The sequence below is a fragment of the Elephas maximus genome, chromosome 22, assembly GCF_024166365.1.
Source record: "Elephas maximus indicus isolate mEleMax1 chromosome 22, mEleMax1 primary haplotype, whole genome shotgun sequence".
Taxonomy (NCBI): domain Eukaryota; kingdom Metazoa; phylum Chordata; class Mammalia; order Proboscidea; family Elephantidae; genus Elephas; species Elephas maximus.
Window position 1 is genome coordinate 17981929 of NC_064840.1, and position 69920 is coordinate 18051848.

General features: G+C 48.8%; 2 protein-coding genes and 1 long non-coding RNA gene across 6 annotated transcripts in view; 2 read left to right on the forward strand and 1 right to left on the reverse strand.

Moving 5' to 3' along the window:
- Positions 1-3196: 3196 nt before the first annotated feature.
- On the reverse strand, positions 3197-11066 carry LOC126065338 (uncharacterized). The gene is made up of 3 exons (XR_007514837.1): positions 10996-11066; positions 8563-8683; positions 3197-3227 (listed from the first exon to the last, which is right to left on the reverse strand). It is a non-coding gene; the product is annotated as an uncharacterized LOC126065338 (long non-coding RNA).
- A 390-nt stretch (positions 11067-11456) lies between these two features.
- On the forward strand, positions 11457-35105 carry CABP1 (calcium binding protein 1). Of its 4 annotated transcripts, XM_049866005.1 has the most exons (7): positions 20353-21113; positions 26977-27156; positions 30151-30181; positions 30488-30631; positions 31792-31901; positions 32135-32282; positions 34662-35105. In XM_049866005.1, the coding sequence occupies exons 1-7, from the start codon at positions 21069-21071 to the stop codon at positions 34685-34687; spliced, it is 684 nt and encodes a 227-aa protein (XP_049721962.1). In that variant the 5' UTR covers positions 20353-21068; the 3' UTR covers positions 34688-35105. The 4 variants fall into 4 exon arrangements, with proteins under 4 accessions (XP_049721958.1, XP_049721959.1, XP_049721962.1 ...); XM_049866001.1 differs by lacking the exons at positions 20353-21113; positions 26977-27156 and adding an exon at positions 11457-12297; XM_049866003.1 differs by lacking the exon at positions 26977-27156 and having other exon boundaries at positions 20365-21113.
- A 20493-nt stretch (positions 35106-55598) lies between these two features.
- The window catches only part of MLEC (malectin), a 15313-nt gene continuing 991 nt past the window's right edge, over positions 55599-69920 (forward strand). The window contains exons 1-5 of the mRNA XM_049866006.1: positions 55599-55993; positions 62984-63162; positions 63736-63912; positions 64025-64082; positions 65491-69920. The exon at positions 65491-69920 is cut by the window's right edge and continues 991 nt beyond it. Of these exons, the coding sequence (XP_049721963.1) occupies positions 55771-55993; positions 62984-63162; positions 63736-63912; positions 64025-64082; positions 65491-65720 (867 nt within the window). The 5' untranslated portion in view covers positions 55599-55770 and the 3' untranslated portion in view covers positions 65721-69920. The remainder of the gene's footprint in view (positions 55994-62983; positions 63163-63735; positions 63913-64024; positions 64083-65490) is intronic.

Consider the following 69920-nt stretch of genomic DNA (forward strand, 5'->3'; position numbering starts at 1 on the left):
GTAATGGAAAGCAGACAATATTGTCTTCATTTTATAGATGCTGAAACTGGCTCAGCAGTGGCATGATTTGCCCAAGGTCCTAAAGCCAGGACAGGAACCCAAGAGGCATCTGGTTCGGGGTTACTAGGGTAGGAGAAGTGAGAGAACTCCCTCCCAATGGGGAACACACTTTAGGAAACTCATGCTCTACTTTATTAGTATTATCATGGTGAAAATATACATAGCAGAACATACACCAGCTCAAGAATTTCTACAAGTGCAATTTAGTGACATTGTTTATATTCTTCAAGTTGTGTACCCATTCTCCCTGTCCTTTTCCAAATGATTCCACCACCAATTAACATAAACGTAATACCCCCTAAGCATAAATTCTCCCTTTCTCTTCCTTCCCACGTCTGGTAACCACTAATAATCTTTGGTTTCTATATAATTGTTTACTTCACGTAAGTGAGAACATACAGTATTTGTCCTTTTGGGACTGACTGACTTCGCTCAGCATGATGTTTTCCAGGTTCATCCGTGTTGTGGCATGCATCAGGACTTCATTTCTCTTTATAGCAGAGTAGTATTCCATTGTGTGTATATACCACGTTCCGTTTATACATTCATTTGTTAATGTCTCTTTCAGTTGTTTCCACTTTGGGGCTCTTATGAAAAGTGCCACAATCAACACTGGTGGGCATGTTCCTGTTTGCATTTCTGCCTTCACTTCTTCTGGGTATATACCTGGGATTGGGATTGCTGGGTCATGTGGTAGTTCTACGTTCAGTTTTCTGAGAAACCACCGAACTGTTTTCCACAGTGGTTGTACCATTTAAAAAGCTTTACTTCTGAAGAATGAGCTCAGGCCTAAGGGAGCTTTGGTGTCTGGGAGCCAGAGAAACAGATGTTCAAGTCCCAGCACTGCCATTACCTGTGCCCTCAGGCAAGTTCCAAAAACCGCAGGTGGCCTGTTTCCTCATTTCTAAAATGGAGATATTAATCTCTACTACACAAAGTCCTTGGGAGTTTTTGGTGAAATAATGCGCTTCAATGCCAGCCAGTAAGCAGTGCTCAGTGCACGCCTGTCAAAACCATCCTGACACACCTCTCGCCTTCAAGCGAAATGCGCAGGCGCAACATCCGGGCGGGGTCTGAGACGCCTGTGAATAATCGTTCTGCGCAAGCGCAGCCTGTGCGAGTCACGTGGCCCACTCACACTACGTGAGACTGCTGGCACGAGGCTCAAGGAATGTTCTAGCGTTGGGACCCTTAGGACCTGTATCTTCTCACTGGGCTGGAACACTGGGTCGTGGACCGCCTGTGTATGCGCTTGAGGAGGGGAGAAAGCAGAAGACTTTCTAGAACTTCCCGACATTCTTTGGACCTGGAACTCCAGGGCCAGGGGGAGAGAGAAGGGGAAGACCTAGAAAGTCAAACGTGGTTCTTTTGACCTTCCTATTAAAAAAAAAAAAATTGTGGTAAATGTATATAGCAAAATTTTACAGTTCAGTGGCCTGACTTCCATTTTTCAGGGTCCCCAGGAAGTGACATATCCGAGCAGGAACCCAAGGTCAAGTGTGAGTCTGGAATGGACGAGTTTGCAGACAGACCAAGGAACAACCAGCACAAAGGCCTTCAAGTGCGAAGCAGCCTGGATGATGGAGAAAACTGAGCCGGTGAGCCGGAAACGTTGGCCGTGTACAGAGTTTTGGACTTGATCCTAAGAGCAGTGGGAAGCCATTGAAGCTGGGAGTAACGTGGTCTTTATAGTCCTGCACTGAATAATATTTTGCCTGGCTTTTTCATTCAGAAAAAAAAAAAAGGATTTTGAATTCCACACCTGCCCTACTAATTTTCGTTGTTTGTTTTTTAATTTTGAGAAGTAGAAAATAAGGGCATGATGGAATATGTGTTTATTTCCAGGATTAAATGTGCTAACAGATGTAAATTGCCTAGCATTCTGTGTTTTATAAATGGTAGTTTCCTTATCTCTCCTTGAAGTTTCATTCCACAATTTCTGCTATTCCAGGAACACCACAGAAGACCAATCCTCCCTACAGGCTAAAGATAAATTGCACTTGAAGCTGGCTGGATGGATGAATGTCTGGATTGTTTCCAAAGATCAAAAGGTGGTTAGTTCACAAAATTATGATTCAAATACTAGGAACCGTCCCATGATGATGCAACATCTTAGTTGATTTATAAAAATACATTTTGCATTTGAGTTTTTAGGAGCACATTTATTGCATGGGGCCTTGGTGGTACAGCGGTTAAGAGCTTGGCAGCTAACCAAAAGGTCGGCAGTTCAAATCCACCAGCCACTTTTTGGAAACCCTGTGGGGCAGTTCTGTTCTGTCCTAAAGGTTCGCTATGAGTCGAAATCGACTCCACGGCAGTGGGTTTTGGTTTTATTGCATAATACAAGAATAAGTTTGACAATGCCAGGGGTTATGTCTATGTTGTTCTTCACTGAGAGGTTACTGCCTTGTTGGCCACATACATTATATATTAATTGGGCTTTTAAATGTTTATCGAATTGGTTTAAGATAATGGTGTATGTTTTTTGTTCAATCTCAAGTCAGGGGCATCAGTTCTGTAGTTCTCTTTATAGTTGTTAACATGAATTTTGATGGCATGAAAAGCTTGTTCTTTGAATTATATTTAGCTCTTACAAACTCTACTGCACAATTATGTTGTAAAGCAGAATTAGGTTGTATCTTTAAGTTGTTATTATAGTCTTGGGAAAAGGTGAACATTGAGAATAACTAAAGTAGTAGCATATCATATTATTTTGTTACTTTTTTTTTTGTTAATGTGATACAGGGCTTAGAACAGACAGCTACATGTGGTAGGTGTATCACTCAGGGTCCCAATAAGAAACAGATGGTACTTTCAAATTAGATAATTAGAAGAGGGCTTAATAAAGGGACTATTTACAAAGGTTTGGGCAGAGTGTAGAGAAACCATAAGGGATCGTGAACTACCCAGGGGGCACGTAAAGCTAGAGCTTTTACCAACCTCAGCTCTGAAGGTTGAGGGAGGAAGAAATTACAGAAACTCTCTCGAGAAAGAGAGAATTGTGTGGCGAGGGCTTCTTTGAGAAGAGCGGTGACCTTTTTTTCGAAAGACGCAACCTACCTGGTGTGGTCCAGCAGGGATGGAACTGGGGGAATAAATCCTTCACCCTCACTGTCCCCCTGCCCTCCAGTCTCCTGCCGCTGCCGCCTCTTGTTCGTAGAACTCCCCTAGAAGATAGAGGGCAAGGGAGTTGATGTAGCCCATACAGGTCAGCACTCCAAGGCAGAGAGCAGGATGGAGAAGCATGGAAAACGGGGTTTGGAGGGACAAATGGAAAATATCTGGTACAGTAGGCTTCACTGAATACTTGTTAAAGACAATATCTAAATCTTGGTATCTTACAGAGATGCTGGAACCTGTAGGAATGGACCCATGGCAGTAGGTTCTGGTTATTATAACCAGCATACTCTAAAAACTACTGTGCCGGACATTTTGAGAAAAGCCTGGCAATGGCAAAGGAATACCAGAAATGCAATGACTTCTCCTTCCTGGTGCGTGCATTTTAGAGAACACATTTCTGCCCCTTGAAAGCCCTTGTTTGGAGCTCTGAATAGTAAATATGACCCCACTGGTCACAAAAATTGGAAACCCTGGTGGCATAGTGGTTAAGTGCCACGGCTGCTAACCAAAGGGTCGGCAGTTCGAATCCGCCAGGCGCTCCTTGGAAAGTCTATGGGAGAGTTCTACCCTATCCTATAGGGTCACTATGAGTCAGAATCGATTCAACGGCACTGGGTTTGGTTTTTTTGGTTTGGTCACAGAATTAGCTGCTGCTTCCCCAGAAGCAAGAGAGTTCAGGCAGAGCACACGGGTCCTGAGCCTCAAGGATGCCAACTGGCAATTCTGTTCGTTGCCATGATGGTGCCTTTCAGGTGGTAGCTGAATGAATAGTCCCTTTTCAGGCAGGAGAACATGAATAGGATTTGTCAGGGTAACTCCGGAAGTTGGACTTGCAGTTATGAATGGTGTGGATTGTGGTTTCACATTTCCTGAATCTGTGAGATCATGTCTCTTTAATGAGGACCTTTTGGAAGAGAAGGGAATGGGTCTCCTTTAGTGACATGTCTCTGACAAGCAAATCAATCTGTTCCATTTGTTTCCTCTTAAAAAACAGCAATCCTCGAGTGTTACATAATCTACTCTTCATGCCTCACTGGTTTGTTCTGTCCTCCTGAGGAATTGGCAGATGGTGCCAATGCGGAGACCTGCGCACACGCCTCGCAAGCCTCGTGGTAACAGGAGAGTTGCTCGCAGTGTCTGTCTCTTTGTTGTGGGGTCCCTTGCTGGCATTTGTTTCCCTGGGTGGGTTTGCTCTTTAGCATTCCTCAGGCACTACTGGCGTCTTGCCTTCGGCTCTCATTCCAAGATTAATTGGAAATGCTGAAGGCAGATAAAAAGAGAACAGAAAGTGAAGTGGAAAGGGCAGAGAATTTGCCAGGTCTTTTCTAAAAGCCTTTTGCCATTAAAGGCGGAGTGTCTTTGGATAGTATAGTTCCAGAACTTCGACTTCCTCACTCGGCCTGGTCCCCGTGCACGTCCTTGTTGCTGGGTTACACACGGCACAGGGACAGGGCTGGCTGTGTCAGAGCTGTGAGAGTAGAGATTTGCCTGATAAGGTCTCTGGATTTCTCTCTGTAAAAGTAAGTCATGTGCCTACGGAAATGATTGTTCCCCAGATAGGGCAGTCACCTGGAATCTACCTGGAGGTCAGTGATGTCATTCTCGTTAAAGGAAAATTATCTGAGAACTCTGTAAGATGAGCAGGGCCCTTTAGAATTACAATGTTGGGATGTCCTTGCAAAGGTATTCCCTACATATCCCAGCCAACATCCTGGGAATGACAGCTTCCCAGAAGCTGAGGTGTCTCAGACATCCTGTGGTGGGGACAGCTCTACTAATACTTAAACTCAAACTCAGTGCTTAGGGCTGGAAGTAAGCTGTCATGTTCTGGTATTGCCTTTCAGTTGTTAAAATATTGAAATACTCTCACACTGGTTGGTAAATAGTTCTATCTCTGAGCTCCCCCGTGCCTCCCGTTCCTCAGCTAATACTTAGGTCTGTTGAAAGGATCTTATTTTAGGTTATTTCCTGAGTAGCTCTGTATTTCCCTGCAGCAACATGAGCTTCCTTTGCCAAACCCAGTCTGTTTCCAACCACTCAGTTCCAGGAGGTCTGCTTGGTGGAGGGCCAGGCACCACTCCAAGTGCCATGGCAGATGTAACTGCCCTGTGCACAGACTGCACTGTTGGCTGACTCTGATTTTGGATGGAACCTCCAGGCAATTAAAACACAGAACCCTCCTGCCTGTGGCAAAAACACGCCCTGCCTTTAAAGGTCACATGTACCTTTCCGCTTGTTAGTCACTCAGGATCCAGGTTGTGTATCTGTATACAACTGAAATGATCTGTCCAAAGGAGAAGAGCAAAACAAACCACGTAGCATCTTCTTTTAATGTCCTTTCCTCCCACTAAGTCCAAACACAGGGGACTAATTTTTACAAAAACAGGAACTATCTTGCTTCTTTGAATGTGTTATTCATTCACTAAAGATTAGTTGAGCACCTACTATGAGCATAGTCTCATACGTCAGCCACGGCATAGGCACTGGGTATCTAGTAGTGAATAAAACAAACCCTGTCTCTGCTTTCATGGAACGCACAGTCTGGCGGGGGGAGACAGCTAATAAAGGAGGCCGCTGTGGTTGCAGTGTCGTTAGGTCACCTGAACATGGGTTGCACTTCAGCTAATGGAAACCACAGGGATGTAATGAGTGACTTCTGGTGTGCTGGCTACTTATCGTATGTTTCTACGCTGCCAGAGTACAGGGATGTGTGGCCTCAGTACTAAAGGAGTAATGCATTGGGGCGATCACTTCCTGCATTCAGTCAGGATCTCAAAGAGGCTGAGAACTGCTCTGGATTAGGGAAAGAAAGGAACGGATATTATGAACGAGAATGATGGCGATGCAAACATGTTCTCATACGTGGGGAGATCAGACGTCCTCTTCTTAAAAGAAAATGGTAACTTCTAGGCAATCAGTTAACAGTAAATGAAAAAAACCAAGCCTGTTGCTGTCGAGTTGATTCCAACTCTTAGCGACCCTACAGGACAGGGCAGAAGTGCCCCACAGTGTTTCCAAGGAGCACCTGGTGGATTCAAACTGCTGACTTTTTTGGTTAGTAGCTGTAGCTCTTAACCACTCACTGTCATGGTCGGGGATAGAATCTCCCCCATCTATGCTTTTTCTCTCCTTTGTCCTTGTAACCAGGAAACAAAGAACTTGCTAGCTAGGATTGGGATACAGACTGTACTCACAAAACCACAGAAGGCCAGCGGCCTACATAGGATACATGTGATAACCGTGGCCTCACTGGCAGAGCCTCTTATTATCTGAGATCAGTTGCTACTTTTTTGAAAATCATAATTCATGTCCCTAAGATGTTCCAGGAGTTGGTTCTCCTTGTCCGTATGGTTATTTCTATGTTCTGTCCTGCTTGCTTGAGTTTTCTTTTTATTGAGTTATAATTTGCACACAGTGAATTGTACAGTTTTAAGTGTACAGTTTAGTTTTGACAAATACACATGCCCTTGTAACGCAGACCCCTTTTCTTTTTATTTTAAAAATCTTGGAATCCTCTTAAGTGATAAATATTCAGCTCTGTTTTGGAAAAGAATCCCCTATTTAATAATCCACTGACTGGTACACCCCCTGCCCCCCCCCCCCCCCCGTAAAAAAAATCCTCATCCAATCCCTTCCTGAATTCCCCAATCACCACAGAGGACTTAAAGCCATAAGAACATTTTGTAATCCCAGCTTTCTGAAACCTAACAGAGAGATTTTGTCGTCTGCAGACAAGGGGGAGATTAAGTGCAAAATTTGATTCTGGCAACAACAGAAAGGAACGAGCTAGACGAGAAACGTCACAGAGAATTAATTCAAGCACCGCCGTGCAAATGCTCTACAACCTTTTTCAAGACTCTAAACATGACATATAATCTTGGCCAGGAGAGGAGAACAGTTTTGAAAGGAGTCGGCTACAAGGACATGACATTATCAAGCTGAGATACGTTAAATGAGAGATCGGTGTACCTTTTGGGAATTTTGACCTTAACCCTGGTTTACTTCTTATGAATGGATTCCCTTAGAAATGGGACTTAAGACAGCTAAGCACCATAGTTCTCTCTAGGTGGACGTCGTGGTCCCAGACCTGTCTTCTCTATTTAAGTGCTCTTGTGTGCTGGGGGTGTCTTTCCCGCGCTCCAAAAGAGGTCGTCTTTTGCATATTTTTCACCAAGTGTCATATAGTCAATTATATGACTACATGTGATTACTTGATAGTTAGCATTGGTGTAACATTCAAAAGGCAAATAGAGAGACTTCATGTGAAAATATTTTTAAAGCTATAAAGGTATATATGATTCCAAAGGACTGTTTTTAAGTGATTTCTACATGGCAGGATACTTTGTAGTTACCGTTTTCCATTAAGTCTCACAATCAGTGACGCAAGTTCCCATTTTCCACATCCAAGATTTTCCATGTCATGATGATGATATTTCTGAAATATTTCCTGCCTTTGACTCAGCCTCTACATTTAGTCCTTATTACCGCCCCACCAGGCTTAATCTCCATGAAGGAAGGCACAGTGCTTGGCTTATGTACTGTATTCCCAATGCCTAGTACATGGTGGGCACTCTGTCATTTTTGTGAATGAATGAACCTGAATTCCTAACAGATCTTGCCTTCAGTTTTTACTAGTTCACTCTCCCAATGCATCAGTGTTATGTTCAAAAATACAGTTCCACTTATGGCCTATTCACACTCATAAAACCTTCAAAGACTCTCCATTGCCTATGGAATGAAGTACAAACTCCAGAAAATCGCATTCAAACTCCTTCACAGTCCAGTTCCAAACCACCTTTCCAGGCCTGTCATCCACCCCTCCCCCAGGACTTACCTTTCTGAGCACACGCTGCAGATCCACCTTCCCCAGCCTTCACTTAAGCTGTTTCCTCCACCTGCAATAACCTTCCTTTTACTCTCCTTCATCTGGTGGAATTTCACTTCTCCTTCAAAACAGAGCTCAGATGTCACCTTCTCTAACACCTTCTCCAGCTGCACCACGTAAAAGTTCTTCTGGGGTGCTCCCATTTAACCTAGCTTGCAATTCCTTTCTTCCATGTTTCTCATTATATTATAGTTGGTTTTCTCCTTTCTCTGTCTCTTTTTTGGTGAGTTCCTTGAGAGCAGGGACTGAATCTTACCATTTTTTTTTAACATCTCCCAAACCTGACCACCTCTTACCACCCCCACCATTATCACTCTAGTCCAGCCACTCCCATCTCTCATCTGTACCATGGAATAGCGCCGAACTGGCTCCATATTTCCACACTTGCCACCCAACAGTTGACTTGCTACAAAGCAGCCAGTCATTCTTCAACAATGTGAACAATCATACGCCATTCCTCTACTACAAACCTGCTAATGGCTTCTCTTCACACTTACGAGAAACTCCAAGGCCCTTGATGACACGGCCCCTGCTTTCCTCTCCATCTTCATCTCCACCTCTCTCCTCCTTGCTCACTCAGGCCCACTCGTCTCCTTGTGTCTTAGTTATCTAGTGCTGCTGTAACAGAAATACAAGTGGGTGGCTTTAACAAGCAGAAGTTTATTTTCTCTTAGTTTAGGAGGCTAGAAGTCTGAATTCAGGGTGCCAAGTCTAGGGGCAGGCTTTCTCTGTCTGCTCTGTAAGAAGGTCCTTGTCTCTTCTGAGCTTCTGCTCCTGGGCGATCTCCATGTGGCTTGGCATCTCTCTTCTTCCATCCCTGCTTTTCTTCCTTGCTTAGTCTGCTCCTTTTATATCTCAGAAGAGATGGACTCAAGACACATTCTACACTGTTACATTAGCATAACAAAGAAAATCCTATTCCCAAATGAGACTGTAACCACAAGTATAGGATTTACAACACATTTTTGGGGGACACAATTCAATCCACAGCACCTTGCCTCTCCTTGAACACGCCAAGCTGTTCCCTCCTCAGGACTTTTGAACTGTCCCCAACTGCCAGGAAAGCCCTTCCTCCAGATCCATGCGTGGCTTGCTCCCTTCCTTCATTTCAGTCTCTGCTCACATGTCGCTCCCTTAGAGAGGCCTTCCCTAAAATAGCACCCTCCATTTCAAATCCACCAACTGCTCCTTGGAAACCCTATGGGGCAGTTCTCCTCTGTCCTATTGGGTTGTTATGAGTGGGAATTGACAGCAACGGGTTTGGTTTTTTTTTTTTTTTTATTATTATTATGTCCTACTCTCTTACCCTGCTTTATGTCTCTTCATCGCACTAAACACCAGCGATGCTAACTGGTCGCCATTTTTTTTTTTTTTTGCTTCGCTCACACCATGTCTCTGGTGCCCAGAACCAAAACACCAAAACCCACTGCCACTGAGTTGATTCCAACTTACAGCGACCCCATAGGGCTTCCCAGGCTGTAAATCTCTACAGAAGCAGGCTGCCACATCTTTCTCCCGAGAAGCTACTGGTGGTTTCGAACCACCGACCTCTCAGTTAGCAGTCGATCACTTTAACCACTGTGTCACCAGGGCTCCTTGGTACCTAGAACAGTGCCTTGCAAAAAACAGGCACTCAGTAAATATTTGTTGACAGAATGCATGAATCTTTGTTTCTCAGGTACCTAACTTAGTGCCTGTCTCTATACATATTTGTTAAATGAGTGACCGAATTAATTAATTTTACAAACGAAATGGCGTCCTGGGATAAATCCACAGTGAATGAGACTGAGTACAGCTGTTTTATCCATTTGCTCCACGAACGTTAATTCTGAATTGTTTGCCCTGATGGTCACAGGTGATGTAATCAGGTTCTTCCCTTTTCCAGAAACTAGTTGCTGACAGAGAGGTCTCGCCCGAGGATATTTAGGGAGTTTCAGAAAGGGTAACCAAGAGTGGCACAGCAGAGATTTAGAATACCCAGCAGCCCACTGCTTCTCGCCCACTCCCGAGGGATTCTGACAAGGCACTTCATCTCCTGTGATTTCTATTGAATGTACATTTGTTGCTAATCCTGCCAAACACTGATTGTGCTAAGGGCTGGAGCAGGTAAGACAGGGATTGACTCCAAACTGTGAGAGGGCGGGCTCCTTACCCCCTGCCCGTGCTGATGGGCATTGCAGCCAGCCCTCAAAGCCTCATCTTTTGTGCCTGTCAGTCTCAGTATTTGTCCTTTAGGAGCCTGAGGGGCTTCTGTACAGCAAGTCAGGCCCTTCCAGTAGGTGAGCTAGGGAACAATTTGCCATGCTTCCCTTGTTTGCTTTAGCCTCCAGGCAGTTGCTTTCCTTAATTGCTTGCACGTGGGTAAGAGAAAGAAGCAGACAGTGCAGAGAAGGGTGAACGCTTGACATGAGTCAGGTGTGGCATGTTAGCAGTCTGTCCGGCTATGCTTCAAATGAGGTTAAGCAGTAGCCAGACTGCACCCTGCTCTCATGCATGCATAGCACCAGGGCCAGAGACCAGAACAGGGAGAGCCTGTGGGAGATACACACAGGCACCCCCCCCCGCCCCCCGCCGAATCTCTAGCATCTCACTACTGAACAAGAGTGGTAGATGGGGCCTCAGGAGGTGCAGAGGAAAGGGAGCTGGCTGAACTGCATGTGTGCCCTATGCCAAGCACTGGCCTCAGCCTTGTATGTGCAGGATGTCATCTGAAGTTAGTTACCAAGAAGTTAGTTACGATTATTATCTGCACTTTACAGAATAGGAAAACGAGATTCAGAGAGGTGATGACACTTGCCCAAGTCACACAGATGGTAGGTGGCCTGTGTGACCCCCTGGCTGCTGACCAAGAGCAGGGATTTCCCTGGTATCTAGAAGGGCAAGAAGGGGAGAGGGGGACAGGAGCTGGAGGGACAGCTAATGAGTCCTACCTGAGACTTGATCATCACCAGGCTCTGCCCAGTCCAGGTATTACAGGCGCCACTTGGTTTCCAGAGAATTCTCTGTCGATTTATCAGGGTCATCCTACTCTCATTCTATGGTTTATCAGGGCCATCCTAGTCTCATTCTGTGCTATCAGGAGTGGATGGAGCGCGTCCAGAGAGTGGCGCCTTGCCTTCCAGCGGTGCCTTCGACACCATTCTGGCCCGTGTGGTGCGCAGTGGTGCCAGAGTGTCTTCGTACCCCTTGGGTCTCTAGTTCCCTGCCCCTTTCCTCCAGATTTCAAAGTTTTACCCCCTGGGGAGTGCGTCCTGTCTGTATTTCTGGAGGCTCCGGCTGCTCCGGGGCACTGTGGGCGTCTCCAGGCCTGATACAGGTACTGCCGGCGCCACCAGGGTCTCGACCTCTTTGGGGTTCTACGCGGAGCCCCTTCTTTGCGCTGGCGGCTCCACGCTGAAGCGCCTCCTCCGCCGCCAGGGGCCGCCCGGAAGCGGGGCTCCCCAGGCGCGGGGCGGGGCGCGGGGCGGGGCGCGGCAGTACCTGGGCCGCTGGAGAGCTGGGGGTGGGCTCTCCAGGGCAGCCTGCGGGCCCCCCCAGATCCGCACCGCCAGACGCCGGGGAGCTCTGGGCTCCGGGCGCAGAGGCTGTGCTGTCACATGGGCGGCGGCGACGGGGCCGCATTTAAGCGGCCGGGGGACGGCGCCCGCCTCCAGCGCGTCCTCGGGCTCGGCTCCCGCCGGGCGCCCAGCTCTCTGCCCTCTGGGGGCCCCGCGCCGCCCCCGCCGGGCCATGCGAGCGCCGGCCCCGCCGCGATGAGCTCGCACATCGCCAAAAGCGAGTCCAAGACGTCGTTGCTGAAGGCGGCGGCGGCGGCGAGCGGGGGCAGCCGGGCTCCCCGCCACGGCCCTCCCCGGGAGCCCGGTCTGCCCGGCCGCCGGCTGCACGGCGCCTATCCCGGCACACCGCCGCCGCCCGGGGACCCCAGTTCGCGGAGGCCCCTCTGCCGGCCGGCCCCGCGAGAGGAGGGCGTGCGGGGGAACCGGCGCGGGCTCCCCTCGGCGCACAGCAGGCCCCGGGAGGCGCTGCCGGCCGTGGCGCCCCGACCTTCGCCGCCTTCGCCGCTGCCGCCGGCCCGCGGGCGGGACGGGGAGGAACGGGGACTGTCCCCTGCGCTCGGCCTCCGGGGCTCTTTGCAAGCCCCGGGCCGCGGGGAGTCCGCTCCAGCCGCCGTGTCCGAGGCGGACCCGTTCCTCCACCGGCTGCGTCCAATGCTCAGCTCCGCCTTCGGCCAGGTAAGGGCCGCGCCTTCCACCAGCGCTCCCAGGAAAGGCGCTCGGGAGCCTGCAGTCGCTTCTTGCCCATCGCCTTTCTCCCCCCGCCTGCGGCCCCCCGGGTCACGCCTCGGCTTCTCAAGTCCTCCCCCGGCCCGGCGCCCTTGCCGGCCTTCCTCCTCCCCCGAGCCTGATTCAGCACCCTGTGCGCTGTCCACGCTTCGGGCCTCTTCTGAGGAGGCACCATCGCCTAGCTGCCTTTCACCAGCCGGGATCCTCCAGCCCTGGAAGGGAGCAACCTCCACAACTCACCTGGACACTTGCAGGGGTCAAGGAGGGGCGTTCGGAACAAGTGGTGCCAAACCCACTCTTCTGGCCTCTGGCCTCTGGCCACTACCACCAGTGAGCGATTGAAGAGAGCAAGAGTTTGGAGTCTGGGGGCCAAGAAAGGGGGCTTCAGAGCACAGGGGCTAGACCTTAGCCATTGCCTTTGGTGGCCTCACAGGCCTGGGAAAAGAGAGATTTGGGGAATAGGAAAGTTAGAAGAGCTGGAAGGAGACTTGACAATGTGATAAAAGAGGTGTCTGGGTTGGCATGGAGGAGCTGGACAGAGCACTGGCTCAAACTGGGACTTCGGGGTGTTATAAGGAGGTTGTCACCCCAGCAATGCCATTGGGATGGCAATTGGGCAGTTTTTCAGTTATAGAACATGGGGTAACACCCAGAGGCACCTAGCCTGAATAGTTGTGCACTCTAGTGGCAGGAAAGGTCACCAGGAGGGCACCTAGTGCCTTTTGTTTCCCCCCAGACCTTTCCCTCAAGGTCCCAGGCAGCTGGGCATGTGCCCTTCACAAACAGCCTTGTAGTTAGAACCCAGGTCTACAGTTCTGGGGTTTGCCGCCAGGGAGAGAGGCTCAGCAGAAAAGAACCTGTGAACTCCTGAGCAAAGCCAGAATCTCCCCTGGTCCTGAGTCCCTAATCAAGTCAAACTCATTGGCGCCGCAGTGAGACAATTCTGCGGCAGCCAAGGAGGGTGTAATGCAGAGGGCTGATCAGAGTGTTTGGACGCTGTGGGGGGAACAGGGGCCTCAGTGCTGCCATGCTACCAGCTAGCGTGAGGAAGCCGTTTCAAGCTCCTGGCTTAGCCAGGCTAGATCACAATTCCAAGGAGGCCGTGTGTGTGTTTTGCTTCAGATCTGCACGTTCCTTTTCTAAATACTCCTCTGCAGTGGCTGAAGCTGGCGGCAGAGGTCTGACATGAAGGCAGCTGCACAGGGATTCAGGTTGCTGTGGTGGAGTGCAGGGCAGCAGTGTGTGGCTGTGCCCCTGCGGGGTGCCCTCATTAGCTGTGAGCTGGAAACAGTTCTCGGAGCTGGCGTTTGGATGCCGAGCTGTGAGTTAGTGCAGCGATGGGTCGAGGAAGAAGTTCACTGCAGTGGTTGATGTACTGTGAGGAGGTGGGGGGGGTGCAAGGGCAGCAGTGGTGTGTGCAGTGCGGCTGGGTTGCAAGAGGAATGCCCGGTTGTTGACTCAGTGACACCCATTATTCAATTAGCAAATGTTTTTTTTTCTTTCTTTTTTAAATATAATTTATTTTGTCATTGTCGAGAATATACACAGCAAAACAGGCACCAGTTCAACAGCTTCTGCGTGTACCGTTTAGTGACACTGCTTACATTCTCCAAGTTGTGTAACCATTCTCACCCTCCTTTTCTGAGTTGTTCCTCCTCCATTAACATAAACTCACTGCCCCCTAAGGTTCCTATCTTTCAGCTGCTGTTGTCACTTTGATCCCATATGTAGTTCTTAAAAGACTTAATGCTCAAGGCAGACTTTTTTTTTTTATTGTGCTTTAAGTGAAAGTTTACAATTCAAGTCGGTTTCTCATACAGAAACTTATACACACATTGTTATGTGGCTCTAGTTACTCTCCCTAAAATGTGACAGCACACCCCTCATCTCTACCCTATATTTCCCATGTCCCTTCAACCACCTCCTGTCCCCCACTGTCAAGGCAGACATTTTTTAATAATTAAGTTAAACTAGTGTTCGGTTTTAAGAAGACTTCAGGGGATATATTTGGATTAAGGTTTAAAAGTTATCTCAGGACAATAGTTTCAGGGCTCAGATATTTCTTGAGCACCCAATTCACACCAGGCACTTTGCTAGGCACTAGGGAGACAATGAGGGCCCTAGTGGTGCAGTGGCTAAGACCTCAGCTTCTAACCAAAAGGTCACCAGTTCAAATCTATCAGCCACTCTTTGGAACCCCTATGGGGCAGTTCTATCTGCTCTGTCCTGTAGGGTTGCTCTGAGTCAGAATTGACAGCAACAGTTTTGGTTTTGGTTAGGGAGATGGTGGAGGAGCCCTGGTGGTGCAGTGGTTAAGTGCTCGGCTGCTAAATGAAAGGTCAGAAGTTTGAACCGACCAGCTACACGGAGGGAGAAAGATGTGGGAATCTGCTTCCATGAAGATTGACAGCCTTAGAAACCCTGTGGGGCAGTTCTGCTTTGTCCTATAGGGTCATTATGAGTCGGAATCAACTCAATGGCAATGGGTTTGGTTTGGTTTTTAGGGGAACAGCAGTGGACAAGACAGCCAAGGTCCTGGCCATTTTGGAGTTTACGGTCTAGCAGTTGGGAAAGTGTGGGTAAATGGCCCAGGATCACACGCTTTCTGGTCATTTAGTTTGCTGGTAATCGGAGTTGGCTCCTGGGAAAATAGAGCCCTTTCTTTCCAGTCTTGTTGGATTTGCTGGCACAGGCCCTTTCTGAGCTCAGAGCATTCCAGCTAAATGCTGTCATTCCTTCTTCTACTTTCTCAGTCATTAAAGGGAGAATATTCTCCAGCCCAGTGTTCTGAAATGTCACCAGGGTCACCTGAGTCAGGAGGAGCTGGAAGGTCCCATCAAATATTTACTACCTTCCTCTGGAAGCACTTGCCTCTGGGACTGCAAGCTTTTTCTTTAAAGCCTGTAACAGTCATTTGGGCTTCCTGTGGTCACCTCCAAGGTACCTGTTTAAACAACAGCAACCGCAACAAAACCCACGCTGGGACTTTTGTGTCAAGCTACAGTCACCTGTGACAGAGAGGAATTAGGCTTTCTTTTCCTTCTCTCTGCATTGAGATTTCTGTCCTTAGAGACAGGACAACCAGCAAGAGAAGGGAAATGGGACCCTAAAGACAGAAATGTTCAGGTAGCATCTACTTAAGGCAAAATATAGCCCTGGGGAAATATATTTTCCATGCCTCCCAACTTCCATTTCTTGACCTTTAGGTTGCTATGAGTCCATATTGACTTGATGGCACACAGCAACAACAGCAGTGAATTGCTTAGCCTCATTAAGCCTCTGGTATTTTTAATCTACAAAGCAGGGATAATCACAGCACCTCGATGGGTTTTTGGGAGATTAAATGGGATATGGAGAAATGTAAAGAGTTTGGCCCAGTGTATGGTGCAAAGTAAGGGCTCTATCAGTGTTAGTTATTATTGTTGTTATTTTTAACTACCAAAGGGCTATCTTGGACATCTTTCTTCTCGTTTGTGATAGAGTTGGGGAGATCCAGGGTTCATGGTGACCCTGAAGGTGCCCAGATGGAGGCCTACATTAGGATGAACAGGAATTAGGATTCTCACCGTAACCTTGCAGCGCTTCCTTGCCGCCTGAAGGGAGACGGCGTAGTTTTGAGGCTGAGACATGGGATGGTGGTTTGGAACATGTAGTAGAGCTGCTAGTTCCAATCCCAGCACTGTCACGTCCTATCTCTGTTACTTTCTCTTTCTGGTCTCACTTTCCTCACCTAGAAATAAGACCGACAAAACTACTTTGCAGAGTTATTGCGAGGCTTACACAAGATGAAGGATGTTAGATGGCTGGCTCTGAGCTGGTGCTGGATAAAGAACACCTTTCATTAATGGCACAGTTAATAGAGTTATCGCCTGAATAATGGCCTTTGTACGTTGCTTCAAAAGCTGCCTGTGAAGGGAGGAGTTGAATGTCAAAGGGCATTTCCTACTTCCATCTTTCTGCCCAGTTAAGGGCATGCCATCCAGCTGCCTGGAGAGAAGATGTAGTGTCAGAAATTAACTCAGAATAAGCATGGTCTGGGACAACTCTTGGCTTTGGATCTTGGAAAACTATTTTAAGACTAGGCTTTCTGCTCAGTACCCTAAGCTTGGGAAGAAACACCCCTTGCAGAGGAGGCAAATGCTAATAAAACTTTCAGCTGAATCCTATCCTTCCCCTTTCTTAACTGTAGAAACTTCTCCTCCACTTTGGGTAGGCTATCCCCATTCCCAGACTGCTTTGCACATAACGTGTTCTGACTATTTAATAAACAAATGAATGATTGGTATTCCCAGCCTGTGGACTTCAGAAGTTTCCTACTTCTCCTGGTTTAGATGGAACCTGGTGGCTAGTGGTTAAGAGCTCGGCTGCTAACCAAAAAGCTCAGCAGTTCAAATCTACTAGTTGCTTTTTGGAACCCCACGGGATAGTTCTACCCTGTCCTATAGGGTCGCTATGAGTTGGAACCGACTCCACAGCACCTAGACACAATAACATGGTTTAGATAGATCCCTAGTGGCGCAATGGTTAAAGCGCTCAGTTTGAACCCACCAGCTGCTCTATGGGAGAAAGAGGTGGCAGTCTGCTTCTGTAAAGATTTACAGCCTTGGAAACTCTATGGGGCAGTTCTACTCTGTCCTATGGGGTCACTTTGAGTTGGGATCGACTGGATGGCAGTGGGTGGTGGCGGTGTGATCATTTAGATAGAGAAGAGAGACCGTGATGATTTGGGCACTAACAGATTAGACTAGTCTTTCTAGAATGAGGGCTGTGTGTATTACTCACTCTGCCCTGGCCAAGTCTCTCCCTACTTCTCTCTGAAAGGGCCAGAAGTCCTACTCCCTTTTCTCTGGGGTCTGAGGAGGAGAAGGAGAAGACCAACGTGTGGTTAACATCAGCCACAGGAGATAGGAGTGGCTGGGAGTCAATTCTGGTGAGAGTCCTCCAGGATACCTGTTTTGCTGGTAGCTGTTTTTAGAAAGCAACAGGGACACTTGAGACCTCAGCCTAGAGCCAGCTAAACTACTGACAATTTTCTCATTATCTTGCCTTCACAGCAACCTGTGAAGGTTGACATTACCATCCTCGTATTTTAGAGATGAGAAAAGAGACTCAAGAGAGGGGAAGTGACTTGCCCAAAGGTCACACAGTAAGAAAATGGTAGGATTGTGTGCTACGACTGCTAACCAAAAGGTCAGTAGTTCGAATCCACTAGGTGCTCCTTGGATACTCTATGGGGCAGTTCTACTCTGTCTTGTAGGGTCACTATGAGTCGGGATCAACTCAGCGGCGACGGGTTTGGTTTGGGTTCTTTTGGTGATGAGAATTGTGGTCTGCCTGTCTCCAAACATACCTGTCTCTGCCACACCATGCTAGTTTGGTGGGAAGTCACTAGGAGTAGGTCCCCTATTTCTCATGCTACCACCCAGCTTTCCCCAAGTGTCTTAGCACTGGGCCGGCATCCAAGTTCAAATGCTGGTGATAGAACTGGGCAGGGCCGAAGTCTGGCTAGCCACCTAATCAGGAATGATCAGCAGCAGGTTTGTCCTTCTCATCTCTTTGATCCTGTTATTACATTCCCAAACTCAGAGTGTGGCTTCCGGAGGCCCAGGGCTTGCTGCCACAGTGGGTAGAGGGGGTGGGGGCATGTGACCTGCTTCACTCCTCCATTCCTAAGGAAGCCCCTGCAGTTCAGCTGTTTCTTATTTCCTGCTGAAGGTCAAGCCATCTGCCCCCTGCCAAGGTCACCAGCTCGCCCCTGTCACTTAGGACCACCACTGCTCCACCTACCTTACCCCAAATAGCTTATAAGTAAGCACTGAAGCCTGAGTCTAAAGACACCTGGACCCCTTGTTGCCCTTAAGCCTGTAAGCTACTATCAGCCTCCCTTCTCCTTCCCCCCTTCCACCAAAGCAAGATGGGATTTATTCAAAGTGCATGATTTTTCCATAGGGGCCTGGTTTCCTTGTCTTCATTCTCCTGTTTCCAAGGACAGAGGCATAACCCAAGGTCACTAAGCTAGTGCTGTGCTCTGGGCTGGCCTGCAGGGGGCAGGAGTCACCAGGCCTGACTGAGTGGGTGCCCTGCTGAATGAATAAATGCCTTACCCACACTGACTGACACCTGACACTCAGTGCAGGTGGTCCTTTAACACTAGGCTGGGTGGATAAAGGATATTTTCTCCTGCCCAGCACTGTGCTAAATCCTTTGCATGTTTTATCTCATTAACTCCTCATAATAGCCCGATGTGGGAGGGTCTATTAGAATCCCAGTTTTATAAAGGAAGCTGAGGCTCAGAAAGGTTAATGGTCTCGAGCTCACATAGTTACTAAGTAGCAGGGGTAAGATTTGAGCCCAAGTCTGACTGACTGCACATTCTGAGCTCTTAGGGCCTGTTTCAGTGGTTTCTTAACACTGGCTTAATAGTCACCTGGGGAGTATTGTTAAACAGCACTGTTGTCGAGAGTCCATCTAGACCTTGTACATCAGAACCTCTGGGAAGTGACCCGTGATTCTAACCTGCAGCCAGCATCGGGGAACCTCTGCTTTCCACTGTATTGCCTTGGCATAGATGAGCCTTTTAGTTTGTATGGAAAGGTCTTGCACCTGGAGCCTAACCACGCTCCCCTCTGGGGTCCCTGGTGATGAGCACTGTCTTTTTGAAAGAGTCTGCAGAGGGCCACTTTTCTAGATCTTGTTGACAAGTTTTTCCTGATCCCCCAGACTAAGTCATAGCTCTGTTTCACATTCTGGGGTTCCTGTGTTTCCTCTTTGTAGCATTTATCTGAAATGTAATGAAGTAATCGTGTTTGCAGCTATTTAATATCTGTTGCTCACCTGCTAGCAGGCATGATCCCTGGAATCAGCAATGCCATTTCTCATTTTCTACATTTCCCAGAGCCAGGCACAGTGCTGGGCACATACATATTGGGCAAATTATACGTTCTGTTTTCCCTTTTAAACGTGTCAAGTACCTGTCAGTGCCATGCATTTTCCCACATGCGTGTTAGAAGCAAGTTAGGGGCATCCCCATTTTCCTGCGGAGGGAACGGCAGCTCAGGAATGTGAAGTGATTCCCCAGTCAGAAGCCGGCAGAGCCAGGACTCAGCCCCAGGCCTTGAGATCCTTCCCATCCTGAGTCCCTTGCTTTTCCGCGTGACCCTGCCTCCAGCCCAGCCCTGCGGAGGGTCTTTCCTGCTCTGTTTCTGAGGAAGAGTTCAGGGTAGGTCTTAAGAAGGCGTTTATGTGGGCTGTGCTCCACCTGGCTCCCTGGCACCTTCCACTCCTTTCCTGCTTTTTTGGCTCCAGGGCCCCTCGTGCCCGCCTGGTTCCTCCCTTTGTCCCGAGAAGGGGGCCTCTCCTTTTCCAAATTCCCTTCCGGAGGTTTGGCCAAAACTAGGCTGCCCAGTCACTCTCCTGATGAATATACTCCGTCAGCAGCAGCAACACAGCCGTCAAGAACCACCAGGGACCTCCTTCCCCAGCTCTTCAGGAGTAAGCCCGTGGCACCCTTGGGACAGCGCCCCCACCCATCTCTTCCCTAGTGGGAGCTCTGACCAGCCACCCAAAGCTGGACAAATCGCCCCTGGGAAAGTTGCCTCTCTGGGCTGAAAATGCCCTCAGCTGCGTCTGTCAGTTGGTTGCCTCAGGCGTATGGGGAGTTTTGCTTCTCAGTCTCTCTCTCTCTGGTGCCCCCTGCTGGGAAAAGCTGGGTGCAGGGAAACAGGGGCCCTGCATCTCTCGGGTAATCTCGCTGGGGCTGTAGGTCTCCAATGTGACATCTGAGGCTGGAGATGAATTCAAATCAAAGCCGGTGCCTGGAGGGACAGGGAAGACCCAGTCGCTTAAAAAGTTCCAGTGTGGGACCTTAAAGATGGCTTTGCACACCCAGCGGTGGAAGCAGAACTGTTCTCTGCTGGTCGCTCAGCTGTGCTTCCAGCCCCAGAGCCTCATCCCATTGCAGTGACGAGGCAAGTGTGAAAATTGGAGCGTGATGGATACGTCACAAGATCTCCCAGGCCCTCACTGGAGCTGCCCGATCTCATCCAACTGGAATGGCCAGGGGGCAATTAGGACACGGGTCTGTCCAGCTCAGTGCTCATGAGAAGGGGCACACATCTCCCTGGGTGCTGGCGTATGCATGTGTGTGTGAATGCTCACACAGGACTGGGAGCTGGGAGGCACCTTGGCTTTGGGGGCCCAAACTAGCCAGCTTCCCCTTCTGGGGCTGCTGGCCTAATTCCCAGCCACAGCTGCCACTCTGAGCCCCCCTCACCGAGGCAATCTCCCCACAGATTTGGCAGTGGGGAGAGGAGGGGCCAAGGGAGAGGAGAGAATCGGAGAGGATTCAGCTCTAATCTGATGTAGAGAATCTGGCAGCCTCCTCCAGTACTGCCGCCTCTGCCCTCAGCTCTCAGGGCTGTTTCCTCTGTGCCCTGCACCCTCCCCTCCTGCCTTCATCTCCTTGAGAAAGTGCCCAGGAAGTTAAATCCCCCCACAAACACACACACAATCCACCACCCCCACCCCAAAAAAATCAGAGCAGGAGCAGGCAGACGAGTGAGAGAGCACGCACACGAGAGCAGGCTCAGGCGGGTCCTGGAGGAAGTGCGGCCGAGGCACAAGAGGCTGGGGTTGGTGGTGGCCAGGACTAAGGCCTCCTAGCCCCCTAGGAACCTCCTTCATGGACCCGGGGATCTGGAGAGGGGCTGCCGCAGCTTAGGATGGGCAACTGTGTCAAGTCTCCACTGAGAAATCTCTCAAGGAAGGTATGTTTCTGGAGTTCCGAAGACCTGGGTGGGGTGGGGTGGGGGGTGGGGATCTTGCCATCTGTCTCAGAGGTGGGCGTGTGATGCTTTCTACCCTTCCCTGGGGCTCTGTCCAGAGCTGCTTCCCTGCTTCTGCCTCCAAACACCATCTTGCGAACAGCTTCTAATGTCCTGTACTGAGCTGAAGCTGGGACTCAGGGCTGTGTGGAGGACTGTGCTTAGAAATCCGTACAGGATGTAGGAGAGAAACTATAGCTTTGGGGCTCTTGGGCCTTCAGATGGAGAGGGTGGGTTTTTAGAGTATCAGGATGTACACCTTTGGCGCTGACGGGGTCAGAGAAGCATTGCATTTTGTCCCTGCTGCTGTTTAGATTCCTTCCCAGCAGTGGGACCGGGGGCTCATTCATCTTCACTGGAGGGTCTCTGACACTCTGTGGTGATCGCTCAGCCTTCAGAATTGTGGCTTGTAAAGTAGATCCCACGGCTGCTGAAACGAACCAAGCAGGGTATCCCCTTCTATCCCTAGTAATTCCTGAGGCAGGTCAGAACATCTCAACTAGGACCAGATTGGTTCAGGGCCCAAGATTGTTTCAGTTAATTAATTGGATGCTCAGGAAATACATTGTGCAGAAGTATGTTTAAGCTGATTTGTGTAGTGGATTTATTGCTTACAAACTAGGATAATATTCTTTTACAAGAGTTTCTTGTAAGAAGTTATAAGAGGGCTAGAAATACAGGCAGAAGCCACTTGAAACAAAACCGTATAGATACAAGTCCAGGCTTGCATGAAGGATACCCTAGAGGTAATTATTTACCTTCCAAAAGGAATTCTTGCAAAAGAATATTATCCTAGCATATAAGCAATAAATCCACTACGAAATCAACTTATACGCATGTCTGCACAACATATCTCCTGTGCAAACAATTGCTTAGTGGACACAATCTTGGGTCCTGAACCAATCTGGTCCTAGCTGAGATATTCTGACCTGACTTCTCCCTGTATTTCTAGCCCTGGTGATGCAGTGGTTCAGTGTTCAGTTCTACTCTGTCTTAGAGGGTCGCTAGGAGGTGGAACAGACTCAACACCAACGGGTTTGGTTTGTTTCTTTTTTTTTAGTCAGGACATAGAAGAGACTCATGGGCATTATTTGAAGGAAGAAGGACTGATAGAGATGTTTACCTCCAGCTCTTTCATTTTCTTGCTGGATTGCTGGTCAGAGAGGTTAAGTGACTTACCTGAGGTCTCACGTTGGTTCCTGGTGCATCTGCCCCCAACACCATCCTACCTTCTCAGTCAGTCTGACAGCCTCTCGATTTAGGGCATTCCAGGCTTTTCTGCTTGTTGTCTTCCTCATTTAGCTAAGCTGCTCACATCAGATTCCTCTTAAGCTTTGCTGTTCCTTGGATCCTTCTGAGGGCTGATAGTTTCTTCTGTGCCTTACCCCCATCATCTGTCATCTCCGTAGGGGAGTCTTCCACATAAGAGATGCCCTCCCCACTGTTGCAGAGAAGCAGAAATGGATCTGAATTCATCTAGATGACCACAGGGCTGAAAGCCTTCCCATGGGTTCTATCCAGAGCTTTGAGAAGTGAATTTAAGAATAAGAGTCATCCTTCTGTCCCACACCACCTAGCTTTCCTCACATAGCAGAGTGCTAAGAGTCAGACGGCGTAGGTCTCCTCTTTCCAGCCACATGACCTTGGGCAAGTTACTTAATCTATTTGTGCCTTGTTCCCTTACCCATCAAGTGGGGACACTAATATCTACCTCCTAAGGTGAAAGAAAAAAAAATTTTTTTTTTTTTTAAGGTGACTGTACGGAAACCCTGGTGGTGCAGTGGTTAAGAGCTATGCTGCTAACCAAAACGTCGGCAGTTCAAATCCACCAGGCGCTCCTTGGAAACACTATGGGGCAGTTCTACTCTGTCCTATAGGGTCGCTATGAGTCGAAATTGACTCGATGACAATGGGTTTTAAGATGACCGTGAGGACTAAATAAAGTGCAATGCACAGTGCCTAGCATACAGTATTCACATAATGTATTATTGCCACCGTAATCTTAATTTTTTCCCATCTGGGTTTTAGAGAAGTGAATGAGAAGAGAAGGAAAAAAGGAGAGGTTTTGTAAGGAGTAAGGTAAAAGGTCATAAAACATTGTATTCAATTCCTCGTTTTCATATTAACAGTAATTAATTGCTTTTTACTGAGCGTCTATTTTTTTTTTTTTTTGAGCATCTACGATGTATCTAATAGTTGTTATCTCATTTGGTCCTTTCCAGGAGGTAGTTCTCTTGCCTGTTTTATGGAGAAAGGAGCTGGACTCAGAGATAAGAACTTCCTGAGTCACACAGCCAACTGATAGCGGAGCTGGGCTTTAAGCCCTGGTCTGTGTGAATTAGAGCCGGGTTTTGTTTGGTTTTGTTTTTCTGTCTCTGCGCCTCTGGCTTTCTCCGCCTGTCAGAAACGTTATTCATAGATTCCTGACTCTGACCTGAGGGGCCACTAGTCTAAATTCCCACTTGGTGTAGAACTCCCCTCCCTTGCCTCAGACCAGTGCTTGCTCTTTTGGCCTCTCCTTGAATGCCTTCAGTGAGAGGGAGCTTGTTACCTCTCTTCTCTTGGCCAGCTTGTGTTGCTAGAAAGCTGTTGGGTCATGAGGCACGCTGGCCCCTCCTGTTGCCATGCCACACTCAGGACCTGTCTCCTTGGTGCCAGGAAACATTGTCACCCCGTGGGCCACTGCCCACTTGGCGTCCTGAGTGGTAGCTGAGGAGCTGGTAATGGTGAGAAGCAGCCTGTCCTAGGCTCTGAGCAGCGCAGGACCCTGCTGTCAGGTGCCATCGCTGGCTGGGGAAGACAGCAGCCTCCTGGGGCCACTTGGTGCCAAGCAGTATTAGAATCAAGAGATGCAGTGGAAATTCCCCAGCCACCAGTTGTTCCCTGTTGGTGGGAGCAAATTCTTCCCCATCTCTTTCATTTCTTTCCTGATTGGCAAGTGTTCTCCCACTTTCTCTGGAACCAGAAGTAATGCCTTCTGGCACCAGGAGTGTCTTAAGTTGTGTCATCTTCATGGCCACCAGCGTTGTTGTTGTCATCATTGTCTTCGCCATGGCAACTCCATTCATTTGACTCTTACCAAGCTCTAGGCACTAGGCAGAGCTCCTTATGTGCAATAGCTTATTTATTTCTCACACGACTCCTGTGAGTAGACAGGAAGGAAACTGAAGTACAGAGAGGTGAAGTGACTTGCCCAAGTTCACGCAACAGGCAGCAAGCAGCAGAGCCAGAATTTGCCCCCAAGACTGAGTCTGAAGTCAGTACACTGTTTCTCAGAGTTCTCTGCGGTTTGCTGCCTCTTCTTTCCTAGGATGAGCCAAGCTCACAAGATTCAGCGAGAAACAAAATGGTTGATTCCCTACAAACATCTCCTGAGATCGCTTCTGGGGTTAGGCCACTGTAGAATCCAAGCTTCCTTTGATCCACCCTCTCCATTGGGAAGGTCTGTCTTGTTCTACCCTCACTCCAGTCTGTCTCCTGGAGGCCTGTGAGTGTAGTAGAGGCTCTGAATCTTAGCTCTCTTGTGTGTCAAACCAGAATGGGCCCTTGATCTGCCTGACATCCCTCAGATTCTGAGATTACCTGAACTGTCGGCAGTTGAAATCCGCCAGGCCCTCCTTGGAAACTCTATGGGGGCAGTTCTATTCTGTCCTATAGGGTTGCTATGAGTCGGAATCGACTTGATGGCACTGGGTTCTGGGATTTGGGACCCTGTTGCACTCATCACATGTGAGCCTTGGGCCGAGGTCCTTCCCCTGGGTCTAAATTGCTTTCCCTTAGAGGAACCGGAATACTGCTTCTCCCTCTCTAGACCTGGAAGAGGCTTAGGAATTTGGAAGGGAGTGTTGAAGCTGTCTACATCTGTAGCCCCACAGTGCAGGGCTTGGGGAGAAGCATTAGAGGACAGGTAGGGGTGGTGGGATGTTCTGCTGCTCAGCCTGGGAGGACAGGCTGCCCTGGGTCTTAGGATCTTCTCCTAGGAGTGGCCTTCTTTGAACTGGAGGCGCCTGTCTGGAATTGGAGTACAGCAGGTTGGAAGGGCAGGGTGTGTACCTCTGGGGTTCTCAGGCAAAGACACCCTCAAAGTTTCTGCTGCCCTATCCCTCTTCTTATGGAGGGATCCAAGTTCGGGGCCAAAGGCAGAGTACCCTGCCCTGGCCTCTGAGAAGGCACCGGCCATCCTGAAGAGGCCCGGGTAGAGGAAAATGTTGTGTCTGGATGGTGCTGGTAACCTAAGGGGCAGACCTAGGGGCAATGCTGACTTTTTATAGCTGCGTGGGAACAGTCAGGGGAGAGGACGAGCTGGCCGGGCCTGGGAGCACAGCTATACTTGGTAAGCAGCAACGGCTCTGCCTCAGCCTCCAGAGGTCCAGCACGCTGGGCCGGGCAGGGAGCCAGGGAGAGTGGGCAGGAGGAGGAGGAGAAGTGCTTGACGGCCTAGTCACCAACCGGGTGGAATTGGACCCACAGATACGCTCTGTTTGGTCCCCCTGGGGCTTTAGTTGGTGACCCAGTTATTTTCTGCTTTGAATTTTTTGTCAATACCATGTGTTTTCATTAATGGAAGCATGCTGAATCATTGTGTCTGAATTTTTGGTAGGTAGTATGGATCCCTGGTGTCATAGTGGTTAAGGACTCTGGCTGCTAACCCAAAGGCTGGCAGTTGGAATCCACCAGCCGCTCCTTGGAAACCCTGTGGGGCAGTTCTGTTCTGTTCTGTAGGGTCTCTATGAGTCGGAATTGACTCGACGGCAACGGGTTAACGGGTTTTAGTATGGATTTTTTTTCTTGCTCCCTCCTATAAGCCTACCCTAAGTGTTTGGTGGTGCATATGAAGTACCACTAATTATACCTCAGAATCTCCACTGCAGTCTATTGGTACATATGTATGACAAATAAAAACTTTCAAAATTTCTATTTTTCCTACCAAAAATTCAGATACGTCATACAATACCCTGTGAAAACAGTGATTTGCGGCACACGCCTGTTTCTTTGGTTTCAAACGGTCATAAGGGCCCTTGCCTTGTGGCAGCATGCACTATCAGTGGGACGGCAGCTTCCCCAAAACCCCAGAGACTGAAAAAGCTCATGGTCGCTATATGTACCGCCAAGCACAAAAGGGATTGAATCAGAAGGTCTGGCAGTACTGGGCTGCGTTTAAGTAGCACTGGCCCTTCATGCAGTCACACTGTCCACCCTGCCCCAGCCCCCACTTCTTACGCCCTGCCTGCTTCATTCCAGCCTCCTGGGCTTGCGGCCTCTGGTCTCGCCGGCTAGCTGAGCCTGTTCCCTATGCTGCCAGCTCTGATTCCCCGCCTAGCCTTCCAGTGGGGTCCGAAGTCTGTTTGGTAGCTCAGAGAAATGACTTTGCGCCGGGGATTGAGTTGGGATGTTGGGAACATCTCGGGGAAAGGATGTTATTCCGTTAGTCTCTGAGTGAACACTTCCTGTTGGTTAGAACAGAAACTTTGTCTGCTTCTCTCTCTGAGCTGCTGCATGCACACAAGTGTGTGATTCTGTGTCAATGTGTGTGTGGTATGTGTGTGCAAGCCACATGATGGGTGTCACAACCAGGTCCCTCTGGAACATCGGTTTCAGTCAAGGATTGGAGACTCCGTCTGGTGGACCGAGCTGAGGGCTGCTCCCATACATCCTGAGGGCTCTGTGCACCCCACCATTCACTCTCTAGGTCCTTCTCTGGAGGAGAGCCCTTCCAGGACCAGGAGTCAGGCTGGGGCCAGGCGGGCCCACCTGGGTGGGGAGGTGACAGTCCCCTCTCTTTTGTGTTTGCTTGGTGCTGGTGAAGATGCGTCAGGAGGAGAAGACCAGCTACACGGTGGTGCAGACGAGTGAGGAGGGGCTGGCTGGCGCTGGCGAGCTCCCTGGACCACTCCTGACGCTGGCCCAGAACTGCGCTGTCATGCACAACCTGCTGGGCCCTGCCTGCATTTTCCTGCGCAAGGGCTTCGCTGAGAACAGGCAGCCTGTACGTAAGTTGGCCAGGTGGAGCCAGCTCGGCTCGGCTTTGCAGGGCGTGAGAAGGTGCTGGGAAGAAGAGGGGTTCCATACGTAGCAGCCTCGGTGCCCCAACAGATACACCTCAAAACCCCAACTTGTGAATCTTGTCCCCAAAGTCTCCCACTCATGGCTGCAAAATACTGGTGAGTCCACACCCATCAGCAAGAAGTAATAACAGTAGCTACTTTGTGTGTGTGTGTGTGTGTGCACGCGTGTGCACTTACTGTGTGCCAGGCACTGTGCTAAGTAGTTTGATGGATTGTCTCATTTAAGCCTCAAAGCAACTCCAGGAGGTAGGTACTATTGCCATCCCCGTTTTACAGGTGAGGAAACGGAGCAGTAACATGCTCAAGGTGACAGCTAGCAGGTGGCAGAGCCGGGATTCTAACTCTGGTACTCAGACTCGAGAACCTCCTGTGTGCTGAACAACAGTACCCTACGTGGCGATGTCCCGTAGAATTTTTCTCGATGATGGACGTGTTCCAGAATCTGCACTGACCACTACGGTAGCCACTAGCCACATGTGGCCATCGAGCACTGAGGAATTGGATTGAAATGTGCCTCGTGTGACTGAGGAGCTGAAGTTTTAATTTTATTTCATTCAAATTCAAATTTCAATCACCACACGTGGCTAGTGGCGACCTGTTGGAAAGCCTCCTACAGGTATCACCAGGAGGCTGACAATGATGATGGCAAACATTTGTAAGATCCATTCGTTGAAGGCCACGTGCTAAACACTTGACATGTCTTGTCTCATGAAATGCTCACCAGGGCCCTGTAAGGTGGGCATTGGTGTTAACCCATTTTACAGAGGAGGAGACTATGGCTTGGAGAGCTGAAGTGACCTGCCCACGGGCCCGCAGCCAGGAAATAGCCCATCTGGGCTTTGCACTTGGGTCTGTCTGCCTCCAGAGGCCAAGCTCGTCCCCCTGCTGTGTGTCGAGGAGAAAGAAGTGTGTCTGTGCTGCATTCCCACCCGACCCTCATGACAGTGCACATGGTTTTCCTGCCACATTGTGGGCACGTCCCCAGCTCCGTCCCAGAGGACAGCACACATACCCCCACTGCTGCACGTGGGGCAGGGAGTGATTGAAGGCCAGGGCCAGGACTCAGCCACAGCAGCTCCGGCTGCAGGCATGCTGTCAAAGGACGCCTGCGGGTGGTGCGAACAGTTAATGCTCTTGATTGCTAACCAAAGGTTGGTGGTTCAAGTCCATCCAGAGGCACCTTGGAAGAAAGGCCTGGAGATCTACTTCTGAAAAATTGGCCATTGAAAACCCTGTGGAGCACAGTTCTACACCTGGGGGTTGCCAGGAGTCAGAATTAACTCCATGGCACAAGTGCTATGGTCATACAAGGAGTCCGGAAAGGGACGGCATGAGGGTCAGCAGCACCCTCGTCTTCTCTAGTACTGCAGAAGTGGGAGGCTGGTGGAGGGCTTGAGGGGCAGGAAAGGACTGGTTATGTTTAAGTAGTTTGTCCTAGTGAGTGTGCTGTGCACATTTGTGTACATGCATACTCACTCGCTCCCTTGTACTTACTAGTGGTAAAAAACATCCTTTCGGTCACCCATGATCCATGTCTGGCTGGGAACAGGAGTGGCATACCCTGTGCCATGCACTGGACAAGCTTGAAGGCCAGTGGCAGTCCAGACAGTCATCTCACAGAGACATGCAGATGTCAGGTGCTCCCACTCGCAGCTGGAAATGCTACCTCAAGGACCCGGTAGCTGCAGCTTGCCCATTCCAAGCTCCAGCTCACACATACCCTCTGCACTGCTCCGCCACACACAGCCCCTTCTGAGCTCTGGGTCCCGTGCCTCTGTTTGTCCCACGAGATGTTGCTCAGGAACCCCTCCCCTTTTTAAAAGACCTCCAGATTTTCCAGGTACCAGTGTGCTTTGCTCTGGGGCAAGTTCAAGGTGGGTGAGCACCCATCCTGGCCCTGTTGGCTAGAACAGTCCGTGTGCAGCTGCGGTGCCCTCAGCTCACTGCACGTGCCCACACCTGTGGTGGACGTCCTGTCTGATGGGCTCCCTGCCCAAAGGCAGACAGCTGGAATATCTGGGGAGAAGGAGCCCTGTAGACCTGTTTCGAAGCCTACTCAACAGGTCCAGGTGGGCACCGTATCCATTTCATGTCAGTCTGTCTCCCTTCTGGGCGGGCCTGTGGCGGCTGTCACCTTACCCACCTCGGCCTGCCCTGTGCTTCCTCTGGGCCTGCTCTCTGGAGACTGTACTGCCATCTGTTCGGATGCCAGGACCCAGGGTTTCCTTGAGTTCCCAAGGAGACCTGGGCACTGCTGAGACTGGAGATGTGTGCTTGAGACCCTGGCAGCAGCCTGAGCCACTGGTGGCCTCCAGAGTCCTGGGCTGTGTCCTGTGACAGGGCAGGGCGTAGGGATGGAAGCCAAATGGGAACAGATGGGGCAGTGCCCAGAAAGCAGGGCACAGCCCCAGTTTTGCTTCACGTCCCCAGCCTCTTCCTCCTCTTCTCCCCTCTTGGGCTGCCTCTCCAACCCCTGCCTTCTCTGCCCTCACAGGCATTACGTTTGCAGGCCTCTTCTCCCCTGCTCTTCCTGGTTTCATTGGGTGGCGCTTTCTTCTCTCTGTGTGATCTCCCACTGACCTTGTTTTATCTACAGGTCTCTGCCTCCAGACCAACTTTGTTTCCTGACATGTTCTCATGTCTGGAATAGGGGCTGGGGGTGCAGAGGTTTGAAGCCCAGGCTGGGTGGGGCAGTTGGGTCCTTGGACATCTCCTGTCCAAGGCCCAGGAGCCTCCATGTCTATGAGGGATATGAGACCACCCCTTTTTTCCTCAAGGACACGGTCCAGGCATGCCTGCATTTTCATCATCTGCCACCCAGCGTCTGTTCTCGCTTGGATGGGCCCCCAAATTTGGGCATTTTATGACTTCCACGCCCTTCGCAGCTGCTAATTAGACATGTTCTTTTGTTTCAGGACAGATCATTGCGACCAGAGGAGATTGAAGGTAAACTTGGCCCTTTGGGTTACAGGGCTGCTCAGCCCTCCAGGAAGGTGTGGGAAAGGAGGTTGGTGGGAAGGGAGGCTGAGATACCTTGGCCGCCTGGGAAAAGGGCCTGGTACAGAGCAGGGCGTCGTCTGTGGAGCCAGCCACTGGAGGAATAAGCAGGAGGCAAGAGACATGCTTCAGGGTCCTGGCAGCCCCAGGTCCTACTCTCCTAGCGGGTGGGCCCTTGGGCTACCTTTCCCTGGCCCCCAAGGCTGTTTGGGGGGCCCCACCCCCAACCACATCCACTCTTGTTCTCTTCCTCAGAGCTCCGAGAGGCCTTCAGAGAATTTGACAAGGACAAGGATGGCTACATCAACTGCCGGGACCTGGGCAACTGCATGCGCACCATGGGCTACATGCCCACTGAGATGGAGCTCATTGAGCTGTCCCAGCAGGTCAACATGAACCGTGAGTTCCTCCGCACCCTCACCCTCGCCGTCCTCTGCAGTCAGACAGGCCTGGGCCCACTGCTTTCCAGCTCGCAGGGACCTGGGGCAAGCCACTCACCCTCTCTGAGCCTCAGTTTCCACACCTGTAAAATGGGAGTTGTAATAGGGAAGGTGGAAACACTGGTGGCGTAGTGGTTAAGTGCCACGGCTGCTAACCAAAAGATCAGGAGTTCAAATCCACCAGGCGCTCCTTGGAAACTCTATGGGGCAGTTCTACTCTGTCCTATAGCGTCGCTATGAGTCGGAACATACTCGACAGCAACAGGCAGGCTAATAGGGGAGGTAGAGCGTAGAAAGACCTGTACAGAGTACAGTAGGTGATACATGTAAAGCAACCCAGTACCTGGCACACAGTAAGAGCTGGAGAGATGCATGCTGTTATTATGATGTTTTTTCCTGCCTTAGTTTGGGTTCTCCCATAAGCAAGCCTGAGACAAGGATTTGAGTGAGTTGTTTCTTTGGTAGGTGAAGGAAAGCATTGGTAGGAGTAGGGAAGTGAGACATAGAAGGGCCAGAGCACCACAAATTGTACCCTCAAGCAGCTACCACTGTGGGTGACTGGAGCTTAACCCTGCAGGGGAACTCAGGGAGTTAGTGTAGAACACCCGCCCCTCAAGCCCCTACCTCTCCTGCTGGGTATTTATCCCCCAAGTCCTTTCAGTCACTGGTTGAAGGCTCTGTGAGCAGGTGAGTGAGTGTCAGTTCACCAGCATTTCTACCTACCAGGAAAGCCAGTTGGAAGTTGAGCTTCTCTTTGCACAGTGGTAAGGCTTGGGGTATATGGATGAGACAGCCATTACTTTGATTTTTCTGCTTATGTGTGTGTATTTCTGTCTCTCTCTGGAATGCTTTGGCTGTTTCTGTGACCCAGTGTGTCTTTCTCCCATCCACATTTACCTCTCTCAACTTCCTGATCTGTTCCTTATCCCTGGCTATTCCCCTGAGCGACTCCTTGACAGACCACCTGTGTCTGGTCACCTCTCTGTCCTCATTTAGCCTTTAGTTATGCCTTGGACATGGCACAGAGCAAGTCAAGGTGGGGTTGGCAGTTCCCTAGGTTGCCTAGTTAGAGATGGGGGTTGGATAGATGGGTGACCTAGCCCTTTCCTCTGTCCCCAGTGGGTGGCCATGTGGATTTTGATGACTTTGTGGAGCTTATGGGACCTAAACTCCTGGCAGAAACAGCAGATATGATCGGAGTAAAGGAACTGCGAGATGCTTTCCGAGAGGTGAGTGATGGGCAGTGGACAGATGGGGGTGGGTGGACTATTAGATTCCCAACCCAGGATGGCTACTTGAAAAGAGGCCTAAGTCCTAGACCAAGGGAGGGAGCTTTGATGGAGAAGGGTCTCTGGAGAAGAGGGGACAATACCAAGACCCTGGAGAAGGAGCTCAGCCCTGGGATCTGCTGCTGCCAGTCTCTGTGTTGTAGCTACCACTCTCTCCTTCCTGCCCTCTCTAGTTTGACACTAATGGTGATGGGGAGATAAGCACCAGTGAGTTGCGAGAAGCCATGAGGAAGCTCCTGGGTCATCAGGTGGGACACCGAGACATAGAGGAAATTATCCGAGATGTGGACCTCAATGGGGATGGACGAGTGGACTTTGAAGGTAGGTGGGGCTTGGAAGTGGGAGAGAAGCCCGGGCAGCAGTGGCCATCTCAGGAGCCCTCCAACTGTGTACCCATCATGCAACCATCAATCCGTCCCTTCCCTTCTGTCTTCCCACCCCTCCATACATGCACCCTCTAATCCACCTCCCATTCCTACAATCATCCATCTGTCCTTCCATCCATGCATCCAGCCATCCAGCCATTCATCCATCCATCCACTCAGCCATCCATCTTTCCATACCCATCCCTCCATTTGTTCAAGCATTCATCTTTTCATTTGCCCTAATGTCTAGTCATCCATTCATTTATCTCTGAACAATCATCCATGCAACCACATATTCACACACTTATCTGACCATGTATGCATCTCTCCATTCTTCTGTACGTTCACCCATGCATTCATCCATGTACTCATCTAGTTAATATACTCGTCTCTTATCCATCCATGCAGCTAGACTTCGAAACTTTCATTCAGACATTCATATATCTGTATCCATCTGCCCATACTTCTACTCAGACTTCCATTAACCTGTTCGTCTATCTGTACAGTCATTTCTCCATCTGGCCCCATCTACTCATCCATCCCTGTGTCCATCTGTCCACCCATCCATCTGTCCATCCACTCATGCACCCATCCATGGTAGGTATTTTCTGAATACCACATTCCTAAACCTGACACTCAGGCCCCTCTGATCTGACCATAGTCACCTCCCCAGCCATAGCTCTGCCATTCCTCACTCTCAGTCTACCTTCAAGCCATACCAACATACTCATGGTTCATGAACCTACTATGTTCTCTTTTGACTCCAGGCATTGAATATGCTGTTGTTTATTTTATTTTATTTTTTGTCAGGATACCTTTTATTCTGTTCTTTACTTGGGCTAAATTTTATTCCTCCTTCAGAACCCTGCAGTGGGGCCTCTTCCTCCAGAACCTCTTCCCTGGTTCCCAGACTGAACTTCCTCTTTCCTGGGCTTTCATAGCACCTCAGGCTTACCCGTGTGCTTCACACTAACCCCCAGCAGCTCGTTATGGTTGCCTCCCCACTTGACTCTGAGCTTTCTGGGAAGAGGAACCACGTTTTATTGATTTTATTGTACTTCCTCTATATCTCAGTATCTGGCACATAGCAAATGTTCAGTAAATGTTTTTTAAAGGTGTCAATAATGGTAATGACAGTTATCATTTACTGTACACTTAATATGTATCAGTCATTGTACTAAGTCACTTTATACATATTACCTCATTTAATTCTCACAAGGACTCCATGGATTTCACTAGTATTACCTCCTGTGACAGAGGAGGAAACTGAGGCTCAGAGAAGTAATACAGCTCACTCTGGATTGCTTAACTATGACAAAGCAGAGCTGGGGCCTAAACCCAGGCCTGGAATCTCAGTCACTACATGCTGCTGTGCCTGACACCATTTGCAGCATGGCACTGTGGGATGCAAGGGGGAAAGGCAAAGACTGCACCAGAAACCTGCGTTCAGAGCAGAAAGACAAGACAAACACCTAGATGTGCCAGATGAGTGTGTCCAGAACACACAGGATGGAGGCCCTTTCCAGGGACTGGTTGGCCTTCAAGGGAGGGAAGAGTATGGAGAGAATGAGCAGAGGCTTTGCCACCACCAAAGCTTCTGAAATTCCCAGGCTGCCTGCATCCAAGTACTTGCTCACCACACGTGGCAGCCCTTCCCTGAGAGCCCAGCTCCCCCATTCATTCTTCCAACACAGAGTGCATGCCCATTACATACTGGGGCCTGATCCCAGCCTTGAGGAGCCCAAGACCGGTAAGGGTAACACAGACACAAACAGTGCCATCCGCGCTCTGTTGGGGAAGTAGAGCAGGGTGTGGAGTAGCGAGGGGGCAGCCATGCCAAGCTGCCGGAAGTGCTTAGGGAAGGCTTCCTGAAGAACGTGAGAGAAAGTGGAGCCCTGAAAGCTTGAGTAGGGGCCACGAGGTGAAAAAGAAGGGCAGGGGGGCAGACGGTAGGAAAGCTGGGAGGTGGGCAAGCAGGAATGAGAACAAGAGAACCTGCCGCCCTTGAGGCAGTGAAACGAGGTCTGGGGGTGAGCAGTGAGAGATGAGGCCGGATGTCAGCTGGGCCCAGACCAGGGAGGGCCTGAGGCCCTATGAAGGCATTGGATGTTATCTAGTGGGAGCCATGGGAGGTTCAAGCAGGGTCAGATCTGCAGATTAGAAAGCTCACAGTCATTGTTGTGTGGGAAATGGACTACAGAGGGCAGCATGGATGTGGGAGACAGCAGGAGTCGGCCATAGCAATGGACAGCAACCATGGATCTGAGGGAGGCATGTAGGTAGTGTCCTGGGCCTTGACTGCTGCTTTCCCCTACTCCTTCCTGTCCCCTCCCAGAGTTTGTCAGGATGATGTCCCGCTGAGTTGGCGAGGGCGCCTCCGGGACTGCCAAGCTCCGAGAGGTGGGGAGAAGAGGAGCCAGAGCACGCCTCACCCTGCCGCAGCCGCCGAGAGCCCAGGATGGACTGGCGGATGGGGCCTGCCTGCAACTGGGGGAGGTGACTACCCCGGACCCCAACCCCTCCGCACTGTGAAAGACTCACAACTCCTGCAACTGGAAAGGGGGCGCCTGCCAATGAGGAGGCCACAGTGCCAAGCTGGCCGAGGTCATGCCAGGCGCCAAGTGCCATGAGCCGCTGATGGCTGGGTGGGCCAGGGAGCCCACCAGCAGACCCCACACAGCATGTCTGCCCTGGGGCAAAGCCTCGCTGCCCTTCATAGCTCGGTGCCCGTCCCAGCTCGCCTCAGCCCTGTTATCTCAGAACCAATAAAAATATTTCCACAAGGAAGGCAGCAGTGGTGGTCTTTGCTTCTTGGTCTTGGTTAGATGACACATACATTTCCAAGCACCAGAACTGGCTGAACATTCTGCGTCCAGCATTTCACCAGGCATTTGCTGAGTATCCATCATGTATCCAGCGACTTTGTCTTAGTTACCTTGTGCTGCTATAACAGAAAAACCCCAAGTGAATGGCTTTAACAAGAGAAATTTGTTTTCACAGTTTGGAAGGCTAGAAGTCTGAATTCAGGGCACCAGCTCCAGGAGAAGGCTTTCTCTCTCTATCAGCTGTCGGGGAAGGCCTTGACATCAATCTTCCCCTGGATCTAGGAGGTTCTCAGCACAGGGACCCCAGGTTCAAAACACACACTCCGCTCCCAGCTTTTCTTTCTTGGTGGTAGGAGATCTCTTCTCTCTGCTCACTTCTCTCTTCTTTTATCTCTTCAGCCTCTGCTTCCTGGTTCCTTGGCCTCTTTGCCCATTGGCCCCTCAGGCCTCTTGGGCCCACCCAGACTTTGCCCTGCTCCAACAAGTGTGACAAAGCTCTTTAGCTCTACCTATAAGTGCCCAAAGGCACCCCAATTTGCCAGTAAGCCTCGGCCTAAAGGCCCTCGTCTTGGTCTGTGGGTCGGCAAGCCTAGCTCCACCAGCAAGTACCCAGAGACACCCACTCTGCCAGGAAGCCTCCTGACTGAAGGCACACAGCTCTCTCGCTCCGTGGGTCGGCTCCCACACCATCTCGTGCTGGTCTCCCAGTTCTGCTCCACTGTTTCTCTCCCACTGCTTCTTGCTGTCTGTGCCTTCAGTGGTGTTACATCTCCCCTCACTTCCTTCTGAGCCCTCACCAGAGTTGCCTTTGATGTCCATAATTCCACCAACAGTCTCCTCAAGGCAATCTACGATTTTATTATTAGGCATTTTAAAACTCTTCCAGCCTCTACCATTCACAGGTTCAAAACCACTTCCATATTTCAGGTATCTGCTAGAGCAGCACCCCACTCTTAGTACCAAATGTCTTGGTCTGGGTTCACTAGAGAAGCAAAACCAGTGAAGTGTTTGTATATATATGTCATTTTTGTTAGGTGCTGTCGAGTTGGTTCTGACTCATAGGACCCTATGTACAACAGAATGAATCACACAATGATGAGTTCGATGCAGGGTCCAGAGTGAGCAAAAGCCAGTGAACTTTGCCAGAACGTCCTTATATATTGGACGCAGGCCATGTCCCTGAGGAAACTCCCCTTAGAACTGATTGGCTGATCACATTAGATCACATCATGGAGGTGATTACATTATATCACAAAATGGAGGATAACTACATCATCACATAACTGCCAAACTACATCGTTATATAACTGCCAAACCACGAAGAGTCATGGCCCAGCCACGTTGACACACAACCTTAACCATCACAGACTTCCACTCTCATGGGCCAGAACCTCGTCACTCCAACCAAAAGGAGACTAGAGGTGCAGCTATTTAGCTGGGTACACAGCTGCCCCAGCCAAAATCAGGTTTTTTAAGAAGAGGAGCGTGGATATTGGGCAAGCATCTATCAGGGTCGGCCCCACTTCCTGTCTGCCTAGGACTTCCAGATTGGTTGGGGAGATAGACATGAAACAATCACGCCAATATATAATTATAAAGTTGTTATATTGCTATTAAGGAGAAGTACAGGGAACTTCGACATGGTATAATTAGGCCTGGCCTGCTCTGGGGAGGTCAGAGATGGCTTCTGTGAGGAAATGATGACAAGGTTTTTGCTCTGAAGGAAATTCCAGTGTGTGTGAAGAGACAGACGTACTAACAGCTGCCATCCTCTGCCAAGTAGGGAGCAGGCTAGTATGGTGTTTGTTATTGTTGGGTGCTTTCGAGTCAATTCCAACTCATAGCAGTCCTATATGACAGAATAGAGCTGCTCCATAGGGTTTCTTAGGCTGTAATCTTTACGGGAGCAGATCGCCAGGTCTTTTCTTCCATGGAACAGCATGTGGGTTTGAACTGACAACCTTTTGGTTAGCAGCCGAGCACTTAACCATTGTGCCACAAGGGCTTAGTATAGTGTCTAGGCCCTGGATTTACTTGCTGTGTGACGTTGGGCCAGTCACACCCTCTTTCTGAACCTGTTCCTCATGTGTAATGTAGGAATAATAAAGGATGAGCTCCATAGTAAGTGCTCTCAGGGAACACCTCCAGGGAGAACTATTCACATAGACTGCAGTAGAACTGTGGAGTGTGGCAAAACTGAGCAGGGTCCATTATCTTTTCTGTAAGTGAAGGGTTGAGGGAGCCCAAAGGAGGGCTAGTGCGTAGAAGATGCCCAGGATCTTTGATGGGCTGGGGGCAAACCTGGACAGGTGTGTAGAGTGAGCTGGTGTACTTCAAGCCAATTGTTCTTTGTTATCTAGTGCTGCTATAATAGAAATACCACAAATGGATGGTTTTAAGGAACAGAAATTTATTCTTTCACAGTTAGGAAAGCTAGAAGTCTGAATTCAGGGCGCCAGCTCTAGGGGAAGGCTTTCTCTCTCTGTTGGTTCTGGGGGAAGGTCCTTGTTGTCAATCTTCCCCTGGTCTAGGAGCTTCTCAGTGCAGGGACCCTGGGTCCAAAGGGTGCACTCTGCTTCCAGCGCTTCTTTCTTGGTGGTTTGAAGTACCTCTCCTCTCTGCTCGCTTCTCTTTTTCATATCTCAAAAGAGATCGATTTCAAGATCTAATCCTGTAGATCAAGTCCTACCTCATTAGCGTAACTGCCTCTAATCCTGCCTCATTAACATGACAGAGATTAGGATTTACAACACATATAAGAATCACATCAGATCACAAAATGGAGGACAATCACACAATACTGGGAATCACGGCCTAACCAAGTTGACACACATTTTGGGGGGACACAATTCATTCGATAACACCAGTGGTTCTCGAATCCTGGAGGATTCGTAAGCCAGAGAGAGCTGGGCCCTGCGCCCAGCAATTCTGATTCAGTGTTTGGAGTGGGGTCCATGAATTTGCATCTCTGACAAGCTTCCAGATGCTGCTGGTGCTGCTGGTCTGTGGACCACAGTTCAAGTAACACTGCAATAAATCCCAGGCCCGTGGAAGGCAGATGTGCTTCCAGGCAGCAGGGGAGGCTGTGGGGCCAAAGGCTGGCACGGAGAGATGGCAGAACCACTCCTGCTCTATATACTGCAGCCAAGTAAGGATCGTTGTCCTCAGACCCAGCAGGGACTGTGGCCCCCAGCCAGAGGCCTGGGTAATCCCCATGTCCCTAAAAGCCAGTGGGGTTGGAAGCTCCAAATTCACTCTAATAATCCAATTCTGAGGCTAAGCCCTTGGCTCCGTGCCCTACTAGGCAGGCCTGTGGCCGTGCCTGCTTCTGTGACATTAACTCTGCCAAGAGACCCCAGAGGTGCAGCTCAGAAATGCAGTGGCCTTGAGGACCAGAAGAACAATCTGCAGAAGGTGGGCTTCTGTGGACAGCTCTGCCAGCTGACAGGGGGAGCCCACAGGGAGAAGATGGGGTTATGGGTAAACTAGGATGCTTCTGCTCCCAGCGTTGCAAACTCCTACAATCATAGACCTAGTGGCTGAGAGAAAAGGCTAGAGAAGGTAACCAGGCCACTGTTAAAGGAACGTGAGTTCTCTTCAGAAGGGAGGCTGGGGCCGGGCTCCTGCCTCCTCTGATGTGGAAACTGGAGCCCCTCCCCTTTATCTTTTCCTAATTTTGGGGTTCCCAGAAACACTGTTTAAAGAAAAGACTCTGTTACCTTTAAAGAACTGAAATGTACTTTCCTAGATCGACCCTTCACCATCTGTTTGTCCTACTGCGGTGGCTCGCATGTTGCTGTGATACTGGAAGCTATGCCACCAATATTTCAAGTACCGGCAGGGTCACCCATGGTGGACAGGTTTCAGCAGAGCTTCCAGACTCAGACAGGCTAGGAAGAAAGGCCTGGCGGTTTACTTCCGAGAATTGTTCAGTGAAAATCCGATGAATCGCAACAGAGCATTGTCTGACTTGCTTCCTTTGGACACGTCATCGGGAGGGATCAACTGCTAGAGGAGGACATCATGGTCGGTGAAGTAGAGGGTCAGTGAGGGTATGGGAGAGCCTTGGTGAGATAGATTGGCACTATAGCCGCAACGATGGACTCAACCATGCTGGCAATTGTAAGGATGACTCAGGACTGGGCGACATTTCGTTTTTTTGTATATAAGGTCACCATGAGTCAGAGTCGACTAAAAGGAAGTCAACAACAACAACGAAGATTGACGCTATTGTAGGCAGGAGTTCTTTACCACACCACTGCTGAGGAACTCAATGTGCGTCATATTAGAAGAGCTCTCATTGTTTGAAAAATCTTAAAACTGAGCTTAAAACTGATTTGCCTCCCTGTGACTTGTACAGTCCAATCCGTTCACTCACTCATTCATGCACGCATGCATCCGACTGATATTTTGAGCACTTTACTATGTGTCAAGGAGCCTGGGTGGCGCAAGCAGTTTGTGATCAATTGGCAGTTCAAACCCACCCAGTGGCTCTGTGGAAAAAAGGCCTGGCAAACTGCTTCTGTAAAGATTACAGCCAAGAAAACCCTATGGAGTACTATCACTCTGTAATACATGGGTTGCCATGAGTTGGGGGACAACTCGACTGCGGCTAACAACAACTATGTGCCTGCTCTGTTCCTGGGTCTCTGTCCTCAAGAAACTCAGACTCTAGCAGAGGAAACAGGTAAGAAAACAGGCAAGTATAACGTAGTGGCACAGCGCTACTGTCAGGTTAGCCTAGGAGCAGTGAGGGTACATAAAAGGCACCAAATCCAGTCTGGCGCAGTGGGGAGGGTTAAGAGAGGCTTCCAGGAGGAAGGAACAGGTTTGCTAGGACCTGACGGATCACTAGTGCTTAGTCAGAAAAGGTGGCAAAAAGAGTTATAGGTACATAAAAGAAGTATATGTTTTTGTATCCGTAACTGTGCCCCCATGTGCTTTATTATATATATGAATATATATGCATACAGTCCCACAGGTGCATATCCATACACCTATATACACAGATACATACATATCTGGAGTCCTGGTGGCTCAGTGGTTAAGAGCTAAGGCTGCTAATGGAAAGGTCGGCAGTTCGAATCCACCAGCTGCTCCTTGAAAACTCTATGGGGGCAGTTCTATTCTGTCCGATAGGGTCTCTAGGAGTCGGACTTGACTTGACGCCAACAGGTTTTGTTTTTTTGTACACATATATGCCTACATATATATTTACCTGCACATATATTTTTTGTTGTTATTTTTGCTGTTGTTTCAAAATTATATATGCCATAGCCATTACCAGGAAGCCCACATGGCACAGTGGTTAAGTACTCAGTTGCTAACAAAAGGTCAGTAGTTCAAACCCACCAGCTGCTCCAAAGGAGAAAGATGGGGCAGTCTGCTTCCATAAAGATTACAGCCTTGGAAACTCTATGGGGCAGTAATGGGTATATAGCAATTACCAACAGGTCCTTTTTTCTTGTGAACTTTTTAGTGACATAGCTTACCTTTGTCAAGCAGTACATACATTACCCTCATTCAGTGTTGCCATTCCCATCACCAAAAATAACAGGCGTCTACTAACTAGACGGAAACCCCGGTGGTGTAGTGGTTAAGAGCTATGGCTACTAACCAAAAGGTTAGCAGTTCAAACCCACCAGGCACTCCTTGGAAACCCTATGGGGCAGTTCTGCTCTGTCTTATAGGGTCGCTATGAGTCAGAATTGACTCGACCGCAGTGAGTTTGGTTTTTTGGTTTACTGTCTAGAGAGTGAATCCCTGGTAACTACTAATAAGCATTGTTGTTAGGTACCATCCAATTGGTTCCGACTCATAGTGACCTATATACAGCAGAACAAAACACTTTCCAGGCCCTAAAATCGTTCCTATGTTTGAGCCCATCGTTGCAGCCTCTGTGTCAGTCCATCTCCTTGAAGGCCTTCCTCTTTTTCACTGACCCGCTACTTTACCAAGCACGATGTCCTTCTCCAGGGACTGGTCCCTCCTCGTAACATGTCCAAAGTATGATGAAGTCTGGCCATTCTCCTTTCTAAGGAGCATTCTTCTTCCAAGACAGATTTGTTCGTTCTTCTGGCAGTCCATGGTATATTCAACATTCTTCACGAACACCATAATTCAAAGGCATCAATTCTCTTCGGTCTTCCTTATTGATTGTCCAGCTTTCACATGCATATGAGACAATTGACAATAGCAGGGCTTGGGTCAGGCACACCTTAGTCCTTAAAGTAACATCTTTGCTTTTTAACACTTTAAAGAGGCCTTTTGCAGCAGATTTGCCAAGTACAATATGCCATTTGATTTCTTGAGTGCTGCTTCCATGGTCGTTGATTGTGGATTCAAGTAAAATGAAATCCTTGACAACTTCAATCTTTTCTCCATTTATCATGATGTTGCTTACTGATCCAGGTGTGAGGGTTTTTGTTTTCTTTATGTTGAGGTACAATCCATACTGAAGGCTGTAGTCTTTGATCTTCATCAATAAGTGCTTCAAGTCCTCTTCATTTTCAGCAAGCAAGGTTGTGTCATCTGCATAACGCAGGTTGTTAATGAGTCTTCCTCCAATCCTGACACGCCATTCTTCTTCATATAGTCCAGCTGCTAGGGTTATTTGCTCAGCATACAGATTGAATAAGTATGGTGAAAGGATACAACCCTGATGCACACTTTTCCTGATTTTAAACTATGCAGTATTCCCTTGTTCTGTTTGAACAACTGCCCCTTGGTCTATGTATAGGTTCCGCATGAACACAAAACCCAGTGCCGTTGAGTCGATTCCGACTCATAGCGACCCTATAGGACAGAGTGGAACTGCCCCATTGAGTTTCCAAGGAGCGCCTGGCGGATTCGAATTGCCGACCCTTTGGTTACCAGCCACAGCACTTAACCGCTACGCCACCAGGGTTTCCCTGCATGAACACAGTTGTTCTGGAATTCCCATTCTTTTCAATGTTATCCATAATCTGTTATGATCGACACAGTCGAATGCCTTTGCATAGTCGATAAAACACAGGTAAACATCTCTCTGGTATTCTCTCCTTTCAGCCAAGATCCATTTGACATCCCTAGCTCCACGTCCTTTTCTGAATCTAGCTTGAATTTCTGGCAGTTCCCTGCTTTTCTTGGTGGTATGAGGTCCCCATGTCTCCCTGCTCACTTCTCTTCTCTATTTTGACTTAAGACAAAATCTAATCTTGTAGATCTCATCAACATAACTGGCGCTAATCCATCTCATTAACATCATGATGATAAGATTTACAACACATAGAAAAATCACATCAGATGAGGAAATGGTGGAAATCACACAATACTGGCAATCATGGCCTAGCCAAATTGATACACATGGTTTTGGGGGTCACAATTCAACGCATAACAGTGGTTGAACGTTGACCAAGTCTTTCGGTACAGTGACTATGTGTATTCCTTCTGTCTTCTTTTGATGCTTCCTGTGCCGTTCAGTATTTTTCCCATTGAATCCTTCAATATTGCAGCTGGAGGCTTGAATTTTTTCTTCGGTTCTTTCAGCTTAAGAAATGTCGAGTGCGTCCTTCCCTTTCCATTTTCCATCTCCAGGCCTTTGCACGTGTCATTTAAATACTTTACTCTGTCTTCTTGAGCTGCCCTTTGAAATCTTCTGTTCAAATCTTCTGAAATTTAGTTTTTTGTATATTTATTTGTTCATCTCATTTCAAAACAGTGAGAAATACAATATTTTTTTTTGTGATTGACTTATTGTATTTGGTCCAGGGAACAGCATGAGCAAAGGTCAGACGTAAGGGAGAGCATGGCCCTTCTGGGAAACTGAGTAAAGTTCCCTCTTTCTGGTGTGCGGGGCTAGGAGCAGGAAGGGATGAAGCTCAAGAGGGAGGCACAGCCCATCCTGCTGCCAAAGGGGGCCCTGGGGACCTCTGGGGAACTTCCTTCCTATGTCCTCCGGGCCCATGCCAGAAACCTTGGTGCTTGTGAAGGGCTCACCTTTGGGGACAAGTCTGTCCAGAGAGCAACGGGGAAGCATCCCCATAATGGAGTAAAGAGTATAAGCTCTGATCAGCAAAGAGCAGACATGGTATGTCCCCAGTGGAAGACATCAGCGCCAGTCATCTTGCCCAGAGGACCACACCTGTGTCTGATTCTGGCTCTGGATCCAGCTGCCAGTTTGCAGGAAATTCAGAGGAGAGAGGAAACACTGAACTGCACCATGAGTGTGCAATCAGCAAAATACAGACTGGGAAAGCCTACAGGTCAAACGGCTTGGGTTCTTCAACATAAAAAGAAAGGGTGGTGGGGGAATTTGTGGATTACAAGAGACTTAAAAAAAACATTGAGTTAAAAAAAAAATGGACGGGACTAAAAGTATAGTCTCGAGGGATGTTTTTTCACTTGGGTGAAAAAAACCTAAAGAAACACAATGGAATTATTACTGGAAAAGTCAGAATAATGGTTATTTTTGGAGGGGGCTGTGACTGGGAGGAGCACACAGAGGGGTTTCTGGGCAGAGTTCTATTTCTTCAGCCATGTGGTGGTTACAAGAATGTTGTCTTATAATAATTCACCCAGCTGCATACATCTGTTCTGTGTGGCTTTCTGATTCTGTGTCTTATTTTATAATGAAATGGCTAAAAAAAAGAAAGTGTAGACTCAGGAGCCAGCTATCTGAGTTCAAATCCTAGCTCTGCCACTTATTTAGCTGTGTCATCCTGGGTAAGTTACAAAACCCTCTGTGCCTCAGTTTCCTCATCTGGAAAGCAGGGATGATGTCATAGGGTTGTCTTAAAGATGAAATAAGTTAGTATATATGAAGCCCTTAGAACAATGCCTGGCACAGAGGAAGCATGCTAAGAGTGTTTACTATTATTTCTGTCATTCTTATTCCTTGCTTCCCCTCTCCTCTTTCCCATGTGGCCTCATGCTTCAGTAATTCCCTCTCAAGGAAAGGAGAAGGGACCGCTGGGGACGGCGTTCCTTAATGGCTGTAGCCAAACCTGTCATTGTCAATGACAGGATAATCACATCTTAAATCTGGGATCCGTCTCTCTATCCACGGATTGAGTCTCATACAGCGTGATACAGCAAGGCGGCCTTGATCCTGTTGGCTGTGCCTGTGGCTCCGGTTGCAGGGCTGGAATAGCCCCTTAGCTCCCTGGAGGTGCCTGCCCCCCTGCTCCTTTTCTCTTGCTGAGGCCTGCCTTCCTAGAGACAGACAAGGGGCTGAGTATCATGAGGGAGGATGGGCGTTGGGGTGAACATGGCCCTGGGTTCTGACTTGGCTCTGCCACTTCTCAGCTGTGTAAGGTTAAGGAAGTCCCTTTCCTCTCTGAGCTCATTATCTATCATTAATGATAATAACTGTATCTACCTGGTGGGGTGGCTGTGAAGAAATAACCCACACATAATGCTTAGTAGAGGGCTTGCCTCAGGGCCTTCGCATATGTTGTTCCCTTTGCCTAGGATGCTTATCCCTGCACTCTCTGAACAGCTGGATCCTTCTCAACTCTTTGGCTTGGTTTGAAATGTCTCCTCCCTTAATGCTCTACTAAAGTAAGGAAGAAAGGCCCTGCCCCACCTCATTTATTTTTTTCAGAGCACATATGAAATTTATGGCCCAATTTTGTTGCGTTATGTTACATGATATTATGTTGTTATAAGAGCCCTGATGGTGCAGTGGTTAAGCACTCAGCTGTTAACCAAAAGGTTGGTCATTCAAACCCACCAGCTGTTCCATGGGAGAAAGATGTGGCTGTTTGCTTCTGTAAAGATTACAGCCTTGGAAACCCTACGGGGCAGTTCTACTGTTTCCTATACGGTTGCTATGAGTTGGAATCAACTCGACAGCATAAAACATGTTATATCATATTTAGTATACTGTATCATATTGGAAACCCTGGTGGCGTAGTAGTTAAGTGCTACAGCTGCTAACCAAGAGGTCAGCAGTTTGAACCTGCCAGGCGCTCCTTGGAAACTGTGGGGCAGCTCTACTCTGTTCGCTAGGGTTGTTATGAGTCGGAATCAACTCAACGGCAGTGGGTTTGGTTTTTGGTTTGGTATCATATTATGAAGCCCTGGTGGCACAGTGGTTAAGAGCTCAGCTGCTAACCAAGAGGTCAACAGTTCGAATCCACCAGCTGCTCCTTGGAAACTCTGTGGGGCAGTTCTACTCCGTCCTATAGGGTCACTAGGAATTGGAATCAACTCGACAGCAACGGGTTTGGTTTGGTATCATATTATACTGTACTTACTGCATTGTATCATACTATATTATATCAAATTTTTGGTTATCTGCTTATTGTTTGACACCCACGTCAAACATGTCAAAAATGTAAGCTCTATGTTGGCAGAGACCATTTCTGTCTTATTCACTGTAGCATTTCCAGTGCCTCACTGAAAGTCAGCAAATACTTATTGAATAAGTAAACAAAATCCATGAATATATAAGTCAATTTTTATTCACTTCTCTATCGTCTGTCTGCCCTGACTGGGTTGTGAGGAATGTGAGCGCAAGGATCTTGTCTGACTTGTTCTCTGCTTTGTCTTCTAAACACACTCTCCAGGTGCCTACTACACGCTCGGTAAATACTTGTCAAATGGATGTGAAGCTGGGGGTGCAGTGTGCGGAAAGCCATTCGTGACCACTGCCCTCAGGGGCAGAAAGTCTCCAGGCACACCCCCAGTGGCTCTCCTGATTTCAAATCCCCCTCTGCTTCAATGCTGGCTCCAGGGGCCCTCAAAGTCATATGCAGTGCCATGTAATGGGAAAATGATAAAGGATTGGGAGTTGGCTAGATCTAGATTCCAGTCCTTGATTAGCCATTATAATGTCTAGGACCTTAGGCCATTTGCTGAAGCCTCAGTTTGCTCATTTGTTCAAAGGTAGATAATAATAACAACAATAACAGAAACAGTAATAAATCTTCCTGGAAGGGTTTGAGTGAACAAATCAGGTAACAGACATGAAAAGCCCAATGTGGGTTGAACCGTCTCATGCACATGTGTGTTGTTGTCACTATTATTTGTAGCTACAAAAGCTTGAAACAGCCATTGAGAACCAAATCCTAGGGTGAAACCAGAGCCTTGGGGAGAGACTGCTGGGAGTCTCCCAACATCCATTTTCCCATCTTCTTTAGTAACAAAACCCTTGATTTTTACAACACGTAAAATTGAGATTACATTTCCCAGCCTCCCTTGCAGCTAGGTAGGTATGGCCTTGTGCCCAAGTTCTGTCTGATGAGGTATAAGCAGGTATGTGCAGCTTCTGGGAAGTATCCTTAAAGGGAGGGACATGGCTTTCTTTGCCTCCCTTCTTCCTTCCTGCTAGCTGGAGGCGGCCTTGGGGCCTCAAGCTTGAGCAGCCGTCTGGGACCATGAGGAAGAAGTCAGTATGGGAAAAGGTGGAACAACAAATTGGAGCCGCAGTCCCTGACACTTTCTGGAAACCATCCTAACAGCCGGGAGTGCCTGCTTCCCTATCCTTTACAAGACAGAGAAAAAACTTCAGTGCCATTTAAGCCATTGTTTTTTTTACTTTAGATTTTTCTGGCACTTGCGACCAAACTTCAATCTAGCAGACACAAGCTGCAAAAGAGACGAGGTCACATGGGCTAGATGAGTTTTACTTTTAATGGACAGTTGTTTAACGCCAGCTATGTACCAGGCATTGTCCTAAGCCCTTTACAAATATTACCTTGTTAATTCTCATACACGGAGAGTTTACCACGACCACGTAAGACACTCTCCTGAAGCTCACTTTATATAATCTTCTCAACCATAGGAGGTTGAAGGCGGTCATCACCCAGATTTACAGGTGAGAAATGGGAGGCTCAGAAGGGAAGTGACTTGCCCAAGGCCAACCAGACAGGAAGGCGCTTGCTTTTTCTGTCCTCAGCAACCCTAGGCCTGGCTGGCTTCTTCCCACTGACTCACATCCTCCTTGGGGAAAGGAAGACAGACCAAGTCCATTCTCCCTACTGTGAAGTTGGGGACCTAGTCAGGCTTCTGGGTTTGGGTTGCCCACTGGGGACCAGAATCACGAGATACCAAGGCCGGTTCTCTGCCTCTCTGGGTGGGTCTGATTTCCCTGCAGTCTAATTCCCAGAGTTCAGGAGTGAGAAAACTTGGCCTTGGGACCAGACCACCCACCTCCGAGTTCAAAGGCTGGCCAGGCAGGCTGAATAGGGCAGTTCCCACCCCTTCTCTGTGTTTACCTTTTGAACTTTTATTGTGAGCTTATCATTAAGGGGGAAAAATATCCCATAAACTTAAAATAGGCCAGACTTAATTAACATCATGCTTTGTTCTTCTGATCTTTATCTGTACAGGAAGACACACCCCTTTTCAGTTTTGTGGGTCAAGGTGAAACAGCCTCTGGGAGTCTGGAAACAGCTGCGCCATTTTCCACTTTTGAACTCTGGTTCCTTTGGTTTTTCCCTCCCTTGGGTGGAAGGGTTTTCCCCAACTCTTTAGCCTATGTGCTTTTCCATCAAGCTTTTTCCGTTTATCAAATCGCCAGCATTGCAAGTTATAATGATTTCTTCTTCTTCTTTTTTTTTTTTTTTTATAATAACTTTTATTAAGCTTCAAGTGAACGTTTACAAATCCAATCAGTCTGTCACATATAAGTTTACATACATCTCACTCCCTACTCCCACTTACTCTCCCCGTCTTGAGTCAGCCCTTTCAGTCTCTCCTTTCTTGACAATTTTGCCGGCTTCCCTCTCTCTCTATCCTCCCATCCCCCCTCCAGACAAGAGTTGCCAACACAATCTCAAGTGTACACCTGATATAATTAGCTCACTCTTCATCAGCGTCTCTCTCCCACCCGCTGACCAGTCCCTTTCATGTCTGATGAGTTGTCTTCAGGGATGGTTCCTGTCCTGTGTCAACAGAAGGTCTGGAGAGCATGACCGCCGGGATTCCTCCAGTCTCAGTCAGACCATTAAGTTTGGTCTTCTTATGAGAATTTGGGGTCTGCATCCCACTGCTCTCCTGCTCCCTCAGGGGTCCTCTGCTGAGCTCCCTGTCAGGGCAGTCATCGATTGTGGCCGGGCACCAACTAGTTCTTCTGGTCTCAGGATGATGTAGGTCTCTGGTTCATGTGGCCCTTTCTGTCTCTTGGGCTCTTAGTTGTCATGTGGGCTTGGTGATGATTTCTTCTTCTTATATGAGTAATAGCTCTGGTGGTGCAAAGTTAAGCATTTGGCTATTGGAACCCACCCAGTGGCTCCATGGGAGAAAGACCTGACAATCTGCTCCCCTGAAGATTACAGCCCAGGACACCCTATGGGGCAATTCTACTCTGTCCCATGGGGTCACTATGACTTGATGGCACCTAACAACAACACTGAGGACCTACTGTGGGCCAGACACTCTGTTAAGCGTTCCTAACACCACTATGCGGTGGGTCTTATAATTACAGCCATTTTACAGATGAGGAAACTGAGGCCCAGAGTTGAGAAATGGTGTTCCCAAGGCCACACAGCTTTAAGAAGTGGAGCTTGGCTTTGAATCCAGGGCTCTTTGCCTCCAAACACCCATGACTTGCATTAATTGACCACTTAGCTATGTATTTAGGTATATATTGTACAGTTATTCTCTCTACTTAACAAACGGACTGCCAAAGAAAGAACAAATCTGTCTTGGAGGAAGTATAACCAGAATGCTCATTAGAAGCAAGGATGACGAGATGGCGTCTTACATACTTTGGACACGTTGCCAGGAAGGATCAGTCCTTGGAGAAGGACATTATGCTTGGCAAAGTAGAGGGTCAGCAGAAAAGAGGAAGACCCCCAACGAGGTGGATTGACACAGTGGGTGCAACCGTGGGCTCAAGCATAACAACGATTGTAAGGATGGTGCAGGACCGGCAGTGTTTTGTTCTGTGGTACATAGGGTCACTATGAGTTGGGACTGACTCGACAGCACCTAAGAAGAACAACAACAAATGAGGAAACTGAGTAAGGCACAGAGAGGTAAATTCATTTATCCAAAGTTGCACAGAGATTAATGGTGGACCTGGGATTTACACCAAAATGTGTCTGATAGGTAGCCTGGCTCAGAGGAAAAGTAATAGAGTCAAAGCCAAAAAAGGAAACCTTTGGCTTCTCATTGTGTGACTTAGGGTAAATCACTTAACCCTTCTGAGCTTTAGCTTCTCCGTTCCAAAATGGTGATATGACCTAAATTTTCCAACTTTATGATTAGTTGGAGTCCCTGGGTGGCGCAAACACTTAAGTACTCAACTACTAACTGGAAGTTTGGTGGTTCAAACCCACCCAGAGGTGCCTTGGAAGAAAGGGCTGGCAACCTGCTTCTGAAAGGTCACCACTTTGAAAACTCTGTAATGAGGTAGGAGGTCCTGGGTGACCTTGGACACCCACACATACTTGGTACAGAGACTGCTAGTTCCTGGGCCTGCCAGCTTTGTGCTCGCCTTTGGATCTGAGGCCCCTGCCACAAACACGCCCCACCAGATCTGTGGTCAGGCCAGGAAGCACCCAAGCCTGATCCCCCTCCTCGCATTTATTAGACCAGGAGGTAGTGGAGCAGCATTGTATGTCTTGCATCTGGCGTTGTTTACTCCGGATGTCAGCTGGGACAGAAGGAACAACCCAGAACCATGGAATAAACTGGGTCTCCATGAGAATAGAAGTTCTCTCAGTGACCGTGAATCACGGTGGTCCAGCGAACTAAGAGAGAAGGCCCAGACTTCTAAATGAAATGTTTCCCTCTAAAGCTGCTTAGAATGAAGGTCTTCCAGAAGCCATCTGCACAATTTCCCACTTAACCAGGATGTATTTCTTCCCTAAAGGCATGAAATAGAAGCCCTGGTGGCACAGTGGTTACAGTGCTTGGTTGCTAACCAAAAGGTTGGCAGTTTGAACCCACCAGCCACTCCACCGGAGAAAGATGTGGCAGTCTGATTCTGTAAAGATTTATAGCTTTGGAAGCCCCCTGGGACAGTTATCCTCTGTCCTATAGTATCACTGTGAGTTGGAATTGACTCAATGGCAATGGGTTTGGTTTTGGTTTTTTGGAAATGCATGAAGTCATGTTGGTATATAGTGTTGGGATTTACACTTAATAATAAATATCTGAAACCTGGGGGAAAAAAACCCTATGGGGCGCAGTTCTACTCTGTAACACATGGGGCCACCACAAGTCGGAGTCAACAGGACGGCAACTGGTAAGGTAAGGCAAGAGGTGATTGAGAGGATCAAATGGGTGGGAACCAATGGCTACCAAGAACTGCTGTCTCAGGGCGTGGGTTTACCTGCCTTTGTCTCAGTTGTGGATAGAATTACGGTGAAATTTTCCATTTTAGAATTCTCTTTTATGTTGTCTACAAACAGCATACTTTTCTTTAAAACGGGAAAAAAAAATCATTGATATTCATTGTAAAATAGCTCATTTAATCGTTACAACAGTGATGTGCGTCATCCTGTTTGCTTCTCAGGAGAGAGGAAATGGAGGCTCAGAGAGAAAGGAAGTGACATAGCTGGGAATTGAACTCAGTTCTGTCTGACACCCAAATTGGTGTTCTGGCACTTCACAGAGTACAAGTCTTCAGTCTGAGATGATATTGGAGGGTGTCTTAGACTGGGTTCTCTAGAGAAGCAAAACCAGTGAAGCATATACGTATATAAATAGAGAGAGAGACTTATCTCAAGGAAATGGCTTACAGGGTGTTAGAGGCTGGCAAGTCCCAAGTCCATGGGTCAACGGAAAGGCTGGGGGCTTCTCCTGACTCATGTAGCTGCAGGGGCTGATGAACTCAAGGCAGGTCAGATGGCAGGCTGCTGGCTCAAGTCCCAAGAACTGGAGATCAGATGATGACAAGTTGAATGCAGGATCCAGAGCAAGCAAAAGCCAGCGAGCTTGGCCAGAACATCCATATATATTGGATGCAGGCCACATCCCTGAGGAAACTCCCCTTATAACTGGTTGACTCCCCACCCAGGTGGGCTGGTGCTGAGAGCAGACCTGGGGCTATTTGGAAACTCCTCTAGGGCAGTTTTTCTGTTGTGATCCACAGGGTTTTCACTGGGTAATTTTTTAGAAATAGATTGCCAGGCCTTTCTTCCCAGTTCATCTTAGTCTAGAAGCTCCACTGAAGCCTGCCCTTTATGGGTGACCCTGATGGTATTTGAAATACTAGTGGCATAGATTGCAGCATCATAGCTACACATGTCTAACCCAAGCCCTGGTCTTTTCAGTTGACTCATGCATGCAAAAGTTGGATAATGAAAGAGGAAAACAGAAGAATTGATGTGTTTGAACTGTGGTGTTGACGAAGAATATTGACTATACCATGGACTGTCAAAAGAATGAACAAATCAGTTTTAGAATAAAAACAACCAGAACGCTCCTTAGAAGTGAGGACGATGAGACAGCAACTCATTTACTTTGGACATATTATCAGGAAAGACCAATTGCTAGAAAACAGCATCATGTTTGGTAAAGTAGAGGGTCAGAAAAATGAGGGAAACCCTCAATGAGATGGGTCGACATGATAAGCACTACAGTAGACTAAAACATATCAAGGATCATGAAGATGGCACAGGACCAGGCAACGTTTTGTTCTGCTATATACAAGGTCACCGCAACTAACAACTATGAAAGTGCCTTGGGATATCCTTCTGGTCTGGGATCAGGCCCTCCAGTCTGGCTTGGCTACTGAGACCCCAATTCAATTGTTTCCTGTCCCCTCCCCCACCCTGGGCCTGGGCCCTTCTCCTGACACCCCTTTAGCTACTATAATTTTGACTCCCCGCCACAGTCACTCTATGCCACCAGGAGATTGCCCCCAAGCCAGGCTCCCTCAGATGCAACTCCATCTTGTAGCCACTGAGGTTATACCACAATCAATTTTAGAACATTTTCATCACCTCAAAAAGAACCCCAAGGCCTTTACTCCTCATTTCCCAACCTCCCGCTTCACCTCCTCTCTGCAGCCCCTGGCAACAACTAACCTACTTCCTGTCTCCATAGATTTACCTATTCTGGACATTTCGTGTAAATGAAACCACATACTCTGTGGCCTGTCGTGTCTGTCCTCTTTCACTCGGCATGTTTTCAGGGCTCATCCATGTTGTAGCATGTATCTGTACTTCATTCCTTTTTATGGCTGAATAATATTCCATTGTATCACATTTTATCACACGTATCCCATTTTGTTTATCCATTTAACTGTTGGTGGACATCTGAGTTGTTTCCATCTTTTGCCTATTATGAATGGTCCTGCTATGAACAGGTGTGCACAAATTCTTGAGTGGACATATGTTTTAATTTCTCGTGAGTAGATACCTAGGAGTGGAATTGCTGGGTCAAATAGTTGCATGACTTTTTTTCTTACATCTACCCTTTGAGGTAAGAACTATTATCTCTATTTTACAGTTGAGGAAAGTGAAATTCAGAGAGGTAAAATAACTTGTCCATGGCCACAACAAGGAGTAAATGGCGGAACTGGGCGTGGAACCCAAGCTGTCTGACTCAGACTCCATGTCCATCCTGCCTCAAGGCTCTCGAGGTCTCAGAATTTGTTTTACCTAACCGGTTGCCATTCTGTGGCAGTTTTGATTCCAACTCATGGCAACCCCATGTACATCAGACTAGAACTGTGCTCCAAAGGATTTTCAGTGGCTGATTTTTTTCTGAAGTAGATGTCTAGGCCTTTTTTCTAAGGCACCTGTGTGTGGATTCAAACCTCTAACCTTTTGGTTAACAGGTGAGCGTGTTAACCAGTTGCACCACTCAGGGACTCTCATGTTCTACCTAAGAGGTAGCCTAATCCGTTAGAAGCTGTCTTAGGCTGGATTCTCTACAGAAGCAAAACCAGTAAAGCATATAAATACATAGAGAGAGAGATTTATATCAAGGAAACCAAGGCTTACATGGTTATAGAGGCTGGAATGTCCCAAGTCCCTGGGTTAGGCTGGAGGCTTCTCCCGATTCACACAGCCACAGGGGCTGGTGAACTCAAGATCGGTAGGTCAGACAGCAGGGCTCTTGCTCACAGGCTGCAAGGACTGACTAATCCCAAGATTGATAGGCAAGACCACTGGTAAGCTAGCAGTTCAAGTCCAAGAACCAGAAGACAGACAAACAGGAGCCAGCTGCAGGATCCAGGGCGAGCAAAAGCCTGAGAACCTTGCCAAAAAGTCCACCTATAGTGGATGCGGGTCATACCCCCAAGGAAACTCCCTTTCAACTTATTGGCTAATCACAGCAGATCCAGTCATAGAGGTGATCACATTATATCAAATCTCATTATGGAAGTAATCACATCATCACACGACTGCCAGACTACATCATAATTGCCAAACCACTGCGAATCATGACTCAGTGAAGCTGACACAGAATCTTAATGATCACAGAAGCTAAGTCTCAAGAAGAGGGCCTTCTGGGTTCAAGGGTAGCCCAGACAGAATGGAATCTGAGGAGCCCAATGGGGGCTAGCCAGGTTTTTTGTTCATCTCCTGTGGTGACCAAAGATCTGGGGGACTGAGAGAAGGTTTCAGGTTGGGTTCTTTGAGGCCTCCTTTTTTTGTGATTGTTTCCTTTGGACTAGATGACCTTGAGGGTAAATAAACTTGAGATCTTGGAGATGGTATAGTCTGTGGCTAGAACATGGACTCTGCTGGCCACCTGCCTAGGAGGAAGGAAGCCACATCACCTCTTTGTGCCTGTGTTCCCCTCTTGCACCATGCCTCTGTTCTGAGGGCTAGTCAAGCTCTGAATTGCCTGGTTCCTCCAGAGATGACAGTTTTCAGAGAAAGGAGAGTGGAATTAGAAACCCCAGTGCAGGGTCCCAGAGAGGCCTTAAGAGGGTAAACAGGTCTGTGGGAGGAAGCAAGGTCAGATGCTTGCAAAATAGTGGAAAAGAAGTGGGGTCAGGAGGTGACATCTCCAAAAGCTACCCTGAGGGGTCAGACATTAAAGGCTGGGGAAAGAATCCTGGTGTATTGAAATTCCTCACTGATATTCTCCATTTCCAAACCCTGCTTTGTTTCTTTAGAGCACACTCATCACTGTTCTAAACTAAATAACTGATTGGGTCGTGGGTTGTTCAGTCTGCCTAGGATTCTCCTGTAGGTGTTCTGGGTGTGTTTTTTGTTCACTGCTGCACAAAGCTCATTGCCTGGCACGTAGTAGGTAGGGCTGTCAGATAAAATATAGGAAGCCCAGTTAAATGTGAATTTCAGGTAAACAATGAATTATTTTTTAGTATAAGCAATTTCCATGTCTATCTGGAATTCAACTTTAACTGGGCTGCCTGCATTTTATCTGCTAAATTGGGCAACCCTAGCAGTTGGAAACACTGGTGGTGTAGTGTTAAAAGAGTTTGGCTGCTAACCAAAAGGTTGGCAGTTTGAATCCACCAGGCGCTCCTTTGAAACCCTGTGGGGCAGTTCTACTGTCCTGCGGGGTCACTGTGAGTCGGAATCGACTTGACAGCAGTGGGTTTGCTATTCTTAGTACTCGGGACTCAATAAATATTTGTCGAAGGATTGTATAAATGAGTTTTATCTTGACTTTACCATAAACTCGCGGTGTGACCCTTAAGCAAGACTCTGCCCCTCTTTAGGCCTCGGTTTCTTCATCTGTAAAATGGGAGTTTGGGCAGCGATCGCAGCGCAGGGATAGCCAATGCAAGAGAGCGCTGGATGAATTACCAAATGGCAGAGGGTCGTACCTGGGCCCAACACCCGGCCTTCTAGACTGGGCGGGGAAAGCCCGCATTCAGTCCCTCCGCCGCTGAGGCCAGCGCGAGGCCGTCGCCATGGAAACGTAGACAGCCTGGAGCCCCACCCCCCCAAGGCCACGCGTTTCCGCTGCGTTGTAGCCTTCTGGTTGGACAGTCGTCTGGACGCTACCACCAGCCCCGCGCCCGCTGAGGGGTGGAGGCGGGCCTTGGTCCTCGTGGGACTCGTGCTCCGAGGACCCGTGCATTTGGCCTCTCTAGGGGCAGGTGGGTCTTGTGTCTCACACGGGGAAAGGGACTGAGTCTGTCAGGTTGGAGAATGTCCGAGGCATATTTTCATGCCTCTCCCCGAAAAAGGATGAGGGGGCGGGAAAGTCGGCAACGCCCCCTCCGGAGCCTATTCGGTCTCAAGGCTGGAGCACCGGAAGTGCTGGCGACGTGTCAGTGCGCCCTACCCTAAACCTTCCCCCCTAGGCCACCTTTCCCATTCAACTGTGGGATTCCGGGGCCGCCTGGGCGCTGCACCCTGCCACTTCCGTATCGAACCGCCGATTCAGCCGAACTCCCTCCCTCTGCGCGCGCTCCATCTCTGGCCTGATGGTTGGGCCTGCGCCTGAGGATGGCCACGCCCCCTCCCGCGCCTGGCAGCCAATGGGTGGACAGTACCCGGCGGGGTGGTGGGTAATTAATGAGGTCTGGGCGCTGATTGGCTACAGGCTTGTAGCCGGGGGCTGGGCGGCGGGGTAGGTTGTTCCTGAGGTGGGAGGCGGCACTGTTGGGTGAGGAGAAGGAGGCCTGAGAGCGACATGTCCCCGGCGGCTGAGGCACGGCGGCCCGTGGCGCTGTTTTTCTGAGTGCGGGGTGGCCTGGCGGCCGGCGGAGGACGAGGGTCGGCGGGGGCGTCCCCCGCGGTGGTGCCCGCCATGCTGGAGGCCCGGGCGGTTGAGGGAGCCGCCGTGGCGCTCCTGCGACTGCTGCTGCTGCTGCTGCCGGCGCTCCGGGGGCCGGGGCTCGGCGTGGCCGGCGCGGCGGGGGCCGGGCTGCCGGAGAGCGTCATTTGGGCCGTCAACGCAGGCGGCGAAGCACATGTGGATGTGCACGGGATCCACTTCCGCAAGGACCCTCTGGAAGGCCGGGTGGGCCGAGGTGAGAGCCCCTCAGCCGAGCCGCGGGCTCCCTGGCCTGCCGGGTGCTGGGCACCGAGGGCTGCGGGCCGCGACCTCCTTTCTCGACCGTGTCTCAGAGCGAAGTTTCTTTCTGCCATTCACCCAGGGACCTCGCCAGGGCTCCGGACCTGGCACTGGCTCGGAGCTACCAAGAACCATTGAGGCAGAGAGTTGGCGAGAAGTTATTTTGGGAGCTCACATCCTGCATTTTCTTAACCCTTCACCCCTCCCCCTCCTCCCAAGTTGGGAAAGTAGAGGCCGGGGCGACTGTTGCAACCTCGAGGCCTCCCGGGTGTAGATGATCGCTGCGCCTGGCCCAGGCGGTTCTGCTCTTTTATCCAGACAGTTCCTGGTCAGATTCCAGGCAACCCAGAAAACCGGCCACTTTCCCTGCTCCGTCTGCAGGAGCGGGGCTTGGTGCTTCGCCAGAATAGAAAGGAATCTGAGAAGAAGATGGGCCAGGAAAGTTTGATTGTACCCTCCTCCCCCGTTCCCCTCCCCCTTGGAGCGGGGGCCTATCTGTGCTTAAAAGTAGAAGCCGTAGGCTGGCTCCGAAAGTGGTTACATTGAAGCCATGTCGTAAGCGAGGCCGTTGGTGGGTGTCAGCTGGGTCACCCCGTGTAAGATCTGAATGTCCTGCCTGGGAGAGTTCATAGAAGCGGCCCCAGGTGGATCTGCGAGGTATCATTCCAACTGATGGGGCAATGATTTTGAGTTTTAACAGGTTGAGCAACAGTCGTTTTTACAGGGCTGCACGATAAAGATTTCTTGGGGTGCTGGTTGCAATGCAGATTCCCGGTCCCCTCTTTGGACTAATAGGTTAAGCTCTATCCTGGGGACTCTGCACGAGGTTTTCTCCACGAGGGGCTTCTGATGTGGTAGTCCCGGATGGCCCTTAGGCAGTCTACCCCCTAGAGTGTTTCCTCTGTAAGTAGGCTTGGAAAAGGGATTTAAGAAGGCAGTTGCTTTCTTCATGTATCGGAAGGAGATTTATCCTATACGCTGGGTTCAGAGGCTGCTAAGTTGGCAGTGTGCCACCTCCAGACAACTAGGAGATAGAGTCTCTTCTCTTTTTCTGCAATGCCTAGATTTGGCCCTTGCCTTTTACTAAAGGGTTTAGCTTGGTTTTTCCTAGTCAGTTGTAGTGTCCTGGAGTTTGTTGTATTAGGGAATAGATTACATTTATACATGCCCGGGTCTGGGGACACAGGGTTATCTTCTGAGGTTCTATGTTTGTCCTGGAATTTGTTGAGCCCTGGCATGTAGGTCGCAGTAGCTTGAGTTAAGCTGAGTCAGGGACCTGGTCTTCAGAGGCTGTAACAGCAGCCAAAGGCAGGCTTTAAAGCAGGCGGTCATTGCTATCTTCATCCTGGACCCTTCCTCTTCCCAAATCGGTCTGGACAGGGAGGAAGGAGCCCTGGAGGAAACAGAGGCAGTTTGTGGACTTTGCCACTTGAGATAGTTGTGGTGAGGAGAGTGTGCAGATAGTTCCTTTCACTTAGCAGATAGCAGGTTACCTGGTTACATTGTCCTATTAGGTCCATTGTGCAGAGGGTAAAGCGGGCCAAGTCCCAGGTCTAGTCCCCAGGTACGGCACTCATTCAGAAAGTAATCTGGCTTTAGTTTGCTGGTGCAGGTTTTTTTTTTTTTAAGGCTGGCCAACAATCAGCCAGTCTCTCTGCCCTTGGTTTATTGGCGCGTGGTTACAGTTCCTTGGGAGGCGTTACATGAGACTGTACTGGAGTCCTATCTTGGACACGAGCTTCTTGGTCAATGTATAAATGGAGGCCCCTTGCTCTTTTCTGCTTGCCAGTCTTGGTATGAATTGTAGCAGTATTAAGGCATGAACGATGGGGGTGGGAGGAGAGGCACCTTGGACCAAGTGCACTTGGAACCAGTCTGTTGCAACATTGCACTTAACAGGTTCTTGCGAGTAGCATTTTGCATGCCAGGGAGTCCTGGTGATGCAACAATTAAGCACTTGGCTGCTAACTGAAAGGTTGGCAGTTTGAACCCACCCAGCTGCTCCGTGAGAGAAAGACCTAGCATTCTGCTCCCTTAAAGGTTACAGCCTAGAAAACCCTACAGGGCAGTTCTGTTCTGTCATGTGGGGGCGCTATGAGTCAAACTCAGCAGCACCGCACAACAGCAGGTCTGAGGCTAAAACCGTTGACACTTCCACTCACAAGAGGCAGCTCTCTAGTTTCTGTGCTGAGGAGTCTGCCCACCAAGGGAAGTGCAGCTGTTCACCCTGCCTTTCCCTCTCTGCCTTGTTTGGATCAGGGTGTGCCAGGTATTTGGAGACCCTTGCCTCGCGCAGCCATCTACACTAATGGCGATTGGAGCTGAATGTCTGATTTCTTTTCCCGTATGCCTGTGATACTCTTTCCAGCTCGCCGAGGAAAGTTCATTCTATGTTGAGTGGATTCAGGTGTTTGTTGCCGAGTTAGGCCAGATGAGGTTTTGGCCTGCTTTTGAACTTGCTCTTTCTCTATAGTTTCTTTGTACTTCAGTGTTCTTGGACTATGAGTGGCCCAGGTCACCTAGTGGCTAACACTCTCATAGCTGCTTAATAATGTTTATTGAATTTCATTTCTGCCTGGAGGATAGCTGCTGCTCATAGGAGATGCTCAGAGCCTGGGAATGGCTCTTGCAGCCTGTCTGCTTCTACAAATGGAAGTTCCCCTACAGAAGGTGGTTCAGAAGTGCTTGCCTGGGATTTTTGGCTTGCAGCACATTCTGGGCTCCACTGGACTCTGCCTAGGAAAAGATCTGGTTATTTGGCCTGAGGGTGTAGAACTTGGCTTGGTCTCAGGAGGTTTCCTCTTCATAGAAAGGGACTTGCTAACCCGTTGTACGACCTTGAAGAATCCACTTTACTCTCTGAGCCTTGTTTTCCTTCTCTGTAAAACTTCCCATGCTTTAGAAATCTGTGACATGACTTCAGAAAACTCTTCTGCCCAGAGTAGGTTAAAGTGTCTCTGTCTTTTTTTTTTTGCATGATGACCTTTTACTGGAATTAAAAGTAGGGCAGAAAATGGTTCCAGAGGGGGAGAAAAACTGGCTGGGGGCCCAGGCCTATTAGGTTACTAATTCTCTAGCCTAAGGAGACCCTTTCCTGAACTGCCTTCTTTTCAGCTGGGGAGGGATTTGGCCTTGGAGAAGATAAGAGCTTGAGAGATGGAAGAAAGTCACTGCTACGTCTTATTTATGTAAGGCCACAGGATTTGTTTAGAGTTCTCTCCCTAAACTGTCAACTTGAGAGGCAGGGTTTATCTGCAGGCCTTCCAAGTAGCAGAAGTTCACAGGTGGAGAATTTGGGTCGGTGAATCCTTGGGTTCCCTGTCTCAGTCCGTTAAGAGTAATTCTTTACGAATGGCCTTGTTTGAGAAAGAAGTGATTCAGAATGACCTGTTGGTTGTGTGTGGGGGCTGGCATCGGGCTGGTGAGCCGTGTTGGAGCGCCACAGGGGTAGCACAGTGGTGGCTTCACGTAGGACGTTCCTGCTCATTCTGGCTTTTCTACTCCTGCGGCTCACAGCTGCAATATTCTTGTTAGTTTTATTACTTCCATTTTGGCTGGGTCCATTCCCTAAGCTCCCTGGGGTGGAAGCATTCATTTAGTGCTTCTTGTGTGCACATGCTTGCCTGGCTAGCACACGTATGTGTTTGTGTCTCCATGCGAGGCACTGTATTAAACTCTTCAGCTAGTTGTGCCAGAGTCGATTCTGACTCATGGTGACCCTGTGTGTGTCAGTAGAACTGTGATCCCTGAGGCTTTCGGTGCAGATTTATGAAAAGTAGGTCACTAACAGAAAGGGCTGCATGAACCAGCAACTACATCATCCTGAGACCAGAAGAACTAGATGGTACCCGGCTACAACCCATGACTGCCCTGACAGGGAACACAACAGAGAACCCCTGAGGGAGCAGAAGAGCAGTGGGATGCAGACCCCAAATTCTCATAAGACCAGACTTAATGGTTTGACTGAGACTAGAGGGACCCTGGTGGTCACGGCCCCCAGACCTTCTGTTGGCCCAGGACGGGAACCATTCCCGAAGCCAACTCTTCAGACATGGATTGGACTGGACAATGGGTTGGAGAGGGATGCTGGTGAGGAGTGAGCTTCTTGGATCAGGTGGACACTTGAGACTGTGTTGGCATCTCCTGCCTGGAGGGGAGATGAGAAGGTGGAGGGGGTTAGAAGCTGACGAAATGGACATGAAAAGAGAGAGTGGAGGGAGAGAGCAGGCTGTCTCATTAAAAAAAAAAAAAAAAAAGGAGGAGAGTAATCGGGAGTGTGTGGCAAGGTGTATATGGGTTTTTGTGTGAGAGACTGACTTGATTTGTAAACTTTCACTTAAAGCACAATAAAAATTATTAAAAAGAAAAAAGTAGGTCACTAGGCCTTTCTTCCAAGGGGCCTCTGGGTGAACTCGAACCAGCAACCTTCGGGTTAGCAGGGGAGTGCATTAACTGGTTGCACCGCCCAGGAGCTCCATTAAGCTCTTTACAGATGTCTGTTGATCCTTACCCCAACCCTGTGGGGTAGGTGATATGCCCACTTTACAGGTAAGAAAACAGATCCAGAGGAAAGAGCGTCACAGAGTGGGCGGCAGAGCCAGGATTGAACCCCGGGCCTGTCTTACTCTAAAAGCTGGACATCATTTTTCAAGTAGCCTAGTTACGCCATAGCTAGGGCTGAGAAGCAGCAGACACAAACTAGGCCCTTTGGCCTCTTCCGTTTCGGTTAGCTGCCTGAGCTACATCGTCCCAACTTCAGCAGTGGGCTGACGGCACACTTCGCTATGTTTTGGAGAAATCTGTTAACCTGTGAATGCGTCAAGGCTAAAGGGGGAAGGAAAAAGAAGTCCTTTTTTGCTGCTGTGTCTCTTGGGACGTGGGCAAATTCAGCTTTGCTTGTGGCAAGTCTCTTGGGAAGGCCACTCGAGCTTTAAAGGGAAAATGTTGAAAGGTAATTCCAAGGTCGTTAAGCAGTTTTTGTTCACATAGCTGAGTTTTCTTAGCGGTGGGGCTGAGACTGCCAGAGATGACATTACCATCAATTTCTCACTTTTTCCATTCGGCAGGAAAAAGATTCCACACGCACGCACAAAACTTTCTGTGTATCTGTAAATGAAATCTAGTCAATGTTCCAGATTTGTAAGGGTCATGGTCCTCAGGCAAGAAGGAAATTCTTAGAGCTCCATTGAAGGAGAAACACCAGTCCTTTAATCTTCATAGGTTTATGCCCCAGGGTAATGTTTTTTTTTTTTTTCTTTGAGTGTGGGAAAGAGGTGGGGCACGTCAGCAGTACATCCTTTGTAGTGCTACTCAGTTGCCCTTCTACGATTTGTTTTCTCAAAGGAGAAATAGGAAGAAAAAAGTCTTAAGACAAAGGGCAATGAGTTTCCTGTTTCGTTGTCTCATCAGTCCATCTGATCTCGTGGCTAGTGTTCGCTTACAGGGAACGATTAACAGGCTTCTGTTTTTGAGGGCTTGAGCTCAGCCACTGGGCCTCCTGGTTGATCCTTTACCTTTTGCTGTGTCCTATCCCTTGGAGTTTTGGGGATCCAGAATGTAAAGCTCCCGGGGTGGCTGCTCTTGGGTGTCTCCTAAGACCTAGGTGCCAGATGTCTTCAGAGTTACCATGTAAGATTTGAAGGTGCTCTTGAATCTTAATTCCAGGATGGAGTAGGCACTAGGTCTGTGTACAGAAATCACTGCTGAATCTATTTTGGAAAGTGTGGAGTATTTATGGAGCACTAGAGAGCCAGTACTTGTGTTTATGGGATAAAGGAGTAAGACTGCTTTCCCAAGGAGAAAACAGTGGTTCATATATGGGGCTGGAGTGTGGTATCTTGTATTTGAGGAAAGACTCCAGTTTTGTTTGTTATGTGGGGGAAAAACATACATACAGTCTTGTCTCGTACCAAGTTTTGGGGAGGGGGAGAGCAATAGAGACTTGATTCTCCTGATACTTTTGCCTTGCCTTACTCCTTGTCAGTCTGTGAAATGGGAAGGGTGGCCCCCTGGCAGCGTGGGCATCTTAAGTCCAAGGTGCCAGTAGGACCTTGGCAGATTTTCTTTCCCTGCTGGATGGCTGTGGCCCTGTGTGTGGAGGGGAACACAGCTTCCCTGCTCTGCAGGCACCTCCTTCTGTGCCATTTGTTTGTTCAGCAAGTCATAGCTGGTGCCAGAGATACGGTAGGAACTTTTTTTTTTCCTTTGGGTTTAACTAGGGGAGTGTTCCTGAGAGTAGGTGGAGTTCTGTGAGTCTGTGAGAACTAAGGTGCTAGGACCTAAAGGAAATTAGAGAGCATCCCAGCAGCCTTCTTTTTATGGCCGCGAATCTCTTCACCAGCCTTGGAGCTTTCTGAAAGAAAACTATAAAAAAACAACTGAAGTTGGCATCTTATTTTTACTTAAGACAATGAAAAATGAGTTTTTTAACCAGATATCCTGTTTGTTGCAAGCTCTGCGCTTTTCTGAGTGAGGAAAAAAAAAAAAAAAACATTCTTTGAGTGTAGTCATCTTGTAGGGAGTTCCTGGCCATCCCCCTTATTTTATGAGTTTCTCTGAAGCTCTCCCTCTCAGGGAACCAGGCAGCTGCAGCGTAGTGCTTTTTTCTATTAACGAGGTAATTTGTTCTGTCCCCATCACTGCATATACTTTGGGAAAGTCATTTTAATGTGCTTTCAAAAAGTTCTGCTCTGAAGGTTATGGGGGCTATTGGGGCAATTAGTGTGAGGTTTCTTTCATTTTACTCTGCCATGGTAATGGCCTCCATACTCGTTGTGTCCTAACTCCTTTGTGTCTGGTCCCTTTAGAGCCAGGCGCGAAGCAGGTGGCCCCTTGCACTGGGCGGGTTATTAGCTTTACCCTGGAAATGCCTCTAGTGGTTCTGGGGCCTCTGCTTTTCTTTTGTGTTTTGCCTCTGATGTGGTTTCTCTTTGTCTTTTGTCCCTAGCCTCAGACTATGGCATGAAGCTGCCGATCCTGCGCTCCAACCCCGAGGACCAGATCCTGTATCAAACGGAGAGGTACAATGAGGAGACCTTCGGCTATGAAGTACCCATCAAGGAGGAGGGGGACTACGTGCTGGTGTTGAAATTTGCTGAGGTCTACTTTGCACAGTCCCAGCAGAAGGTGAGGCTCGGTCAGGCCCCTTGCTTGGTCAGAGAGACATTGTCACTCTTGAACAATCCTCTGCTATAGGCCAGAGAATGTAAGAGAATCTTCAGAAGTGAGAACCAGATGAACTTTGCGGAAAAGCTGGATTCTTTTTGCCCTCAGAGAAGCTCTGTCCCATTGCCCATGAGGCTGCCTTGGAGGTTGGTGACAGAAGGCAACGCCAGAATCCTCGTCCCTGGTCACCAACTGGTCCTGTTAAGGTCCTCCTGGCTACCACCCTATTCTTAGTTTTCAGCACCTTCTTGTTTTTAGCCTTATTCTTTTCTTCTGTCCCTTCCTGTGAATTCCCCTCTTTTTATACAGAGCTTTTTGTTTGTTTGTCCCTTAAGGTGAGAATGAGACCTCCTTGGCAGTGAAGGGGTTTTGATTTAGCCGAAGTAAAGGACCGTAGTCACTCTGGGGTGTATCCAGCCCATTAGTTTCTTAACTGATTTTTAAATTTGAAACCCAGGCAGGTTCACGATGTCCCACTGCTGAAGGGATGTGAAGCGGATGGTTTTGACGTTGTCTCTTTTCTGATCCTGGAAGGTGTTTGATGTGCGGTTGAACGGCCACGTTGTGGTGAAGGACTTGGACATCTTTGACCGTGTTGGGCACAGCACAGCTCACGACGAGATCATCCCTATGACCATCAGAAAGGGAAAGCTGAGCGTCCAGGGGGAGGTATCCACCTTCACAGGGAAACTCTACATTGAGTTTGTCAAGGTAATGCCTCTGCCCTGCCCTGCCCTTACGACTGAGAAAGGGCTCGGAAGGGTGGGTGTGGGGGAAAACGTCTGCTACCGTGTGGGCCTGACCACTGTTTCCCATTTCCTAGGGGTACTATGACAATCCCAAAGTCTGTGCACTCTACATCATGGCTGGGACAGTGGATGGTAAGTCCTGTTTGTGACTCGCTTTTTGACTTGGGCTGTAGAATATGGTTGAGGAACCCCTTCAGGGGAGTAATGTAGCTGGTCACTAATTTGGAAACACCTATTTAAAGCCAAACTGTGGGGAATACAGAGTCAGGCAGATGGGCCTGGAGTATAACATGGTGCCACTGCAAGCCACCACCTTTGATCTGTGTTCAAATATTGCTGTTGCCATTTAATCTGCTGCTTAGTCTTGGACAAATTCCTTTAACTTCAGTGTTAAATCAGACTAATAGTGGTACCTGTTGGTGTGCGCTGACCCTTGTAATCATTTGGAAGCTTCTAAAACGGGTCCTTAATCTGTTTCATTGTTTGACATCTATTTCCTGGCGGCAAAGGGAAAATGCGAAAGGAGGGGTCCTTTAAGGTTTTGGGAAGATCTGAAAGCTTCCAGCATTGCTGGGCTACACTAGAACAAAGGTTCACTTATTAATGTCTCTTTGTCCTTGGGATCCAGCTGTAGGGTGTATTTTTTTCCCTTCAGCCTTTTGATTATTGTGGCTGCCTGCTTCCCAGACTGGTTTTTGCGGAGAAAGCTTGTGTCTTAGCTTTTCTCCCTGACCCTCCTTCTGTGCCTTTTCCTAACTCATCCTGAATCTCATCCTGAATGCACTGAGGATCTCAGTGATAGCCCCCAAAATACAGATGTGATATCTAGTACAGTATCTTGCCATCAAACAGATGTGTGCTTGAGTTCCTAAGGAGGAGGTAGGCCAGAGGGGTTGTGTGTGCTCAGAACTGGAACTCTGTGGGTCAGCCCTAATTCGGAGCAGCTCCAGTTCGGTTGTTGTGTGAACCAAAAGGACATGTGGGATGAGAAGGTAAGGGGGCAGGGAACTAGAGCACTGGAAATGGTACAGCCAGAATGGGATGAATGAGAAGGATGACACATTGTGAAAAAAATGTCATCAATCTCATGAAATAATTTGTGCAGAAACTGTCAAATGGGAACCTAATTTGCTGTGTAAACTTTCACCTTGAACACAATAAAATCCTTTAAAAAAGGCGGAAAGGGGGGAGCCGTGGGAGAGGAGAGAGGGGACTTGAAAAGGTTCAGCGTTGGGCATCAGGTCATTGTCTGTCCAATCTGGGCCCCTTAGGGTTTGAAAGAAGTAGAACAGGAAGAGGAGATACTGAGTTGCCCTAGGGGTAGGGCTGTCTCTGCTTTTTAGCTAAATCTGAAGAGGGCCAGCGCTTGCGGTACCCTGGTGTTCTGTAGGCCACAAGCTAGCTCTGCTGCTTGAGCTCTGTCCTGTGGGCCCTGAGTAGGTTACGAGGGGCCTCTGTATTATGGCTTATCTGCTGCTCTTAAGGGTCTTACTTAAATGACGCGGTTCTTACTTGAATGGTGTTTACTTTCTTGTGTCAGATGTACCAAAGCTGCAGCCTCACCCAGGATTGGAAAAGAAAGAAGAGGAGGAAGAAGAAGAAGAATATGATGAAGGGTCTAATCTCAAAAGACAGACCAATAAGAACCGGGTGCAGTCCGGCCCTCGCACGCCCAACCCCTATGCCTCGGACAACAGCAGCCTCATGTTTCCCATCCTGGTGGCCTTTGGGGTCTTCATTCCAACCCTCTTCTGCCTCTGCCGGCTGTGAGAACAAATTGCCATCCCAAACAGGGCGGAGGGGTGTGGGAAAGAGACCAAACACGGTGGTTTGGGTTTCCTTGTTTTTCGCAATGATTAACAAAAAACAAACAAACACACACACATGCGCGCACACACACACACACACACACACACACACACAAAATTAAAGGAGATAAAAAGAGGCCGAGCGAGTAGAGAGCAGCCCTCATCCACCACCCGGTCCCAGACCTGCTTCAGTCCGAATCCTCTCTTTGTGGCTGGCCCTCAGCCGTCTCTTTCCTCTCTAGGGTACTTAGGGTAAAACTGGATCCTTCCGGTTCAAGGATCTAAGTCTGTATACCTAGTGGAAAGGACTCTGAAGTCAGAGCAGACACAGTTCCCTTTTTTATGTTAGAAATTAACAGCAGGGAAATGGCATCTTATTACCTGAGAAGACCAGCGCTGGGAGTTGGGTACGTTCTGAAGTTATGTCCAAATACGTTTCCAGATGATCTAGGATCGAGAGTGCATGTATGTAAAGGTGTATAATTTGTGAGGTAAAGACAAAAAGCAAAAGGAAGGGGGCTCAAAAAAAGAAAGAGGAGTTGATGCTTTCATACTTGGAAGCCTTCCTAATTTTCATCCAATGAGGGTTCCACCTTAAGTGTTTGAGCTCTGTCATTGCTTGTCTCCCTGACGGGCGCCAATTAGAGGACTGTCTGGTATCCAAGACGATTAGTTTATGTCAAGTCCTCAAGTTGCCTCTGACTTGTTGCCACAACAAATCATTTTGATTTCAGTGCCTGTTGGGGACTTGATTTCCTCTCATTTTTTTCTTAATCTGGCTCATTTGCAATCTCTTCTCCCTCTCAACCAGCCCACTAAGTTATTGCCAAGAAAGAAGGAGACATGGGGACTTGCGGTTCTTTCTGCTTGAATGTCTTATCCTCTACCACCTCACCTTGTTGGTACCTCCCTCCTTGGATCTCTGAGCCAGCAGTCAGGAGGACCTGACCCAGCAGTTCTTTTACTGGCCCCTTTGTAGGGTCTTACTGCCAGGGGGCAGGGATGCTATCCAGCCTGCAGCAACAGAACACTTGACCTTAAAAGTCTCTTCTGGTCTTTGGATTGGAAAAGGCTTACATTAGCATAATTTAAGAGCAACCTCAGAGACTCGAGCCCTACTAAGTGACTGAACACTGTTTAGAGTGTCTCGTATCTGATGTTCATTTATTCCCACGTCCTTCCATGTCACAGACACATTTTCTGTTACAATTCAGCCAGTCTTGGTTTATGCCTAGAGCTGCCCCAAGGAACTAGACTGATTGGCTGTGTCCTTTAATCAAGGCCCAACGAAGCTTCTCACTGATTTTAATAGTACAGCCCTCTGTTCTTTCAGCCCCCTACCTAAGTAGCAGCCAGGTTCTTGGCATGATGGAGCGGAAAAATTTCCAGTCAGCCGTAGTCCTGTCAGCTCCGAAGCCAACCGTAGCATCTAAGTGTCTCTCTTAATTCCCTGGAATAATTTCTGCAGGAAACAAAGCATCCCCGTTCCTCTCCTTTGTTGTCACTGTCTTCCGTTTCCTAGTTAGGGCAGCAATGAGGGAGGACCCAGGCAAACTACAAGGAATATTGTGGATGAGAGGCAGCAGGGTTAGCTTCAGCTTGGGCTGGATCAGCATAGAATCTCAGGCCAGGCCCATCTTCTAGAATGTGTTTAATTTTGAGTTTGCCTTAATTGGATATTTTAAGAACTCCATGTATTTGTACTGCTTTTTATGTGACAAAATAAGCAGCTCTTGGGCCCAGTTCCTGGCTTTTGGCTCTTAAACCGAGGTACTCCCAGCCAGCATTTGGTGCTTGGAGACTTGTAGCCTTTCTTTTAGCTGTAACTTGGGCTCCAGGACGAGGGTATTGCTGTGGCCTGAGGCTGCAGTCAGAGGAATGCTTCCCCGAGTGCTTGGTGAGCCTCTCCTGCTTCTAAAGGGTGGAGTTCTGTAGCCTTGGTCCTGGGACCGCCTGTCTGGGGTGGTAGACATCCTGACTATTAATTGGGCTTCTGACCGTGGCTTTGGTTCCCATTCTATTACAACTCCCCAAAGCCGTGGGTCACCACCATTGGAGTAAACGGATGAGGAAGGCCTTGCTGCCTCTGTTTTGCCTTGTTCGTTAGTTTGGCTGGGTCTCTGAGGAAGGAGAGGCCCCTGCCTCCTCACCTCAACCCTCTGAGACTCCTGGGTCCATTTCCTAAAGGTACTGTAAGCCAAGCAGCTTTACTTCTGTCTCTGTTTCCAAGCCCACCCGTTCTGCCGAGGCTCAGGCATGGGGACGGGCACTTTCCTCTCTGGTTGTATTCAGAAGGTAAGGGTATCTTTCTGTGGTTAACAAAAACTAAAGGGGAAATGAGGAAACGGAGAAGTATAGTAGGGGCTGGGGCAGAGTGCCCTGGAGCCAAGCCCACCCAGCTAATGAGAGCTGCCTAGGCTGGCTACAGCTGGCTCATGATATTGAACTTGAAAGCTTTTTTGTTTTTGTTTTTGCTCCTCCAGGATGATATAGGTACATGAAGTGGTTAAAGGGGTGGAAAGGGGTGCTCTTTATTTTTATTTTTGTATTGTGTGTGTTGAGAATTGCCCTGGTGTTCACCTGTTGCTTTTTGCACTGTTTGTTCCCATAGCCGTAGTTGGAGCGGGTGCCAGGACTATAGGGAGTCTGCCTGGGGCTGGGGAGGTGATAGGTGATGCCAGGCAGAAGGGGCAGGGAAGGCCAGGGTGCTTCTACTGGACCTACATCCTGTTCCATGTTTGTAGATCCCACTGAAAACAAGCCGATGGCCAGCGTGAAACTCCTTTTGACAGAAGTGCAGCTTCAGCTCTGTTTCTGGGTGGCCCCTGCAAAGACTCCTGCTGGAGATGGGCTGAGGGTCGCCGTCTAGCTCTGACTGAGGTGACTCCTCAACCAGAAGCTGAAAAACCTCTCCATTATTTAGCAGAAGCTGCTCTGTGGATACCCCGAGCTCTGACGAGTTGAAGGATGGTTGCCTTCAAGTTTCTTCCAGTGCTGTAAGACTCCTAGGAGGATAGCACTAGACCTGGAGGGCCATCTCTTGGTTTGAGGGTGTGATCTTGTTCTCCTATTCCCACTGTTTGCCTAAGAGATTCTGGCCTGGAATTGGGTGGTCCTATTGCAGTTATGTAGGCTGGGATAGGATGGGCTGACACCCGAGTTAAGCCTACCGCCTTTCTGAGCCTGGGAATTGTTCGATCGAGTTTTGGAATTGTGGTTTGACGTGTCTGTTTGGAGAAGCTTCTGTTTTAAGGAATTTCTCTTTCTTACCCTGCCTTTAGCCTCTCTTGGGAAAGCCTGGCCATGGCTTCTAGAACCTTAGCCAAACTTCAGAAAACGACAGTAGTATCTTCCCTTTCCTTCCTAGCACATAATACCCCTTTCCCTAGCAATCGGATCACCTTGGGAAGCCCAGGGAAAGAATCAACAGGTTTTCTGCCCTCCCCCAGGAATGGGGAAGGACCCACCCGGGCAGCACAGTGCCTTTTCCTCTCCTGCTCTGAGCCAGGGTGGGCATTCCCCCTAGATTCAGGTCTGGGCAGGGGTCCTTCAGTCCTGTCACGGGGCTGCTTCCCCATCCCTTCCTCCCCATCTCCTCCGCTGGCCTGCCCTGACATAATTCAAGTGTCCTCTTGCCTCAAGGAGCCTTAATGGCATCAAGTGGGAACATGTACGATTATCCTCCATGCCTCTCTTTTGTCAAGATCTGAAAGGACCTGGGAGAGCAGGTGAGCTTTCCAAAGTGAGAGACGAATCAATGCTCCCGTTTAAACAAACAAACAAAAAGGGAGTGTGCTTTGGGCCTCCTGCTGCTGTGGAAGGAGACCAGGGCAGTGATAGCGCACTGAAGCAGAACCGGAAACACCCAGGATCTGTTTGGAAATCTCCAAAAAAATCTGCTCTTCTAAGGAAAGATAGAGATCAAAGAGCGCTGAGAAAATTACAAAGAAGCCTTAACGTTCATGCTTCAGAAAGGTCAGCAGTTTTTCCCTTTCAGTCCAAGCTAGGACTCTGTATTTAGACTCCTCCGGGGCAAGAGGACTTGATTTCCTCATTTTGTTACAAGACTACGTTGGCACCAATGGGTCAGCTTCCCAGCGAGGTGTGTGGCTTGCCGCTGATCTGGTTTGCCCTTCCTCGGCTGGCTTTCGGCTGGCCTGCT

Excerpts from the sequence above, each read along its gene's own strand:
- CABP1 (XM_049866001.1), top strand. The coding sequence starts at position 11,662 with ATGGGCGGCGGCGACGGGGCCGCATTTAAGCGGCCGGGGGACGGCGCC. Across the intron at positions 12,298-30,150 it reads TCAGCTCCGCCTTCGGCCAG|GACAGATCATTGCGACCAGA; the intron begins GTAAGGGCCGCG and ends CTTTTGTTTCAG. Across the intron at positions 30,632-31,791 it reads CCAGCAGGTCAACATGAACC|TGGGTGGCCATGTGGATTTT; the intron begins GTGAGTTCCTCC and ends CTCTGTCCCCAG.